This window comes from Salvia splendens, chromosome 21, assembly GCF_004379255.2.
Source record: "Salvia splendens isolate huo1 chromosome 21, SspV2, whole genome shotgun sequence".
Taxonomy (NCBI): domain Eukaryota; kingdom Viridiplantae; phylum Streptophyta; class Magnoliopsida; order Lamiales; family Lamiaceae; genus Salvia; species Salvia splendens.
The window spans coordinates 10,849,454-10,921,542 of NC_056052.1; the positions used below are offsets into that span (position 1 = coordinate 10,849,454).

General features: G+C 41.1%; 2 protein-coding genes and 1 long non-coding RNA gene across 3 annotated transcripts; all 3 read right to left on the reverse strand.

Annotated features, from left to right (window-relative positions):
* Positions 1-9,901: 9,901 nt before the first annotated feature.
* Positions 9,902-11,350, reverse strand: LOC121784692. The gene is made up of 3 exons (XR_006046761.1): positions 11,308-11,350; positions 10,132-10,204; positions 9,902-10,011 (listed from the first exon to the last, which is right to left on the reverse strand). It is a non-coding gene; the product is annotated as an uncharacterized LOC121784692 (long non-coding RNA).
* A 30,752-nt stretch (positions 11,351-42,102) lies between these two features.
* Positions 42,103-44,688, reverse strand: LOC121783842 (2-oxoglutarate-dependent dioxygenase DAO-like). The gene is made up of 3 exons (XM_042182018.1): positions 44,330-44,688; positions 43,529-43,847; positions 42,103-42,581 (listed from the first exon to the last, which is right to left on the reverse strand). The coding sequence occupies exons 1-3, from the start codon at positions 44,659-44,661 to the stop codon at positions 42,330-42,332; spliced, it is 903 nt and encodes a 300-aa protein (XP_042037952.1). The 5' UTR covers positions 44,662-44,688; the 3' UTR covers positions 42,103-42,329.
* A 2,608-nt stretch (positions 44,689-47,296) lies between these two features.
* LOC121783573 (disease resistance RPP8-like protein 3) lies at positions 47,297-51,675 on the reverse strand. The gene is made up of 2 exons (XM_042181687.1): positions 51,523-51,675; positions 47,297-50,082 (listed from the first exon to the last, which is right to left on the reverse strand). The coding sequence occupies exon 2, from the start codon at positions 49,969-49,971 to the stop codon at positions 49,609-49,611; it is 363 nt and encodes a 120-aa protein (XP_042037621.1). The 5' UTR covers positions 49,972-50,082; positions 51,523-51,675; the 3' UTR covers positions 47,297-49,608.
* Positions 51,676-72,089: the final 20,414 nt, after the last annotated feature.

A 72,089-nucleotide genomic window follows, 5' to 3' on the forward strand; every position in this document is an offset into this window, starting at 1 on the left:
CCATAACTGTAGGAGATGTGAAGGTCGAACATGCAATGTGTGATTTGGGGGCATCTATAAATGTCATGCCATTGTCTATCTATAACCGGTTGAAAGGAGTGAGGCTGTCAAATACTAGGGTGTTGATCCAACTGGCTGATAGGTCGTGCATAAGTCCTGAGGGAGTTTTAGAAAATGTGTTAGTAAGAGTGCATGATTTTACATACCCTGCTGATTTTTATGTGATCAAAATGAGTGAGCATGAAGCGAGGGAGTCTAGTGGAGTCTTGTTAGGAAGACCTTTTCTGAGAACGGCCAAGACAATAGTGGATATGGCTGAGGGGACTATTTTCATTGATTTTCATGGGGAGAAGTTTACCTTTGATATAAATGATGCCATGAAGAAACCCATCGATTCTGAAAATCTATGCTATGTTGATGTGATTGACCCCCTAGTCCAAGATTTTCTTGAGACCGAACTATTGCAGGAGAAACTCCAGGCTTTAGATGTTTATGAACAGGCTGACATAGAAGCTGCTGCATGGTGTGATCTGATCAGTAGCCAAGGGTTGACTGATGAAGAAATAGAAGTAGCGATCAAGGAATTCTGTCAGAAATCGGAGTTCATTGGAGCCGCAGGGGCTCAGCTACCAGTCAGTATAGAAGAACCATCAGAGGGAGATTTAGAAAAAGAAGGAGAGACTGAGAAAAACCCCTTACCCGAAGACACACTTCCACCCCAAGTTGAGCTGAAGAAATTACCCTCGAATTTGAAGTGTGCCTTCCTCGGAGGTGAGGACTCATATCCAGTGATCATCAGTAGCAGTCTTACAAGGGAACAGGAGGCTAGGCTGCTGACTGTGCTGAGTAAGAACAAGAAGGCGATTGGATGGAGTCTTACAGATTTAGTGGGGATAAGCCCCGACGTCTGCATGCACCATATTAGGCTGGAAGAAGGAGCGAAAGCACATAGAGATGCTCAAAGGAAGGTAAACCCGAACATGCGAGAGGAAATATTGAAGGAAATCTTGAAGTTGTTGTCGCTAGGAATTATCTATTCAGTGCCGGACAGTGAGTGGGTCAGTCCGATCCACATGGTTCCAAAGAAGTCGGGAATCCAAGTCGTCCAAAATGAGAGGAATGAGCTGATTCCAACGAGGCTAGTCACGGGTTGGCGAATGTGCATCGACTACCGAAAGCTAAATAATGCAACGAGGAAAGACCATTTTCCTTTACCTTTCATCGACCAGATGTTGGAGAGGCTAGCCGGTAAGAAGTATTTTTGCTTTTTGGATGGATACAGCGGATATTTCCAAATTTACGTGGATTCTGAGGACCAGGACATGACGACCTTCACATGCCCATTCGGAACCTATGCATATAGACGCATGCCTTTCGGCCTATGCAACGCTCCAGGTACGTTTCAACGATGTATGATAGCATATTCTCCGATCTGATTAAAGATTGTATAGAGATATTTATGGATGATTTTACGGTCTATGGCGATTCTTTTGACGCATGCCTTCATCACTTGGACATAGTTCTAGAAAGGTGTCAAGCCAGGAGCTTGGTTTTAAACTTTGAGAAGTGTCATTTTATGGTCACCGAGGGTATTGTTTTAGGACACGTGGTTTCAGAGAGAGGCATTCAGGTGGATCAAGCTAAGGTGGATGTTATATCAAAATTGTCATTCTCTACTGATCAGAAGGGAATAAGGGGTTTTATGGGGCACGCCGGATTTTATCGAAGATTTATTAAGGATTTCTCCAAAATCGCCCAACCCCTTACCAGGCTACTTCAAAATGACGTGGAGTTCGTTTTTGATGAGCAATGCATGGCTGCTTTCAATCTTCTCAAGGAAAAGCTGATATCCGCACCTATCTTAAGGGCTCCTGACTGGAACCATCCTTTCGAAGTAATGTACGACGCCAGCGATTTTGCGGTAGGAGCCGTGCTGGGTCAGAAGATCGATGGGAAGAGGTACGTAATTTTTTATGCATCCAAGACTCTGAATCAAGCCCAGCGGAATTACGATACCACTGAAAAAGAGATGCTGGCAGTGGTGTATTCTTTCGAGAAGTTCCGGCCATATTTGCTGGGATCCAAAGTCATAGTGTATACTGACCATGCAGCGATTAAGTATTTGATTGCCAAGAAGGAATCCAAACTACGCTTGATCCGATGGGTACTCTTGTTACAAGAATTAGATTGGGAGGTGGAAGATAAGAGAGGAGTCGAGAACAAGGTGGCAGACCATTTGAGCAGAATAATGCAAGATGGAAACGGTGACGAAGTGCATGATAAATTTCCAGAGGAACATTTGTGTGAGGTGATTTTTACGCCTAGAAAAATTGATTGGGAAGAAGTGTTCAAACTTACTGGTCAGAATGATACAGCAAAAGGGAAAGAGAAGGTAGGGCAAGAGCCATGGTATGCGGAGGTAGGGCAAGAGCCATGGTATGCGGACCTGGCCAACTACCTAGTAACTGGAGAGCTTCCAGAAGTACCGAGTGTTACCAAAGCCCAAAGAATGAAGATCAAGAGTGAAGCAAAATACTACTTTTGGGACGACCCCTATCTGTGGAGAGTAGGGTCCGATCAATCGATAACGGAGAAGGGCAAAATGGCATCCGTGATAGATGAGTTATTGGAGGAAGTGACCAACCAGAGGAAAGAACAAGCTACAGGAGCCAGGGGCCGTGAAGCCCAGCATGACGCACCGAGTAACCGTGGAGGCCAGGATGATGGACCGCAAGAGCCAGAGACAGAGGAAGCCGAGGTGCCGGCAGAGGCCGAGGAGCCGGCGAAAGATGATGCGGACCGAGCTGAGACGGAGAAGGACCAGTCGAAGGAACAACCTGCACCACCTGCACCGCGAAGGAGCAGGCGACACCGATAAGACCACCCCCCACGACCAGTTAGTTTTCTTTTTAATTTTTCAGTTTTTTTTAGCTTTCCGTATATTTTTTTTTGTGTCTTGGTTTTGGTTTAGGTGGTATAATCTGTGTTTGTTCGCAAACCCCCATTCATAACACTTTAGAGCATGATTTCTGTGTTCTCTTGTTTTTGTTTTTCGTACGCATGTTGACTCACACTTAGTCCAATGTATGGCCTAAGTGTGAGGAGTTTTTATTCGTGTTTGTGTTCGTTGGTTTTTGTTTAGGTGTTTAGTTTGTTGTTTCTAGTTGCTATTTTGTTTTCTATGTGCCCGCCTTACTGGCCATTACCTTTTCCACTTCACAGCCTTATCTGAGGGCAGACACTTGTGAAGTAGGAGGGGGGACGCAATGGCCAGTAGGATGTATGTATATATGTGTAGTCTTTGTGTTTGTGTTTTTGTTTTGTTAGGTCTAGTTTTATGTTGTGTGTGATTGGGCTTAAAACTCAACCGTCTTGAGCTGACGGTGAGGGGAATTGAGGGAGGTAGGACATGCTGGAAAACCGAAACCATCCCTATTAGTACCTCCTAGTCAGGATAGATGATGTGAGTATGAGAGAAAAGCTCATACTTAGAGCCGAACACGTAAGCCCTCTAAAATGTGAGTTATAAGCCTTAAAGTGGAACCACTTTCCACATATGTTGAAAAGAAAGAGAGGCTGCCACAATTTGCCTAGGGTGAAGTGACCATGGGTAGCAAATACTGAAGGCAGTAGGAAACCCCCCCTAAAAAAAAAAAAAAAAACCCCATCTTTAGAACTTTTTTTTCTTAACCTTTTATACCCAGATAAACACCCCTAGCCCCTGGGACTGTGTGAAGGGCAATGAAACAAATGGAGCTTACTGGCCAGGAAGAGGTGCGAAAAGGCAGAGACCAGCTGGACTAGAAAGTTAGAAGAAAATCGACCAGGGAGTCATCCCCAGTCCAAAAAAAAAAAAGAAGAAGAAGAAGGAATAAGAGTGGCGAAGCCAGGAAAAAAAAAAGGGGGAGAAATGAAGAAAATGGTCAGAAAGATTTGACCACAAAAAAATGAATGAAGGAATAAGGGTGGCGAAGCCACAAAGATGCTACTGACCAGTTGGAGACCAAAGCCAGAAGCGCCAACTAAGAAAAGCAACTGATCAGAAGCCTGATACACACAGTCCCCCCCGCATCAATAAAATAGAAATTTTGAACCTTAGAGCCTTAGGAACATCCACCCAAAACATTACAAGCTAAAAGCCCCGTTACAAGCCTATAAGTCCTTCAGTAGCTGCTCGTGAGATCTAAGTCCGAAACAACTGTGGTTGAGCATAATGAGAGAATGCAGTCCTAACATTCCTGGTAAGGTATGAGTGACTGAGTGAACCTACAGTTGGGCCGAGAGTGTGGGCGATCTTGACAAACAGAAATACTGATTGGGAGAGAGAGGGGGGTGGCAGAAGTTCAAGGCTGTCTAAGGCCGGATTGCACCTGATCCAGAGGGGAGGGATGGTTGAAAATATAGCCCGCTCTTTGTGTTTTCAGTTTTTTTGTGTGTTTGTTTAAGTGTTTTTTTGCATCATAGTTTAGAGTCTAGGTTAGGTAGAGTCCGTCAGGGGAGTAACCAGGCTAGAATTCGACTTATGTCTTTTGGTTGTTCTTCACGCTTGAGGACAAGCATGTGGTAAGTGTGAGTAGTTTGATAAGTCGTATTCTAAGCCTTTGTTACGGGTCAGTATGATGTGCAAAATTGATTATATCTGCAAAACAGTTGCTCAAAGTGTGCAGGTTAAGTGTTATAGCCAGTAGGGAAGTTTCGGAATGTTCAGGTGAAAAAGGGCGCCAGCATAATCTCATACTGATCAGTATTCGTGCTGAAACGGCTTGAGATGGAGAAGACGGATAGCTGGGACGGATTACCCACAATTAAGGGCAAAGAAGTCAACTTGCAATGAGGATTTACCCTAAAATCAAGGGTAAGCCTCCCTATAAAAGGAAGCCAAGAAGGAGATAGAAAAAAATCCACATTCACTCATTCACCACCATCTTTAGGTAGAGAGTTCTCTCGGTAATACCAGTCTTTTAGCCGTGTCCCGCTTCTTGCCTCGCCGCAGCCATGATCACCTGACGCCCAGATGTTCCCAGAGTTCCAGTCATCGTCCGTTCCAGCCAGCAAGACCGTAGCTTAGAGATTCTATCGCCCGGAGTGGAAAAAACACTTTTATTTGCCTTCGCAGTTTAATTTTCCTTGCTTTCCTTACGTTGGATCTTTGTTGCTTTTGGATATTTTCAGCTTTTGAAGTACTTGTTGAAGATCTGAACGTGTTTATGCTATGAAGTTGATTTCCGTTTCGTTTATTGTGTTGTTTTCTTTTCCTTCCTTGCCTAGTTAGCTTAGATCTAAAGTTTCTTGGTGTTTTAAGTGCTGAACCTCTCATTTCTATTTTACGTAGCAAGTTTCTCTAGGATAGTATAAGCTGGTACTGTTTGATTGGGAAGTGGATCGTTGCATGCAAAGCTTAGTTTTAATTTCCGAATCGTTCTTCCATGTTGACCAGTATGCAGAAGTCCAGTTCCAGTGTTTGATTTCAGATTTGATTTCGTAGTTTTAGATCTGTGTTCGCGAGTTGATAATCTGTGTTTTCCGTGTTGAATCTGGAATTGTTATCTGAATTTTGGATGTGTTTGTTGAAGAAGATGGTGTCTATTTCAATTGGAGGGGACCACTTACATTTTAGTTGCTTTTTGCTTTTGTCCTTTACTTTTAGTTAAACCTTGTCAGCCCAGTCACCAAACTTCCACTACTTTCTGAATATTCCGTTTAGACCAAAATAGAAACTCGTACCTTCTAAATATTTTCTGTTACAAAAATGTCTCCCCATTTCACGTACACAGTTACATTCCAGATGTCTTTCATACCGTCTGACCAGTAAAACACCACCTTTAAGTTCTTGCCTAGGTAGAGACTCAACCCAAGCGTGGTAGCTAACCAACCTTTCCAAATATCACCGCGGTAGTTTAAACGCACCATCTCTGTGGGATTCGACCCTTATCACCACTATACTGATCAGTAGGAGTGGGTTGAGGAATCTTTGAAACAAGGGTCTAGGCTTAGTTAGGATCTCTATCCTGACCAGTAGGATATATCCTTGCTTGAACGACACCTACGCACCCCTGGTCCTTTCAAACATATATGACGAAAGCAATTAAAGAACACAGATTTTACGTGGTTCCACGTAAGTCAACATCCACGGGTGAAGAGCACTCTTTTATTTCAATCTCGAGGTGAATCTATTGTACAAATGAAGGAACATGACGACAGAAATGAGAACAAGGCTCAATCAAACACAAGATAAATCTCAATAGCTGAATAGTGAACTCTCTATGTGATCAATCTCAAGTGATCTATTCTTCTATCTTTTCCCCCTTTTCTGCCTATCATTTTCAGATTCTGGATCGAGCAATTGACAACTCCTTTTTAACTCATCTGGATCAACGGCCCAGATCAGCCCAATGCTAGCTTTTAATCGCAGCCGTCCATTCAGTCAACAAACCTAAAATATCTGTTTGAGGCTAACCGGCCCAGGATCGATCCATTTCCTGGATACATTTCTTAACAATCTCCGCCTTGGACTTGAAATGATCGAATGGCTTCCTCCATCTTCACAACTCCACCTTAACAACCAACCACACCTACCAGCTTCAAGCAATGCTTGAATTTTGAAACTGGTAGTGCTTTTGTCAGAGCATCAACAACATTTTCTTAATTCCCCACCTTTTGAACCTCTACTTCTCCTCTCTCAATGACGTCGCTTATAAAATGGAGTCTCACATCAATGTGTTTAGCAAGACAAATCGCGCAGTTACTATCACACAACATTGTCACTGTTTGCTGTGACATTCCAAAGTCTCTAATGATCCCCCTTAGCCACACTCTTTCCTTGATGGCTTCTGTGAGTGCAATATTCTAAGCATCAGTGGTAGACAAGGCCACCACTGACTACAGAGAAGACTTCCAGCTGACTGCTCCTCCATACAACTTGAAGATATATCTAGTTTGCAATTTTCGGCCGTCAATGTTTGAAGCGTAATCCAAATCAATGTAGCCTATCAGTGGCCGACTCAACTTATTTTTAACACAAGTATATCCGCATGTGTACGGGGCTAATGTAGCAAACAACAAGTAAGAGTATCGTATCCTCGGAGACATAAGTACCATGAGCTAACCTAACTACTATCTAGATGAATCAATAGGTTTTGTTTTTCTAAATCTACTTAAAAGCAAAACATAAACAATAATAACAGCAAATAAAAACAACTTAGAAAAATAAAAGTAAATAAAAGGTAATGGATATAGATCAAGAATTGGGAAAGTAGAATCCTGCAAGATCGATAACGACCAACCTATCTATAAAAGTAAATAAAAGGTAATGGATATAGATCAAGAATTGGAACTATTTCACTACTAAACTCTGGAAATTAAATTTCTATCTATAACTAACCATCTGCCAAGAATTGCCGTAAAAACTATAGCTTAAAGCTCCAACAATAATTGAGAAAACAAGTCCAAGAATTGCCGTAAAAACTATAGCTTAAAGCTCCAACAATAATTGAGAAAACAAGTCCAACAACACAAATCAAATCTACTCTAAGAGTTAAAGGTTCAAGAGACGTGAATTTAAACTAAAACTCAAAACTACATTTGCACTCCAACTTAAAATATGCAAAATAATTATAGAATTTGGAAATGGGAACAAGTACGTGGACTAACAACTTGAAAATGATGGAAGAAACTCCATGAATCTTGAGCAAAGCAAACACAACAATTGAATTAAACACCGACTAAATATCATCACAAATCTAAAGGGAACTTTGACTATAAATAAAAAAAAACTTTACTACACTAAGCTAAGATACTAAAATAAAATTGGAGCAGCAACTAATAACTAAACAACCAAGACAAGAACTAATCCTCAAGTCATAAAATATAAAGCTAAATGATTCAAAGAAACCAAAGACAACTAAACTAAAACATTTTCAAGAACATTCGAGCAACAAGATTAATGTACTTAGGAATTCAAAACATGTGCAGAATAGTTCAAATTTAAATTTCGAGTACTAAATACTAAATAGCTGGATCCTAATTAACCTAATCTATCTACTGAAAATGTCAATAAAAATGAGAAAATAGAGAGTTTTGGGGTGAGCAACGTCCCCATTATGCTCAACACTAGCTTCCGGTTTGCCTAAACCAATGGCTGAATTATGCCAGCTTCTAATTAAGATGAATCCTTGGTGTGGTTTTGATCGTGAATGTGCAGGGTCTCCCCCTCTCTCCGTCCACCCTCCTTCCCTTTTTATGTGGCGGCTGATTCCTGGAGCTAGGTCACAAAACTCTCTTGAAATGAGTCTTCAATCCTTGTCTTCTTTAGAAATTGCATATTAGTCCTTCAGTTGATCCTTTTCATGGTTTTGCTCCATATTTAACTATCTTTTGCTCTCATGTCCCTAGCTTTCAATAGCTTAATTTTCTACACCAAAAACATACAAAAAGTGTATATTAAATCCAATTTAAGCTCAAAATGATCCAAATTAAAGTGCAACAAATACATGCGATCACATACTTTATCCTCTTGCCTTTTCACCTTGAAACCCTTTGGTTTTTCCATGTAAATAGTCTCTTCTAATTCCCCATTTAGGAAAGCGGTCTTTACATCTAATTGATGAAGTTCCCAATTTAATTGATTAACAACAGCTAGCATAATAACTCTTATGGAACTATGCTTAACAACAGTCGTTGTAATCAATCACTTCTTGTTGTGTAGCCCTTAGCAACAAGTGGAGCCCTAAACCTTATCTGATCCCTTCCTATCACCTCAACCCTCTTCTTGAATATCCATTTGCAACTTACAGCCTTTTGCAAATCCTTTTGCAAATGTGATCTTTCAACCTGGATTCATGTTCCATTTCTAAGCAAGGATTGAATTTCTTCTTCAATTGCCTTTATCCACTAACTCTTCTCTAGACTCCTCATTGCCTCATGAAAACTAGGTGGTTCATCAAACAAAATATCCTTTGCTACACATAATGCATAGAAAACCATTTCATAGTCATTGTACTTCTCTAGAAGTTTTACATTTCTTCTAGGTCTATCTCTGGCCAGCTTGTACGATTCTGCACTATGTGTACTATCACTTTGCACATTTTTTCTTCTGCTACCTGATTTTCCTGTTATGTCTTTGTCACGACCGCCCATACTAGGGATAATAAAACGAGGAGGTCGTGACCACGGGAAAGCAATAAAGGACAACATTTAAAGGACGACAGTTCATATGAAAGACCCAATTAACTTTAGAAGGTGAATATTTTAGTTCATTAAAAGTTAAACAACGAGTTTTTAGCTTAAAGAAACTTAATGTCAAAAATACAATATCAAATAGTGCGGAGATTTCTAGCAAACAATTTTTCAAAGAAAACAACGGAAAAATAAATATCAAAAATCCAATTAACTCCCAAAAGAACATTTGTTTTAGTTTACGAAAACCATTTTAGAGTAACGAAGTAAGCATCGGGTTAAAGTCTCAAAGTATTTGACAAGACAAAAATCGTACGAAATAAAATAAATTCTTGCGACACAATTTCAATAATAGCAACGGAAATAGGTTATCAAGAGAGTCATAGGATGACACCTATGTATGAGGACACAACGCATCCAAAAATCCTAGGCCGACTCAACATCCATCGCAACATCCCGCTCAACCTGCACATAGGGAAAACAAATGCAGGGCTGAGTACTTGTTGTACTCAATGGGCTCATGCCGAAAACATTTTATAACAGTTATGCATCCATACCAGTGATCTCGAGTTTTACATGTAGTTAAGAAATATCATCGAGAACACAAAAATATTTCATAGACTAGCCAGTCAAACAATCTCCCCATTTTCTCAACAATCCATCAATCACAATCATCATTCCATAGTGCGACGAAAGTGTGCCTACGAGACCGGCCGACTAGCAAGGATGGCTCACGATCCCACCAGTGTATACAGCCTGATATTGTTTGCGGCCTACTCAGACCCGAATTCATTTCACAACACAACCATATAGGCTAACAGAGCAAGCTCGGACGAACTAGGCATTAGGAAACAATCTCATAAACAAAACATCATGGCATGACATAACAAGTTAAACCACCCTTATAACACCACATCATATTTTTGGAAAATAAAAGATTTGTAAAAGAAAGCCCACCTCGTTTGCGTAAACAACACAATACCCAACTCAAAGCAACCCTCGTTACTTGTGCTCACGTACACACAATCCCCTTGCCAACACCACAACACAATCAGCCTTCCATCAATACAAATTATCATGCATGTCCTACCGTTCCTTTCATCGTTCTCTTAAATTACCCACCCAACATTCATCAACATAAGGAAAAACATGCCATAATATTTCTCAACTTATCACACATAATCACGTCATAAGTTACATTCCTTGATCATACATGCATCATATAATTCACCCAAACTTGGCAACAAGTATTATTTTTACATAACAGAAATCTGGCAGAACTGCGTAGTCGTTTTGTAAAAATCACCAAAACTCCATCCGACCTCATATGAAGCTATATTTTGGTCACTACATAGTAGACACATTCAAGCACGTCCAGTTAAAATTTCACACCGAAATCATATCATTTGGTCAGTCAAAACAACAATGCAACCCTCTGGTCGAAACATACATATTCTGGCAGTACTGCGCGGTTCAATTGAAAAATTTACCAAAACTTCATCCGATGTTCAATGAGGCTGAAATTTTCACAAAACACAGAAGACACTTAAATTTCATCCAGTCAAAAATTCACATCGAAATAAGGCCATTTGGTCGGTCAAATCAAAAACGAAACTCTCTGGGCGAGAATACAAGTTTATGGCAGAATTGCGCAGTCAACTTCACAAATTCATTAAAACTTCATCTTTCGTCAAAAGGGGCTGAAATTCATACACAATACAAAAGACATCTCAAAATTTACTCAGTTCAAAATTCGTGTCAAAAGAAGATCGTTTGGCTGGTCAAACACACGTCGGGATCCACTGTCCGAACACCATAGTTTTCAGGCTTCACAATTTCGAAATTAGGGTATATTCCTCATTCATCAAAACACAATTATTCATGCTTCCAACACACAATCATACTTCAAAAAGTTCTCACAATCATGTTCTCATATATTCACACATCATTCACCAAAGAATCATCCAAACTTCACACATTCATTCAAAAGCGCACATCCACAAATTTTCTCACACAAACATAAATTCCCACCAATTAATTTTGCGATCTATGATTCCTACACTCACTATATGCATGAGGGATTCAAAAACAACGATTCAATGGAAAGGATGAGGAAAAGATTTTAAATTATACCTTCTTGAATCAAAATCAAACGGTAGAAACAAGGATTGATGCGATTCCTCGGAAACTCTTGAAATTCCAACTCCAATGGATGCAAGAACAAGGATTGAAGGAGAGTTTTTGGAGAGAATGTAAAGAGGGAGGAGGAGGCGTGTGAGAGTGAGGGAGAGAGAGGTGGACGGTTGGGAGGGTGAAAATATGGGGGCTAGGGTTAGGTTTAGGTGATTGTATAGTAGGTTTAATCCCCAACTAAATTAATTTATTAATTAATTATGGAGGAATAAAATAGAGGCTAATAAATAAAATCCCACAATTAAAATAAGGGAATTTTCAAAAATTGGCTATTAAATTAACAAGGAATTTATTTGGTATTTACTTGGAGAGAAATATATTTACAACTTAGGAATTAAAACAATTAATATTTCATAAACAAGGGAACAAAATAAATTAAACTCCAAGTAGGAAATAAAAGGGGGAGAGCGAAAATTTAATGGGTGCACAAAGAAAATTATTTAAATCCTCAATTAAATAAGAATAGAATTTAAATTTGGTAATTTCTTTATAGGAAAAGACTCCCATAAAATAGGTAACAATTAAATAAATTTCCACAAGGAAATTTGAAGCATAAGGGGCGTGTGATATGGAGGAAATTAAAAGGAAAATATTCACATCCCCAATTAATTAGACATAGGTATTAATTTGGTATTTATTTGAATAGAAGGAATTCCACAAAATAGGAAACAAATATATTTCTTCTACAAATAGGGAAGGCTGAAAATTGGCTTTAATTGCCACAATGAAATAATTCAAATCCCAATTTAATTAGGGTGAGGAAACAAAGTGTGGCATGATTAAATTGGATTCAAAATTAAAAGAAGGAAATCAACAAGGCACCAATTAAATCAAAGTAAATAATTCATCCTCCTGATTAAAATAGGGGATTTTCGAAACTCACAAGATTAGGCTAGGATTCGAATTTCATGTATCACAAATTAGGGATAATTCGATTTGGATTTAATTTGGATAAATATCCCAAAACAATCAATTAAATCCAAGAAGAAAATATTTCCAATAATCGAAGGGGTCGAAAATTCCCAATGAATTTGGCTAGAACAAAATGCATGATCTCATTTAATTAATTCCCCACATTGTAAAATATAATGTATATAACATTTCATTCTACATCGCTCATGACAACTATTTCACATAATCAACTCAATCACATAGGAACGAATAATTTCATAAAAGAAAGTTTTCCACTCGACATCCATATTAAAACAAAAGTGGTAAAAAATTTTGGGATGTTACAGTCTTGACCTGAATCAGTGCTTTTTTGATGTTCAACATTATGCTGGTTTGTCAGCTCTACCTCCAGATCAGTTCCCTCTTTGCTTTTCTGCTTCAGAGCTTCTGCATATGGCATCTTTATATCATCAAAATATACATCTCCGCTGACAATCAACTTCTGAGATTCCTAACAGCATAATCTGAAACCTTTCAATCCATCTTGGTACCCCAAGAAAATACACTTTACTGACTTGGTTTCAAGCTTACTTCTCTTCACATGGGCATACACCCTACTTTCAAAAGGCTTCAGCGTATAGAAGTCTGGTTTTTCTTCATACCATTTTTCAACTGGAATTGAGAAATCTATTGCTAAAGAGGGACATTTGTTCAACACTTTGGCTGCGGTCATCACAACTTCTCCCCGGAATGTCTTTGGTACAACTGAAGACAAGAACATGCACCTGACACTTTCTGGAATTGTCCTATTCATTCTTTCGGCCACACCGTTTCACTGTGGATTTCTAGGGACTGTTTTGTGTCTTCCAATTCCCTTCTCTCTGCAAAACTTATCAAACTCTGAAGATAGGTACTCATGGCCGTTGCCAGTCCTTAAGCATTTTAGTGATGTGCCCTTTTGCTTCTCCAACATCAAATGTCATTCTCTGAAATATTTAAAGGCTTATGATTTCTCTTTGATTATCTAAAACCTATAGCTTCCTTGAGATATCATCGATCACTGACATGAAGTATCTCCCCCTCCTAAAGTTTGAGGCTCAGTTGCCCCCCACAGGTTGCTGTGGGCATAATCTAGTGGCGCTTTAGAAGTATGTTTCCCTTTTGGGAATGGAAGCTTCTTCCCTTTTACCATATTGCATTCTTCACACTTTCCCATTGAATCAATTCCTTTACAATGAATCATTCCTTGATCTGCAAGCATCTTGAGCCCTTTCATGCCAACATGCCCCCAGCCTTTTGTGGCATAGTTCTGCATCATCTTTAACAACAATTACATCAGCTTCATCACAATATAGGCTATTTTTTGTTACCGCTGTCATAAGCATTAGTGAATTCTTAAGGATCTGTAGACTGCCTTCTTGTAATCTAAAATCACATCCCTTTGCTTGCAATACTCCCATAGATATCAAGTTCCTCTTTATAGCTCCATCTCGAAGTCTCAACTTGATAGTTCCAATCCCTTGCACTGTACAAACCTGATTGTTTCCTAGTAGCACTGATCCCTTTGAGGGATGGATCTCCTCAAACATCCTCCAATGTCATATATGGAAGCTACATCCTGAATCTATTATCCAGCTTCCTCCAATGTCATTTTCAACAACATTCATAACCTACGTATCCTCTTATTCTTGAATACTATAATGAAGAACAAAACAGAGCTATCCAGATCTACGAAATCGAACTTAAGTCTAACACAAATCTACCATCATCGAATGCAAACAAACCTAGATCAGCAACATCAGACGTCAATAAACTAGATCTAAACATCCTACAACAACCAAATATAAAAATCATTCACAAGCTGAAATTCTACCTCTGTAAATGAAACCTCCGCAGAAAGTTGATCGAGAATAATTCCAACATAGATCAAAGCAAAATTCAAAAATCTAGCTCAAACAAAAACGCTTCCAACAGATTCAGCTCAAACATAAACTGCAGGATAAACCAGTGAAAACAAAGCAGTGAAAACTTCATAATATCAAGCACGAGTTCAACAACTGATTCAATGTAAGCTTCGCAAACACGAAGTTTAAGAACTAGAAAATACTTCAAAACGAGAGTGTATCAAACAGAAATTAAAGCAATTGTTTCTTCGCCCACGTAGGACGGTGTTATACAACTTAAAACGAAATCAAACCACCACCATAGCCAGAATTCCTCCCCTTGCCAAGTACGCAGAATTATGAACTAGATTTGAAGTGATGCGAGCTAAGAGTGAGCTGAGAGAGGCTTTGAAAATGAGCCATCCCGAACTGGTCTCCCTTCAAGCATCCCCTTTCTCTTCCATTCCATTCCCCTTTTTATAGGGTGGCTTGAGGCTGTAATCCCTAGGGCATCATTATTTGAAATGACGCTTGTGCCCTTAGGAGGGATCTATGGGAATATTCTCTCTCCTACTCTAGCTCAGGTCGCTTTCTTCATGACTCCTCTTGATCAACTGGTGACTTCGGGCATTGTACTTCAGTTATCTTTGATTCTCCGTCTGCCAGTTTGATCTGCATATTCTTCAAAACCTTGCAGTTTTCTACGCACCAGAACCGATGCATGAAACGAACCTTATCATGAATCGATTGTACAAATGAAGAAACAGGGAATATAGAAATGAGAATAAGACTCAATCAAACACAAGATGAATCTTAGCAGCTGGATAATGAACTCTCTGTGTTATCAATCTCAACTGATCTCTTCTTCTCTCTTTTTCCCCTTCTCTTCCTCTCATTTTCAGATTATGGATCGAGCAATTGACAGCTCCCTTTTAACTCATCTGGATCAATTAGCCCAATCAGCCCAAATAATAATGCAATAGAAGCCTCAACAATCCCACTAGCAAAGAGTCACTTCATTTTTTTCGGTGTTTAAATAAATAAAATAAAATAAATGAAAGTACAATAATAACTTGGGTATACCCGAGGGATACAACCAACTAGTCAAGCTAGCGAGCCGGAGTGGGGAAAAACACAATACAACCGAAACTTGGGCATACCCAAGGGTTATATTAAGCCGGTGTACATCACAGACCTAACAAAGACTTGTCCCTAGAAAGCCTAGGGCTTAGACAAACGTCCTTGCCAAGTAGAGGTTTACACGACAACATAGGCATACCTATGTGGGGGTAGTCCGGGTCTACCTCCAAAACCACAAACATGAACCCTCCGGCGGTGGACGGCGGGCCTCGTGAATCCTCTCAGGGCTAAACCCATTGGGATAAAATTCGCAAGAGGAAAAAGAGTGGGGGAGGGGACGACATTGAAAACAATAGTGCACATGAATCCTTATCCCCTGCCTTAAGTTTATAGTTCCAAAAATAATGTTATGCCGATGGTTTCGGAAAAATAGTTCCTATTGTGCTTAGGGAACCATCGAAATGGGTCAATCAGACCATCCTACCATGGGTTCGAACCCCATGGCAGTAGTGCTTGCACCCTGGCCTAGAATTAAGAATTAGGTCGTTCAAAGACATTAGTGCCATCCTACTAGAGGGCATCCTCCTTTGGCAGTGGCCTACACATACAACCAAGGCAAAGACCTCGGGACCCATCTTATTTCAAGCAGATTAACACCCAAGGGCTAATACAACAATCTTCACGAAACATTGAGTAAAGAGTAGCGTAAGTTACTCTTTTTACCCAAAGAGCAATCGTGCCGTATCAAATGGCTTGCTATCAAAGATAAGCTCGTGCCTGGCTTTCCACGTGAGACTTACCATTGCAGCGAGGGCTATCCATTTTGCTTTCTTCTTGATGGTTGATCCTACATTCTTTCGCTCCATCCATTTAATGGCACTTGGTATTGTTGTAAGGTGTCTTCTGATACCGAGCCACATCTTAATATCATGCTAAGTTCTTCTAGTTGTGTTGCATGAGAAGAAAAGATGGCCGGCCATTTCTGGTTCCTCATTACATAGTGGACATACCCGATCAATGTCAAGGCATGTGAGTCTGTCTCGGGTTTGGAGTCTTCCCCTTTTTTTTGATGAATCAATGAATGGAATATAAAAGAAAGAGGTACAAGCAAACACGGGTATACCTGAGGGATACATGCCTAAGAAGCTATGTAGGCCGATGGGTGGGAAGTAAACTCTTGGGTACCGAAGCCCTAAGAGATGGTATTACAGCTCAAAAATAACATGTAATATAAATACATCAACAAACACATAACAGGACTTCACATCGGTTGATATCTTTACGATGGGATCCACTTGATCGGCTTCGATGCGTGTAATCAGCAAGGTGTGCTTGTACTCGCTGCAACCGTCCACGTTACCCCAAAGGATGTGGGGGTGGGGCCTCGTTAAAATGGCCCAGAGATAAAACCCAGTGGGAAAAAATCCCTAGGAGGAAAAAGAGTACCCCCGTGGCCGAGAGCAACGCTTGACTCCCAAGTGCTTGGTCACTTGATCATGCAGATACAGGGAGTATAAGACTGCATATGTTATCTTCTTCACTTCAAACACCCGGTGCTTGGGTTTAAAAGCTTCTCCGTCGAATATGAAGGCATTCCTGCCCCTCCAAATCTGGCTGACCATTGCAATGAGGGCTAGTCTTCTAGGCTTTCGTATGACTGCTTCTCCGCATCTTTCCTTGAGCATCCACTTGATGGCGCTCGGGATAGTAGTGATGTTCCTTCTCAGTCCCAACCAAGTTTTGATTTCCTTCCAAACTTCCCAAGTCTTGTGGCATTTGAAGAAAAGATGGTCCACGGACTCCGTGTGCGCCATGCATAATGGGCATCGTTGGTCGATGTTCTTGTAGACCAATATGTCCCTCGTTGGAAGTCTTCCACTGAGGGCTTGCCAAGTAGTGAAGGAGTACTTTGGCTGGACAATGTCCTTCTACACGAATCGGTGCCAAAGTCGCCGTTCACCTTGTGGCCTGAACCACTCGTACGCCTCGACCGCTCTCTTGCTCCCGTACCACTGTCCCAGCAATGTAATGCCCGTACTTTTTAAGTACTAATTAAAATATGTCGTGAATTAGTTAAAATGATTTTTTGTCGTCATGCTATGCTTCTCGTTATTTTCTTTATAATGGAGTATAGTATTTACGTGCTTGGTATGAAATGAGACGTCCCTTTTATTTAGATGGAGGTTACTAGGAGACGTGTTTGAAAGTCTCGTTGAAGTAATGACGTTGATGTTGCTATACTTGTCATGATTGAATGAGATGGTTGAGATGGATTTTATAGTACTTGGCGCGTTTTAATCAAGGATCGGTTGAGGAATTAATATTTGGAACAACACCAAATATTAATTGTTGCGTTGGGCGATTTTAATCTTTGTTGGAAACGAGACGACGAAATTAATTAAAGTTTTCCATGAACTTTAATTAATAGAAAGGAATGCGATAATATAAAGTATATACACTTGGGCTTCTCAAATAAAATTGGTGTCCAAATGTTTTTATAAAAATGGCTTTGGGCCATGACAATGGAAAAAGTCCTACAAATAAATAATTATACAAATTTGGGCTCTGCAACTAAATGAGCCCAAACAATTTAATTAAAGTTGTGAGAGATGTCTTTGAGCCCAATTCCTTCATGGAAAATTTTGTACAAGCCCAAAATCTTTCCTCTCCTTCCCTAACGCCATGGAGACTCCTAATCTTCCATCTCCCACCTTTCCATCTCCCTTATTGAATTCTGCAAGGAAATCAAAGGGTCACCCAAGTTCAATACATTACCTTCTTCAGTTCTCTCCTTCCCTAATCACATCAACAAATTCTAAGCAAACTAGAGAGAGAGCCGAGAGAGAGTAGAAGCGCTTTTGATTCACCGTCACAAGTCACGGTAAATATCCATTCCATCTTCCTTTTTGATTTCCAAGTGTTGATCACGGATGAGAACTCATTCTCTTCTTATGAAATTCACGGCAGAAACAATCTACCAAGCCAAGGAGTTCACCCCTTTCGGCCTTACAAACTCCTGCCGCCAAGCTTAGTTCTCAGCGAGGTAAACCCCGTTCCAATCGATTAAGTATTTTTTCATAAGCATAGCGTATCAGTACATATCATTCTGCCAAACTCACTCCCACACGAACAACTCAAACAATAACATCCATCGAACATAACCAAATGAACACCCATAACAAAGTAATTGAAAACTGACAACGAAAGAAGATAACTTTATAATGAGAACTTATCTTTCGGGACGGTTCGGAGTTGTTTCGGGGCTGTTCGGAGATGTTTCGGGGGCTTCCATGTCGTTTCGAGGTTGAATCGGTGAGGAACGGTGGTTGTCCGAACAGCAAACGGGCAATGCAGTTGCTAATTGAGAAGGACGGCGATGCTGCGAGACCTTCGACTGTACAGCAGCGGCAATTTCTGTTGTGGAACAGAGGTGGTGGCCCTGACCCCATCGGCGAGCAGCGGCGTTTGGGCGAGACGGCGATGACTGCTCAGTGGCGGCGGCCAACGAACAGCAGCGGCTGAACACCAAGCCGAACCAGTGAGGGCAGCGGCGGTGGCTGCTCAGAACAGCGATAACAGCGACGGTGATGGCTGCTTGGTACAGCTGCTGCGTCGTGACAGAGGGCGGACACCCGGCGGCGAATTGAGGTCAGAGTCGGCGTGAGAAGGAGTATGCGACGGGTTAGAGATTTCTCTAAATTGGGGGATTCCTCTTTTGTGAAGAAGGGGGAGAGAGAAGTTGGGCGGATGGGGGAATGAGGATCGACTCCTCGATTTCTTTTGAAATGGGTTTTTGAACTTGGGCCATCCTAATTTTATTTGGAGGAATAAGGTGGGCTGGCATTTTAATTAAGGTGGGAATTAATTTAAATCCTTGGGCCGATAATTTAATAGTGGGGGTTATTTAATTAATTTCTGAATAATTCGAAGGTTGAGTAATTTAACCTAAATCCGAGATAAATATAATTTTCGAGGGGAAATAATTGCGATAATTAACTTACGCGCTTGAATAATTTGAGGTTTCGTAATTCGATACCGTGGACAAAAATACGAGGAGCCAACGGAGGAAGTATCGGTGTAAGCGGCCGACCGGCATCGCACGCGACGCCTTAGGCGGCCGCCGAATAATAAAAAATGCACGAAAACTGAGAAACGAGATAAAAGACTTTAATCATAGTGCATGCATTCTAAATGTATTCTTTCTCGAGATTGATGTGTACTTTAATTTTCTCAAAAAGGTGGTTCGCACGCTCGTTAAAGTCGGATCAAGAAGTTTGTTAAGGAAACTACTAAGCTTTTGAGGTGGGCTCTATTACTTAAACTCTTTTAATTGCAATGATATGTATATGGTGAGATAAGGGTGGTTTGAATGTTATGTCATGCCGTATTTTTATGTTTTGAATTGCCTATCTGATTGTCTACTAGAATAATGTTCTACTAAACTTTGATGGTTAACGAATTCGGGTCTAACTAGGGTCTAAGCCCTACTTAGGCTAGTGCACTGATGGGGATCGTGAGCCGTCCTTTTTGGTCGGCCGATCCAGATATCGAGTTTGTGGCCACATTCTCGTTTCACATGATGGTTCAGATATGGTACATGATGGAGGATGACGATGATATTTGTCTGCGCAGACAACTTTTTATGGAAATGATTCTTAGTGTTCTCGGCATTTTAAAGTAAAACCCGAGTTTCACTCAATGATGGCGTGACATTACTTTATTGATAAAATGTATTTTGGGCATGAGTTCACTGAGTGCATCAAGTACTCAGCCTTTGCACGTGTTTTCCTATGTGCAGGTTGAGCGTTGACGAGGACGGAGGATGTTGAGCATTTGGACAAAGAACGCATTCAATAAATGTTCCGGTTGCTATTGTGTCTTCATACATAGTAGTAGCCAACTCTCAAATGCTTCCGCTATGCCAAGTTTTAAAACTCTTATGTTTTTCTTTAATCTGTTGGACTATTTCCCTACGAATCTTGTTGCTTCGTGATTCCAAACTATAATTTAGTAATAAAGTTTCATCTTTTGTTTTACATGTCGTACCCCTTGATTGTTTCCCCTTTCTTCCCCGCTTCTTAATTCCCCCATTAGTTGCGACCCACCGTACTTTCTATCCTTAGGAAGTGCGGTCGTGACAAGCAACTTCTCCACTTCTCTTCTCGGCCGGCCGGTCAGTAACTCATCTCGGATTTCAAGCAGCCTCTTGAAGAGTGGTGAGTCCCGCGATCTCACCGTCTATTCCCACAACGTCCGATTCTTGAGAAGTTCACTATGGATCCATTTGATCCACAGTGAATCCTTCTTCACGTGAATGTTCCACAGGTTCCTCGCGAGTAGAGCCTTGTTCCATGCCCCAAGGTCCCGAAAGCCGAGTCCCCCTTCATCCTTCGGTAGGCAGAGATCCTTCCAAGACACAAGGGGGGTATTTCGTACCCCAAAGGAACTCTCGGCAAATGGATATGACCCGATCCCTCACGTTTGCCGGCAGGGGAAAAACTTGTAGCCAGTAGCACTCGACTCCCTGCAAAACAGAGCGCACAAGTTCAGTTTTACCGGCATACGAAAGATTCTTACCTGTCCACTTTTTGGTGAGGGATGCAATCTTGTCGATCAGCGGCGTGTAGTGCATGATGTTGAGCTTGCTCGACGCGAGGGGCACTCCCAAGTACTTCACCGGCAAGGAACCCAACGGGAAGCCAAAAATGCTCTTGATCTCCTCCAAGTCCTGTGTTGGCAGCTTGCCACCTGAAAAAAGGTTAGACTTGCCACCCGAGTTGGCGCCCCTACTAAAAAGCATAAGGTCATCTGCAAAGGCCAAGTGAGTAATCTTTTCTTCCGCACATTTTGCATGGAAATTAAAGTTAGTGTTCGTCGTTCTAGCTGCAAGCAGACGAGATAAATATTCCATGCAAAAGATAAAGAGAGTGGGGGACATAGGATCTCCCTGTCGAAGTCCCCTTTTGCCGGGGAAGAATCCGTGCGGGCTCCCGTTGATCGCGATCGAAAACCTAGGCGTCGTGACGCACTGCATCACCCAAAAGATGAACTTTAGGTGTAAGTTCAGCCCGTGTAGGATGGCCTTGAGAAAGTCCCAATCCACAGTGTCGTACGCCTTTCGGAGATCGATCTTGACCGTACACTTAGGTGCATTCTTCTTGTCCGTATACCCTCGCATGAGCTCCTGGGCGAGGTGGATGTTGTCCATGATGTGTCTCCCCGGTATGAACACCGATTGTGCCTTGTCCACAAGCTTGTTCAGTAACGGTGCCATCCTCCTCGAAAGGATCTTCGTGATGATCTTGTTAAAAACATTTCAGCAGGAGATAGGCCTGTAGTCACCCACCGTTGGGTTGATTGAAGTCTTCGGAATCAACTAGATCACCGTCGTATTGAAGTTCTTAAATAACTGGCCAGTCTCAAAGAATTCCTTGACTGCATCGACCATGTCTTTGCCAACTCTCTCCCATTGCTTCTTGAAGAATGTCGAGGAGTAGCTATCGGGTCTTGGTGCCTTGTCGTTCCCGATGTGAAACAAGGCTTCTTTGATCTCCTCCGCTATGATGGCTCACACCAAGTCCCTACTGTCCTCCTCGCTCACGAGGGGGCCATGCCTAATGATGTCCATGTTGATGGGCTCCGGCTCCTTCTTGGTACCCAATAGAGTCGAGTAGAACTCCACGAACTCACTGATTATTTCTTCCTGACCCATCGTGATAGTGCCATCTCTCCTGTAGAGGAATGCAATATAATTGCGTGAATTGTTCCTATTAACAAGAGAGTGGAAGAAAGAAGTACAGCGGTCACTAAGGAGTAAATGCTTGAATTTAGCTTTTTGCTTAAAGTACTCCATTTCAGAATTCTCAAGGTAGGCAGTCTTCTTCTTCTGATTGGTGATCTGGACCCGAAGTGCACGATCTGATCTTCGAGTTTTCCCCGGCATCCCCGGCCCTCTTTGAGACCTCACTGTATTCCTTGAAGTTGAACTCCTTGAGATGCTTCTTGAATTCCTTTCCTCGTTCAGCGCGCACATATTGAGCCTTCCCTCGGATGTTGGAAGCCCAATTATCCACCATGAGCTTATTGAAGCCAGTGTGCTTGAGCCAAAAGTTAAAGAATTTAAATGGCTTTGGGTACGAGACAATGTTAAAGAGTGTAGTGACGGCCGGTGAGTGGTCCGTGTACAGTCCCGATGGAAAAAACTCCGTACTAACCTAGTATCCTTTGGTGAACCAAGCATCGTTGATCATGGCCCTATCAATCTTGCTCGAAATGGCATGGTTCGTCCAAGTGTACTTGCATCCCGCAGACATGATGTCTTCCAAACCGAGCAAGGCTCACGTGTCCACCATGTTTTTTATCTCATATTCAGTTGGGACGGCGCCCCCTACTCTCTCATCATCTGCGAGCACGTTGTTGAAGTCCCCGATAACAACTGTCGGTTCTTCCTGCATCACATGCCCAACTAACGAGTCCCATAGGGGTCGTCTATCCGCTATAGTATGTAAGCCATAAACCAAGACAAAATGAAACGAGTTATTGGAGGTCAAGCACCTGATTTTGGCGTAGATGGCTTGTTCTTCCACTCTGATCGGCTCGAGTTCCACTCTGCTTGGATTCCAGATTAGAAGCATTCGGCTATTTTCGATCATCTCAAAGTTGTCCACGACTTTCCAATCTTGTGAAGTTGTTCTTAAGGAAGAAAGTGTAGTTCTCATTCGTGAACTTCGTTTACAAAAGAACCATTACGTCGATTCTGTGTGTTCTCACAAAATCGACGATTGCAGCTTGGGTGGGGAGTTACTACATTCCCCTTATGTTCCATGTGGCGACGATCATTGGGACACCCCGGGATCAGCATCTAATCCATCCTCTCAATGGGGAGGGTGACGTCCCTCTTCCTTGATCGAGATCGGGACTTGGATTTACTTGTACTGCCGGGTTTCCCGTCTCTATCGGCATGGCTCTGTCGGGTATCAGGTCGGCTCCGTCACGTGCCGGTATCGGTGGGATGGCCCCGTCCGTCGGCCGAAGCCTTCGGTACGCAGTCAGTCTCGGCCTCTGACACCAAGGCATTCTCGACCGTGTCATCCTTCGGTGGCTGGGCATCCGAAGCACCTCTAGGATGCTTCTTCTGTTTCTTCTTAATCCCTGCCCCCCTTTGGTTGTAACGATGTTCTGATCAGGTTGATCCGCCGGGGGCTCAACTTCCTCAACCTGACGTACAACTTTATTCTCGTTGCACATGGTGAGCTTAGGATCAGCATCCACACATATGCCTCTGTCATCATCAGGTACTGGCCCATTATCATTGTTATCCGTCTGAGCCTTCTCCCGCTGGATCCTCGGGTCACAGCTACGGCTTCTGTGCCGTCGATCCGCAAGACAAAGGGGGTTGGCTGCTCCAACGGTGCGCTCCCCGGCAAGGCTGCCAAGATAGGCGGCAAAACGGCTGCTAGGATGTCATTTGCCAGGCTCTGGTGAGCTTCCGTCGAAGCCTCCACATTCTCGCACGGGCCGGAGCTGGCCACCTCGGCCAGGGGTGCAAACTTATTCGCGGATGCCGGGATCTTAGGAATGGCAGGCCTACCCCTCGGATCATCCCGCGTTTTGTCCCTAGGCCTCACTATTCTCATATCAATCGGGTAGACTGTACACGTTGGCTTCCATTGCTGCTGAGGACGCGTTCTGGACCTGGAGCGCTCCCGGCCGCCTGAACTGGCTACCTGCCCCGTGCTTTGATCTGGGGCATTAATCCTCGGCTGCTGAGCAGGAGGGTGCTGAGGCCTGTTCAGTTGCTGCCGTGGATTCCTTGGGACTTTGCCCTCCCTTCCTCGGCTCCTCAGTCGTTGAAAGGCTTCAAATCTCTTCGCCTGATCCCCTGCCTCCTGTCAGCCCCGACATTCATCCGAAAATGTCTGTATGTTTTGCAAGCTTTGCAGAATTTCGGGATGAACTCGTACTCAATTTTCTGCTCCACATAATCTCCGCTTGGAAGCCGAATTGTAAGGGACAACTTCGATCTTTTTTGCTGTATCGATGATTACTTAGATGCGAGGGCGATCCAAAGTCTCGCGCCTCAAGGTGCTGAAATCGGTAGATAGCGGGGTCCCTATGCATGAGGCGATCTTGCTCACCGCCGTAAGATTCCATAGTTCTAGGGGCAAGTCCACCAGCCTCAGCCAGATTGGGACCATGACTTCGGGTTCCATGTCCGGATCAAACTTCTTCGGCAAAGGTTGAAGCACCAAGGGTATCCCGAAGATGTCAAACAGACCTTGCTGGTGGATCTTTTCCATCGCTTCGTCGCTACTAAACTGGAAGCAGAGCCATCCCTTCCGGTGAAAGGTAACTCGTGATTTGAATTTCCATCGCCTCATTAGGTCGAATATGGCCTCCTTTCCGGGGAACCTGCCAGCGAACCTGCCAATTAAACAGGAGCCCCACCCGCGAAGGATGGGGGTGACATCAGGTTCGTCAAGAATAAGGTCAGAATTAATCATTTTATAATTGATAAGGGTTAGATCCTCTTTTTGGAATCTCGGGTCCACGTCGAACTGAGCGGCCGTCTTGAACCATGCGTGATATACCGGGAGCATTTCCACAAAACTCTCGTCACCCGCTAATGTCTCCCCCTCCTGGTTATGCGCTTCGTCGGGAGCCTTCATCGGCTCGGCAGGTGTCTCCGGCACACAGTCCGCTTTATCGTGGTCGCTGATGACGTCCACCTCGCCTTTGTTCGTGTGTAGGTAGTCGGCGTACTGTTGTCACAAGGCCGCTTTGATCACCTCATCGTCCTCCTTCTTCTTGTTTTTCTTGGAGACGACCTCGCTCCAGCTCTTGTCCTGCGGGGCCATAAGAGAAGTAAAGGGAAACAAGGTATAATCGAAAAAGTAACAGGAACTTCCTAGGAAGCCGTGAAATGGCTAAGTGTAGTACGCCGGTGATCCGACATAGCGAGCCTGGCCGAGGGGATTGACCGAGGGTGGGCGCCTGCCGGATGGCTGTGTCTCGCTATGGTGTGCGCGAAACTTGGCCGAGACAAGGTTGACGTGGCGAGTGAAACACGTCCTACGTGGCAGATGACAGAATCTGATGTGGCAGTCTTATGTGGCTGCTGAGTCAAGGCCCACGTGGAGGGTGAGTCAGGTTGACGTGTATGCTGAGTCACGTCAAACGCGGATACTGAGTCAATGACCACGTGGCGCTGATGTGGCAGAAATGGCGCGTCCAAAGTGGCTTGAGATGCAGGATGAGTTGGCGCTGACTCCTGTCCCACGTGTGTACTGAGTAGCCTGACCACGTGGATGCAGGAGGTGGCTCCTTGATTTCCAAAGAATCCTAGCCGCCAAAACAAAAAGAAGCACCCAAGTCGAAGGGACCAAAGCCTTGGAACAAACAAATGCAGCCGCCTCACCAAATCCAAAGCAACTTCTTCCAGATTCCAAGGAGTGTGCGTGAAGAATAACGGGTTCACTCCAGTTCCAAGGCAGCAGGCTCCTTCAAGAAAGCGGCTCCACGAATTCCTATGCAGCCACCCAACTTAATTATTTCCAACTTCCAAGTAAACGGCTCTTGCACCTCCCTAGGTTCCAGCCGCCTTCTTGAAGAAAGGACTTATCAATTTGCAAGAAATCCTCCACCTCTCCAAGACAACTCCTCCAATACTCAAGGAAGCAGCCGACCAATTCAAATTTGAATTGTTGAGGAGTTGAAGGGTTGGCGAAGGTGGAAGCCTGAGAAGATGATAGGGCAGGTGACGGCGCCGGAGACCTCATCGGATTTTCTTTTTCTTTCTTTAATCTGCAAGAAATTATACGAATACACAAGGGATTGTAATGGTTAGTTCTCAACACTAAGGAAAATCAAAACGGATTCAAAAACACCTCCTAAAACACTTAGGCACAAAACGGATTCAAAAACAGAGAGCAACCGGCAAATATACAAGGTTAATCTTAACTGATCTTAATCAAACATCAACAGCCGATTACTTCAAGTTTATGAACAGACACTAAAAACGCAGCCCAGAATCAATGAGCTAATGCAGAATCAAAACCAGTCCCGTAAGCTCAGTTTGAATGGAATAGTAACTCAATGGAACAGTAATTAACACAGATTTAACACACGTTGATTAAAGATTAAGAACATGGAACTTATCTTGTGTTTAATCCAACAACCTAGCAGTCCTCCCCGGAGGGATTCGATGGTCGTTGCTGAGGAAAGATTCGCTGCCGCTGGGCGGGAAGGTCAGGGCAATGCCCCACGGCTCTGTCGCCGGAAGCTTAACCAGTCTGGTACTTCTCAACTCGTCCAACTCCACGAAAGAACACTTCCACCGCTTGAAATGATGAGCAAAGAGTGCGAAGCGGCTTCACCACCACCGTAAAACTCAAAACCACCGAATAAAATGATATTCAAAGGAAGGCTATCAGGTGGATGAAGAGATTTATCGGATTGGATTTTGGAAAGGGTCGCCGGAAATGGGGAAGAACAGCCCGCCGGAGCAACTGCCGGAACTTCAAAACTCCACCACCGCCGGGAAACCAACCTCCACTGATTGAGATGATATTCAATGGAAAGCTCTCGGTAAGAGGAAGAGTTTAATCGGAGTGGAATGGGGAGAAAATCGCCGGAAATGAAGAAAAGCTAGAGAGAGAGAGAGTGAGGGGCTAGGATTTTCTAGAGAGAATGAGGAGAAAAATCCTAGTGAGAGAAATTCTCAAACCACACTACGGAGAGCTCTTTCTTGATTCTATAATTTTGGAGTCTTCCCTTGATTGCTTGCCAGGTGGTAAAGGAGTACTTTGGTGGAATATACCCCTTCCACACATGTTTGGGCCAAAATCTGCGCTCGCCCTTTGGCCGAAACCATTCATATGCTTCTCCTGACCCTGTAGACTGGTACCAAATCCCCAACAATCTCGCCACTTCATCTCGAGGCATGTTTTGGAGTAGACAATCTCGGTTGGCAAGTAATGCTTTGATGAGGGGTGGGTCTGTCTTCCTTGCGGTCCAGTCCCAAAAATCCATGCTTCCAATATACACATTGTGTACCCATTTAATCCAAAGAGAATCCTTTTCGGAGAAGATATTCCAAAGGACACGCGAGATAAGCGCCGTATTCCATGATTTAAGGCTTCGGAATCCAATGCCTCCCTCTTCCTTCGATAGGCAAAGGTCTCGCCAGGCTACCGGTGCTTGTTTTGTGCCACATAGGAAAATACGCGCCACACGGGTAATCCGATCAATAACAGTCTCAGGCAATGGGAACACTTGGAGTCAATAACACTCTACTCCTTGCAGAACTGATCTAATAAGCTCGGCTCACCCAGCATAAGAAAGGTTCTTGTCCGTCCATTTCTTTGTCAGCGAAGCAATTTTGTCGACAAGGGGCGAGTAATGGGCCGTTTTAAGTTGCATTAAGTTTAGCGGTACGCCCAGATACCTAATGGGTAATTTCCCATCAACAAAACGAAAGATTTCCTTAATTTGTTGGAGCTCGACTCCATGTACACCAGCTGTGAAAATATGAGACTTCTCCTTATTAATTTCGAGTCCTGAGCACCTTGAAAATTCCCCCAGTGTCTTGGAAAGGATAGCCATGGATCCCACATCCCCCCTACAAAATAACATCAAGTCGTCCGCAAAGGCAAGGTGTGTGATGCCTAGTGCTACACACTTGGCATGATAATTGAAGTCCTCGGCTGTTCTTTCTGACAAGAGTCTTAAGAGATATTCAATACATAAGATGAAGAGGTACGGTAACATTGGATCCCCTTGTCGTAGCCCTCTTTTTCCCGGGAAGAACCCATGTGGGCTGCCATTGATTGCAATAGAGAACGATGGTGTTGTGACACACTCCATTACCCATTCGATGAAGATAGGATGGAACTTAAGTCCGAGCATGACCGATCTCAAGAGATCCCAACTGGTCGTGTCATATGCCTTTCTACGATCAATTTTGACTGCACACAGTGGGGTAGACCTTTTAATCGTGTAGCCTCTGACCAGCTCTGTGCCAAATAAATGTTGTCCATAATGCTTCGGCCTGGGATGAAAGCTGACTGTGCTTGATTAACAATCTTCGGAAGTAGGGAAGACATCCTCTTGGAAATTATCTTGGTTATCACTTTATAGATAACGTTGCAGCAAGAAATGGGTCGGTAATCACCCACTTTAGCCTCTTCAATATCTTGGGAATGAGTGAAACCACAGTAGTGTTTAGCCTCTTCAATAGCTTGCGTGTTCTGAAGAATTCCTTGACGGCATCGATGACATCTTTTCCGACTGTGTCCCAAGATTTCTTATAGAAGGCTGCGGTATAACCGTCCGGACCAGGTGCCTTGTCGTTCCCAATAGAGAAGACTGCATCTTTAATTTCGTCATCTGTGACGATTTTGATTAGCTCTCATGCTTCGTCGTTGTTCGAAGTGTATCCGGATCTGCTCAGTCTCTTTCCTCACTCTGAACAAGCCCGAGAAATAGTCAACAAACTTATCAATGATCACATGCGGTTCCCTGAGTACTTGGCCATTTTCTTCACAAAGGAATGCAATATAGTTGCGGGCATTATTCATGTTCACAAGTGAGTGATAGAAGGAGGTGTTCTGGCCACTCAACAAAAGGTGCTTGAGCTTGGCTTTCTGGCTGAAGAATTGTCTCTCCCATCGACCCTAATCCTCTGCCTCTTGTCTCAGAATTTTGATCTCCTCTCGGAGCCGAAGGTTGGCCGTGTCTGCATCTAATTGGAGCTACATCTTCTCAAGATCAAAATTGAGCATTACCGCCCGCTTATATTTATAGGCCACTTTTCACTGACTAAAGAATCATATGCTGCATGGTTAGCCCAAAAGTTGAAGAACATGAAGGATTTTGGAAAAGATATCATGTCTCCAAAGAGTGTTGTAATGGCAGGCAAATGGTCAGAGAGAGCACCAGAGGGTCTGAATATTGTGGAAGCCATGAATCTGTTGTCATGCCATGCCTCGTTTGCAGCCCAAATAAGGTACGTCATCAATGCCTAATAAAGCGCATGTATCAATTGGGTCTTTCATCTTCTATTCTGTAGCCACTCTGACCCCCATTCTTTCATCTGGTGACATTACATAGTTGAGATCCCTACTAACCAGAGCTGGTTGGTCCTCAGAAATGAACTCTGTCAATGGATCCTACATAGGCAATCTATCAGTGGGTGAATATAGCTCGTAGACAAGAGAACAAAGGAAATAATTATTGTAAAGCATGCACCTAATTTTGACGTAGATGGTTTGTGCTTCCACCATGATGGGATCCACGTCTGCCTTAGTCGGGTTCCACATGAGCAACATTCGGCCATTATTGATAACTTGGAAGTTGTTCGCAAATTTCCAATAAGGGAAGTAATTCCGCAAGAAATATTTAAGATTTCGGGATCCATCTTTGTTTCAAGGATCCCCAAAACGTCGACTCCATATGCTTTAACGAATTCGACGATTGCAGCTTGTTTAAAGGGCTGCTGCAAGCCCCTTATATTCCAAGTGGCGATAATCATAACGCCCCATTGGCGTTCTCTTCTAACCCATCCTCCCAACTGTACGGAGGGTATCGTGATGTTGATTTAGACCGCATTCTGGAGGAGCTCTTCTTCGTCGGTTTGTGACCCTCACTTGACCCACACTTGGCTTGTTCGGTTTGATCGGTGGCTGGCCTGAACCACAATAGCGTTTTGTAAATTCGCACCATTTGGAGCTGGTGAACTGACATTGGAAGAGTTGGTTGCCCTTTGTTTTCGTCCACGGCTCCTTCCATGTTCGCAACCTCTCTTAGCCACGTTTACATACGGAGTGCCATCCGCCACTACGTCTGCCACTATTTTTGCAATGTTGTTATCTGTTGAGCTAGAGGGGCAAATGTTGTTCTTCTGTTCCTTAGGCTTCCTACATTGTCCGTTCGGTTTGTCCAGTTCTTGGTTAGCTTCCACTTCGTCCCCAATTGGATCAAGTCTGCTAGGCGAAGCATAAATAAGTAATGTATCGACTGTCTCCAATTCAGGGTGTTGCCCTTGTTCAGCCCCTATAGTGTTACCTGTTGGCTTCCATTGAGCTTTCCCATCGGGCTGCTTTGTTGGTTGCCTATTCAGATCATGTTGTGGTATATGCCCATTGTTCCTCCGATCATTTGGTTTTTTCTTCATCCCAGTCGTTCATTGCCTTGGTGGCAGGGACGGATCCACCTTAATATAAGGTGGGGCAAATGCCCCTCCTCAAATATTTTTACTATATGCTATTTTGTCAATTTTGTAATTTTTTTTTTGAAATTTCTTTATATTTGCCCCTTCTCAAATTCTCAAATTTCCAATACATATAATTTTGCCCCCGTTCATTTATATTCCTGGATCCGTCCCTGCTTGGTGGCTGGTGAATAGTGTCCTTAGGCTACATGCATCCGTTCTCCAAATGGCCAAAAGATCGCCACTTAGTGCAGTATTTGGGCAAGCACCCATACTCCATCTTAAGATCGTAGAATTCTCTGGTATGAAGTCTTATTATGAGTGATTCCCTTGGTTTGGTGGCAGCGTTGACAATTACTTGAATCCTTGGCCCATCAATATTCTCCCTTTGGAGTGTACGGTAGTCTGTAGCAAGGGGGATCCCAATACATGAGACAATCTTGTTGATGGCCGATTCATTCCACAATGTTGCTCTAAGGTCCACCAATCGTACCTAAATTTGAATGTTGATGTATGGGTCTCTGTTAGGGTTGAAATCTGAAGACATGGGCTCGAAGATTAGTGGGATTCCAAAGATGGCATGGGGGCCTTTTTGTCTTGTGAGTTCCATCTCTTCTTCGTTTGAGAACTGGAACACCATCCAACCTCGCCTATGGAACGATACTCTAGCCTTATGCAGCCAACGTTGCATCAGATCATAGACAGCCTGCTTCCCAGGGAATCTTCCCGCAAAAAAGCCAAGCATGCAGATTCCCCAACTCTTGTGGACGGGAACATGGTCGGATTTATCTAGTTCAAGGATCGCGGTGCTTGAGTTTAGTGATGGTATATGTTTGAGGATGAGGTCCTCTTCTGAAAACTCAAGTGCTTCCTTAAAGAATTTTGATCTTCTCATCCAAGGGGAGCCGTAATCTTGTTGTGAGGTCGGTGGCTATATTAGGTCAGCCGTGGGAGTGTCTTGCATCACCTCGCGTTCATCATCACTAAGCTCACTTAGCTCACCTTCTTTTCTATTGTTGCTTGTGAATCCAGACATATGGCCTAGAGCTCTCTTCAAGGCTGCCTCATCCTTAGCTTGCTTCTTGCTTTTCATGCCCATTGCCCATGTCCATGGGCCTTCATCGGTCTTACTAGATATAGTTTATCTCACGGACTTTCTTTTACAATGACACTGGGTTTGCCCAAACAAATTGGGCTTTGGAACGACCCTATTTTCCTCTCTCATCTCTCCACGTGGCTGTAGGAGTGGTTGACTTATTTCAGCTTAAAGGGGCAAGGACAAAGTGTTCTTTTTTCCTCTAGTTGGCAGGTTGTGCAATTTCAAAAGCCAACAAAGTAGAGTGACATGTGCCAGATTTGAAAAGGGATCTCACCAACCCATGCAGCAGGAGGGTTCTATTTTTGGCAATGTATCCAAGATTCTTTTGAAGGTGCACTGTACTTTTATCCCAATCGCCAAATGGTGACAATTCCGGTCAGCTACAGCCCCAGCTAATCTTTGTTGACCAGGCTAAGGTTTCAGTGGCCGTTTCCGGTGGTGACCGTAGTAGTGCTGGAGCAGGTCACCGCAATCTTCAAAAAAGGCTGAACGGATGCCCGTTTATGTCGGAAAATGACTCTGCTAACACTAAGAAACCAGCAACAGCCCAAATCCAACAACAAAGCAATAACAAGCTAACAACTTCAATGTAAACACTTAAAATTGAAGAATCTAACATGCTCCTCAATGCAAGGATGAACTTGACATTAAGGAGGAGCACGTTTGATTGTACTTGAATACCACTAAACGACTATGACAACATACTCAGATTCAAGTTCCACGAAAATAGCAAGGTTTCATCTTAAAGTATGTCAAAGTCGCGATATTTGCAGCTCTGTGTAATCGCCGGCCAGACCAGACGCGATTTCTTGTTCATTATACTAGACACTGCCGTAAGCTGTTGTTCACCGTGGAGGGTATCGCCAGCTAGACCAGTCGCGAACTCAGCAAAGAACTCGTGAACCCCGCCGGACAGACCTGGCACGAGGTTCAGGGTGATACCAACGTACACACTGAAATGAGGCTAAGAGTAAGGAAGAAGGGTGGTTGAAGGTGGACGGAAAGTGTGCTCAGGAGAGTGAGGTGCTAGGATCCTTGAGAGAAAATCCTAGTGAGAGAAAATCTCAAACCACACTACTACTGAAAGCTACCCTTCATTGTTAATTTTGGGCGATGTTATCTATGTCACTTCATTGTTAATCTTGGGCGATGTTAATTATGTTAAATCAACTACCCTCACTTGCTTTTAGAAGAACTAACTAATGATTTACAATTATTATCTTGAATTCAAGTTGTTGGTGTTCATGCAAAAATTGAATTTATTCATAATTTTATTATGTTTTATTAATGTGTTATCTCATTGACTATTCGGTTTATTCGAATCTAAAACTATACGTGGAAATAAATGATATCAAAAGACTAAAAAAAATAGACTGGAATATAAAAATAGTTCCTGCACGTACGCAATCTCTGAATTTTAAAAATATCACTTACATTTTTTTACTTCTCTTTGACCAAACTATTGAAGTTAATCACAAATTTCAAACTAAGTACCTGAGTTATAAGATAATTTTAAAATAAGTACATGTACCACACTTTGTATTTTTTGAATATGGACTGCATCTTTATAATTTCAACATAATATTTTTTTCGAGAACAAAGAAAATTATACTCCCTATGTTCAAAAAAATAGTTCAATAGATGGACGACACATGTTTTAGTGAAAAGTGAGTAAAATAAGAGAGAGGATGATAAAAGTGGGTTAAGTATGGGAGAAGGAAAATAAATATGAGAAGAAATTTAAAATCGGGTTTTTGGCTTTAAACACTAAAAATTTTCACCGAATTTTGTTTTTTCCCACGAACTATGTAAATGGATTTTAAAACCATGAACTTTTACATTGTTTCCCAACCCGACCCGAATAACACATTTTCGGTGCAGAAGTTGTCCAACGTGGACAACCATAAAAATGACATGGACGCCGGTTTTATGACCCTTAAACGACGTTGTTTTACACTCAAATCACATTTAAAACACTACACAACTCTCCTAAACCCTAAAATTCATGAAAATCGATTTTGAATTGGAGGTAAGATTTTGTTCATCTTACTTCGAATTCAGTCGTTCCTCAGGTAGGCGAATCAATTTTGTGAGTTTTTGGTTGTTACGTTCCATCTTCAGAATCGTCCTCACCAATCGTAGGTCGATTTTGGTTGTTACAAGCAGGTCGAATTTCAAATGTCGAATTTAATTGATTTTTATGTGTGCAGGTTGAATTAATTGATTTTCTTGCGTGTAGTTTGAATTTGAAATGTCGAGTTCTTCACAAACCTCAAGCTTTAACCTCAGTTGGCTTGAAGGTGAATTTGTAATCTGTAACCATGGAGTTCGGGAAGATGATTTTATCGTTGTCCGTCTTGGAAGGTATTTTGTACCCGTCCATTTAACCATTTATAAGCAGCATGGAGTGAAAAATGAAGTTTTGTATCATTTTGTAGAATGATGACTGTAAATTCTTTTGGTGAATTGAACCGACTTCTCCCCTGAGCTGGGAAATTCTCCTTCATAGGACGCGGAAAGAAAAAGTCGCGTTCGAAGGAAGATGGAGATGTGCACACTTGAAGGCGGTTTCTCTGGAAGAGAACTAAATGCAAAGATTGCAGAGTTCAATGACAAGCTTGAGGAGTGTAATGCTAAGATTGAAGAGTGTGAATTGCTGAAATCGATGATTTAAGATTTCAAAAGCACCATACTAAAGTTGAAGCTGGTGATCTTCCTTTTGTGTGTCGTAATATTTGTCATTATGTGGTAACGTTATGTTGTAATGTGTAGCAACTATATAGCTTTTGATGCTACATTTGAACCCTTATGGATGCTAAATTTGGGATCTTGTAGTCATTTGGATGTTGGATTTGATCTTCCAACTGGTTTCGAGTTCTAGATGTTAACTTTGGAGTTGGATATTTAGATGTTATCTTATCAACACTTTAGATTGGTTATGATGCTTGTGTCGTTATCATGGTTTGTGTATCTTTCCTTGGTGTAGTACCACATGTTGCTCGATTATGTATAGACGGTTATGATAAGGCTAATTTCATGCATTGATTAAGGGGTTAAATTCATGCATTTGCGGGGTCTAACACATGTTTTAAGCCAGGTGTTTAGAAGGTTTCGCCAGGTCCAGGAAGAAAGAAGGACGTTTGCATGGCGAAGGGAAATGACGATAAAAGTGAGCATTGTGGAGAAAATGACTAGACGGAGGAGATCACTAAGCTGAAGGGCAGAATGGAGATTTCTGCGAAGGCATCTAGAAGATCAAACCCGCACCTATATAAGGGAGAGAGCATGCGATGCACGAGGAGGACTTTTTTTTGGTTGGCTGGTATTTGGCTCTCTTAGCTCACTTATTTCTACACACTTGGGGGGATGTCCGGGAACTTATAGGGGATTTCTGGGTTTGCTTTCAATTTCTGTTTGTTGTTGGGTAACACCGTCCTCATGGAGGGCGAAGATACAATTATTTGTTTTTGTTTTATTTTGCAGTCGTGAATTTCACCGAGCTTCGCTGTTCGAAGCTCGGCTCTGTTTTTCTGTTGGTTTATCGTGATTAATGCAATTTCTATTTTCTGATATGGCGATGTTTAATTTGAGTATGGATAATGTTTTATTTCTGAGTTTGTAGTTATTTACTCGATTGGATGCTTTTCGTGTTTGCTTGTTGAATTGGAGTAGAATCGTTGAGGATTGTTGTTGATCGGAATAGATTTGCTGAATTGGAGTTTATTGAGTTGATTTTGGTTGTAGTTGGGTTCGGATTGCTTGGATCCGGAGTGGATTGAGCATCCGACGTGTGGATCTGAAACAGAGTAGTTGAAGTTTGATGCCTAGTTTTCGTGTTTTCGTTTCATTTCATCTACTATATGTAGATCTGTTTTATTTCCGGCTAATTGCAAGTTTCCGACGTCCGAACTTTTACATTCTGTTTGAATCTGGATATGTGCTCTGTTTTCTTCATGTTCGCATTTGATTTAGGTAATGAGATGAACGTCGTTGTTAGTTAAATTCTTAGTTTGTTATTTGTAGCTTTTCTTCCGTACTTGTTGTTTCTGGAAAATGGTCCCCACTGTTTACTCGCATTCTGTCTAGCTATATTAGGTAGTCGTTTGCTCGGTCTAGGAAGTTAGCTTGATATCTCGCAGTTACAAGGATGTTCGATGTCTGCATGATGTTTTCAGTCTCCTAGGTCTAGTGTTAGAATTTGTTCCTAAGTCTAGTAATAGTTACACCTCAACCCAAATTTGCGTGGCAGCAGCCATTCACTTTTCCAGAGTCTTCTAAATGCTTTCTTACGCGTCCATCTTCGTGGGATCGTGCTGTTGGCTGTGGACATCCTGGCTGCTATCGTGCTGGAGGTGGGAGACATGCTGCTGCTGCTGGCTTCGGGTGTGGTGCTGGTTGTGGATGCGTTGCCTGCGGGCGTGCTGCTGCTGGCTATGGGCCGACTTGCTGTGCTGCCTTGTGAGGGCGACCTGGTTTTCCCTAATAAGAAAAAGTTGAAAGTATTAAAGGTCAGCAATTGTAAGTTATTTGTACCAAGAATAGTTTCAAAGTAAAGATAACAATCTTCTCATTTGGTAGCTTTGCAACTAGATTATTTTTACATGATCTAGTATTGTGCCCCTGCTGAAGGAATCTTTGACAAGTCATGGCACAGATCTTGTGAATCTTGTGTGGCCTAGATGGATCCTTCTCAAATGGGTCTCTTTTCCTCAATTTCTTGGGTCTGCCAGGCATCTTCTTAGCCGGAGGTGGCATGACTTTGTATCCTTCAGCCTCAAGCCATATATTCTCACCATTCAAAGGTGAAATGCCAAAGCTGTGAGCCAACTTGTACTTCTCTACAGTATAGTACTCACTCACATATGATTCAACCTTCTCGTTCAAGAATGTAATCAGGGAACAAGCATGAATATAAGGGATTCCCGTAATATTCCAAACCCTACACCCACAAGACCTCAAAGATGGTGTAACCACAAATATGTGTTCTTCAACAGTCACCTCAAACAGACCCCCAAAAGCAGGTGTTGTGATACAATAACGACTCTTATACATCACATCCTCCACTTTTTTCTTATCCTCGGACACAATACAGCATGATTGTCACGCACCTCATGCATTTTCCTATATCATCTCTCCATCAACGAAGACCTAATGTCCTCTAACATGCTTATAACATGTTTAGCCCGTGTATCCACAATGTATGCATTAAAGCTTTCACACACATTGTTCAAGATAGAATCACATTTCTGAACGGGAGTAATGAAAGCCTTACAGAATCTGGTGACATTTTTGGTCATTAGAAGGGCAAAGGCATCAGGAATTTCCTTCTCAAATTCATTGCATGCAGCCCGGTATTCCTCAACGTATGTGCTCCTAACCACTCCCCAGAAAAGACTCTTCGGTGTTGGGGCCTTGTGAGACTTCTTCAAATTCGAATACACATGCCTTGCGCAATTTCTATGCTCAGCCAGATGAATAAATTCATTTATTAAACTTTATTAATAGTGCTTAAATTTGTAAATATGAATGCATTTGGTTGAATAAGTACCTTTTGCTGGTCACTGATTATGGTGATTCCAACACCTTCTCCCTAATCCAAATCTTCAGCAAGAATCCCTAGGAACCATTTCCAGTTGGCCTCATTCTCAGCCTAAACAACCGCCCACGCAATTGAGAACATTTGATTGTTCCCATCACTTCCAACAGCCGTCAGGATGGCACCTCCTAAGTAAGTCTTTAGAAATGCACCATCTAGCCCTATTACTCTTCTGCAGCCAATCATAAAACCTTTCCTCAACCCACTGAATCCAATGCAAATACCCTTGAATACAGACCGAATGCCAATATCAATCTCAAACCTACCTTCTTTGTCTACCCTCATCAACTCAAGAACATAACTCCTAGCTTTGCATAATGCTCCTCCACTGATCCTGTCAGCTACTCAATTATCTTCTTCTTTGCATTGTACAACTTCCACTTTGATGCATCATGTGCAAACCTCTGCACTAAGTCTGCCCGGAGCTCCTTAAACACATTCAAATACCTCCTAGCAATCCAATTTGCTGATAATATTTTATTACTTATGTTCCTAGAGCAAGTATGTTCAAACTCCACTCTTCACAGTACAAATGCCACTGAAACTCCCATAGCACCTCCACTTGCACGGTTTCTTACATCTAGCTTCCACTTGGGTCTTACTGGTCCGTTTAAAGCGTATTTCCCTACCATTTTCAATGGCATTATTGGTCAAAGCGGCTTGGAATGCCTCAAGAAATCTCATCCCAGGTGTAACTTTCAATGTCTTCTGGTCACACCTAGGATCATACACACACCTCCGATGTCTTTCTCTAAACCTTGAACGATCATCCTCCTCATCAGTGGAATCATAGAAAAAAATCCCCATCAGAATCAACATAATCTGAATCACCACATCCCTCTGTAGTTTTGTTGACTCCAACATTAGGAAGAATACCATTAAACATCAGTTGTTATGACCCTCAAATTTGATTTCTTAAATTTGTCTCTAGCCTGGATATATTCATCATCATCTTAGATAAATCCATCCAAGCTGGAGTAATCCGTGTCATCTTCTCTGTCAGTAGATGGAATGTAGCTCCCATCATCAAACTCATCCCATTCTTCATACTATTGATCCCCCTCTTCCTCTCCCTTCTCCAATCCAGGCCCATTATCCTCTCCATTCTCCATGTCAGACCCATTATCCTCTCCCTCAGACTCATCCTAACCGCACCCATCACCATCTTCAAAATCATCCTCATCGCCCTCATCATACTCTACCTCAGACTCATTCACTCCCTCATCGGCATGCTTTCCTCCTACACTGCCCTCAACCTCTTCAACTTGTGCTTCACCAAGCTCTCCACCAACAACATACACATGCAGTACACATATTCCTAATTCAAGATATGACAACATGAGCATAACATACTTGTCATCCTTTATGTCTATCTTTTTCACAGTCTTTGGCACCATAAATGCAACCCTACTCCACTTACCATAAACCAACTGCTTAATCTCATCAATCAAATCAAAATAATCAAATTTGTCTGCATCAAAGTGGGATTTATATGTTTCATCCCTACCAATATATACCTCCAACGCTCCATCTTTCACCATATCTCCACCATGATGGAACTGTATAGTAAAATCATCCCTACAAAGAGGCAAAATCACCATATTCAATGCTAGACAATATACATTCATTTCCAACTGCACAAAATCGGAACTATATTTGCATAGCGCACAAGCTAAAACCAACCCAAAACCCTAGACAATACAAATGCAGAAAATACCCTAGACAACCCAAATGCACAAAAAATTGAAAACAACACAAATGCACAAACAAAAACCCAAAACAAATAATTTTTTGTCTTGTTTTAAAAAGAAACACTATATAATACCCTGCACAATAAATTCTTGTCACATGCTCGCCATATGGGGTCTGAGACATCCGACAAACACAAAATAATTTCAATTCTTTAAAGGAAAGTGGGGACATTGTCAAAAAAGACCGCACCTGTGCGACATAGCCGACATTCAGGACCACACCAGTAAAAAACCCGACCAACTTCCACCTTCTTCGAGAATCCACGCTTAACGTGGAAATCCACTCCCCGCGCACACCTTCTTTGCGAATCGAAGAATTGAAGCTTTCGGCAGACAAAAATCCCCAAATATGCGAAGGAGAAGGAAGAAGATTGATTAAAAGCCCTAACTTTATGTTTGTCGATTTGTGCTATTTGTTTAAGTTTTCTGTGTGTGTATTTGTTTAAGGAAGAAATTTGTGACTGTATGTAGTATTTTTCCAAAAAGGATCCAAGTAATCACTTTAATGACAAATAGGATTAAAATTGACACATAGACAAACCGGGTTTGGCCGTTAACCCGTTGGGGGAAATAGCAAACGATGTGAAAGTTCGTGGTTTTAAAATCCAATCTCATAGATCGTGGGAAAAATCAGAATTCGGTGAAAGTTTTTGGCTTTTAAAGCCAAAAACCCTTTAAAATATGGATAGAATAGTGTTGATAATTTGAGAGAAACCTTCTATTTTTTAATTAGACTATTTTTTGCAGAAAGCCCAAAATAAAAAGATATGACTATTTTTAATGGACGGATGAAATGCTATGTAGCATTTAACAACTAGAAGTTAAATAAAGAATATGAAATAAAATACAACCATTATGTGCCTCAATTTTCCATTTTGGTCCGTCATATTAATTGTCCCACTTCCTTTTTACCACTTCTGGTAAAGGACCCCACATTCCACTAACTCATTCTCACTAACATTTTATTATAAACAACTCCCTCCGTCCCGTAATAGGAGTCATATTTAGTTATGGCACAGGTTTTAAGAAATGTAAAGAAAAGTCAGTTGAATAAGTTAGTGTAATATGGGTTCCACTTATATATATTAGTTTTGTAATAAATTGTGAGTGGAATAAGTTGGTGGAATGTGAGAGCTATTTACCACTTATGCTAAAAGTGAAATATGACTCTTATTTTGGGACGGACCGAAATGGTAAAATAGGACTCTTATTGTGGGACGGGTGGAGAGTAATATATAAAGTATGACTCACATTCAATTAACTTTTTTAATTCACTTTTTATTAAATTTTTTAAAACTCGTGTCGAGTTAAAGTGGAACACGTGTTAAAGAAATGAGGGAGTACTACTCAAAACTAGAGCGGACATAGAAAAATTACCCTCAGGGGCTTGAAATTTCACTTGTAAATGAATACAACATCAATATTAGAGCATTATATATCTCAAAAAATATACAACAGATTTTTCAGTGATGTATAAATATGAATTTTTGAATAGACACAAATTTTAATATGTAAAATAAGAGAGAGCTGAAAAGAAAAATTATTAGTGTTATTATAAAAAATGAATTCCATTTTATTATAAAGAAAGAAAGTTTCTTACAAAAATTTTAATTTTTATTGCCAAGCTAAATAGTTCATAAATATTTTTTAGAAACGGTGTATGAAATATTATAACCAGTGAAATAACTAAACAAAAATTTAGAAAGCCACTCCTCTATGGAGTAACATAAATAATTCATAAAAGGAACAACCTTTACTTCCTGAACTGTGTGGATCAATTTGTAGCCATATAAATTCAGTGAATCGCAAAACTGTATAATCTAGTATGGATTCCCAATTGTTTCAACAGTATATCATAGATAACAAAAGAAATTATCTTAAAACAGACATAAAATGAGATGTAACTTGCTTCATGATTTGCACTTTGAGATTACCTATGCCATTTCGTATTGCATCTCCTACTACGTACGCACAAACATGATAAGTGATGGTGGGATCTATCACTCATGGTTGTGTGTATGTAGTAGGAGATGGAGTATGAAATGGCACAGGTGTAGTTTGAAATTTCACTATTTGAGCCTGAGTAGCTTCTGTCATCCGTAGATTAAAAAATGTAGAAAAATAACTCCTAAATTCTAGTAATAAGGAATAGTCTCACGTTTTGTAAACCTCCGTCTAAAAAAATACCCATTAATAGAAGATTAAGTTTTAATGAGAAATTGATAAAGTAAGAGAGTTGTGTTAATGTAGAATGGAGGGGTAATCTTTATAATTATACCCATTAATAAAATAAAATACCCATTATAACACAATGAACATCTTTCTTAATCTATGTGTCAAAAAGAAGTAACTCAGTTAACATAGAATGGAGGGGTACTTCACTATGGAAATTAATGCATACGTTAATGTAGATTCGATGGTGTTATATAGGCGTGATACTTGTCCTTAGTCTGTCAATTTGGATAGTTCCAAGATTTTTATATGAAACAATAGCTTTTCGATACGAGATTTTATTTTGTGTTGTTTTGTAAGTTAATGAAGAGAGAATAAAGTAAGAGCGGAAAAAGTAGAGATGATATTGTTTATATTTTAAGAAATGTTTCTTTTTTTACTGGATCAACCCATAAAAGAAAATGTTTCATTTTTAATAGGGATATTGGTCCCTAAAACCATGAACTTTGGTCAAATTTTGGTATTTCCGACAAACATTAAAATTTTTCTAAAAAATCACAAACTTTACATTTTATTTGTTATTTTCCAGGCAGCCCAAATAAGATATCTTCAACAAAAATCTTATTATACGTGGGCAAACGTAAAATATTTATAATAAATTAAATTACTTTTTAAGTTTGTGACAAGTTGGATAAAAAGTTACGTAGAAAATCACGTTGATTCAGTAGTGCCAAGTAGGATAAAAATGCACGGAAGTTGCTTGGATATGACAATTGACCTGCCATGGAAAATATCAAACAAAATGTAAAGTTTGTGATATTTTAGACCAGTTTTAAAGTTCGTGGGAATTATCAAAATTTGACCAAAGTTCATGATTTAGAGACCAATATCTCTTTTTAATATTGACAATTTCGACAAAAAATAAACATTCGAGCAAGGGTGGCACATACAAAGATCGATGGTATTATGAACTTCAATCTTTAAACTTACTCTATCCCTATAATTGTTACCTGAAGTTATAGAAAGGTAATAGAGTTCTTGAAAATTTAATTTAATTTAAATTCATAAAAATTCATGTTTATTCTAAAATACTTAAAATGATAACACAGTTTCACAAACTTGGCCAAATGCATGAAGCGCCCAACATCAGTGCTTCCTTGATTCCTTCAACTGCGTAATTACAATAGTAGTAATAAAAAATCAATCGGACGATTGTGTTTTAATACAAATTCATAATTAATCTGCTTCTCATTTTCCATCAAATAATATTTTCATTTATATTTCAGGAACTTTTAGCCAGAAAATGCTCAAGGGCTTCACCGGTAGGTGATTTGGTTGAAGCTCTAAGCTTTCTATACTCTTCGAAGTCGAACGGCACGTAGCAGCGAGGGTTGCCGGAATCTAGCAGTTGCGGCGGCGCCTCTACTTTCTCATCTCTTGGCCCTAACACGAAAAGAGCAATTGAAGTACGTACAGTCGCCTCATTGCATTGCACTCTATGCTTCACATTGCAAAACCTCCCATTGCTCCAAGCCTAATTAATTAATAGATATAAGTACCAAAAACAAGGATAAGAGCATCTCTAAAAGATAAAAAAAAAGTAAATATATAACCCCCCCTCCTCATAGAAATAAGGAGACTTTCCTTTTTCGTCCCTCTCACGAAAATATCACATTTCTATTTATGGAATGCTCTTCTAAGCTCATTACTCATATACATCAATTTATTCACAATTTAACTACCATTCTCCTCATTTCTCTTACTTTACCAATTCTACATTAATTTGCGTGCATTTTGGGACGGAAGGAGTAATATTCTTAAAATACAGTGAGTTTCAAGATAAAATAAAAAATAATCTAACTATTATATTTATCTTTTGTATAGAAAAGTTCTAAGTATATCTTTTTAAAATTGAAAAGGGTATAAATGAATTACTCTATCCGTCCTCCAATATGTGTTCCACTTTGACTCGACACGGGTTTTAAGAAATGTAATAGAAAGTGGATTGGAAAAACTAATGGAATGTGGGTCCTAGTTTTTTAATAGTATTAGTTTTATAATAAAATGTGAGCGTGAACGAGTTAGTAGAATGTGGAGTCCACTACCAAAAGTGGTCAAAATAAAGTGAGACAATGATATGAGATGGACCAATATAAAAAATTGGGACACATAATAAGGGACGGAGGGAGATGGCACACTTGGGTAGTGGCACGGGATTTTTAGGAGATGTTATTTTGTGTGTTAAGTAGAGAGAGAAAATAGTATATTTATATTAATGTGAGAGATAGCTTTTTCCAAAAATGAAATGTGACATCTTTTGTGGGACAAACTAAAAAGGAAAGTGTGACATCTATTATGGAACGGAGGGAGTATAAAAAAAAGGTAAAGATGGTAGTTGTTCTCTTTATCTTTCATTAATCTTTCTCCATTGAGATGTTCTAAGATGCAAAAACTTGATATAGTGAGACACCAAAGAAATACCTTAGCAACATCTCCGACGTTCACAACGAGAGTTCCGGCTATTGGATCGAGCGGCACCAGTTCACCGGTGATCTTGTGCACGGCCTCGAGACCATTAACAACCTCATCATCTTGCAATATAGTGAGAAATCCGGGATCTGTATGCAAAACAGCGCCGGTTAATCCGATGGTTTGAGGGCCGTAGTTGTACTTGTTCATCTTCAACTGACATGGCCAGTCCTTGAAGAGCTCTCCGTCCATCCGGAGCCCCTCCATCACCTTCATCCCCAAAAATTGTGCCAGATCATACAGTGCGAATGCATATTTGTTGAGCACCTCCCTAATAAGATCATGTCAAAGTTATTTAGAATTTTGATTGGAATTATTATATGTACTTATAATAATAAATGAATGTCTCTATTACAGAGATAGGGACACAGAGCTCGAATTATTATAAGTATGATTGTACTTATAATAATGAATGTCTCTATTATAGATAAGAGAGATCTATATCTATAATAGAGACATTTCTTATAAGTATGATTGTACTTATATTAATGAATGTCTCTATTATAGATATAGAGATCAATATCTATAATAGAGACATTTCTTTTGAACATTGAATTTAAGGAATTTGTACTAAGTGGAGAGGAAATAATGTAAGAAACATAATAAAGTTCAGGGAGAATAAATTAATAGAACTGAGATGTGTAGCTCTTTGCCGAAAAAAGGAAATGGCACAACTAGACTGAAGCAGTCCAAAAAAGAACGCGACTCAATTATAGTGGGCAGAGAGAGTAATAGATAGGGATTTCAGTCGACCTCTGATGTGGCGAAACGTGGATTTGAGAGCAGAAGTGGTCAATAGCACCGGGTGAAGCCATGTCGTAGAGACTGAGGCCCTCAAAATAGGGGCTAGCCATGTTTGGTGGGGTGTAGCCTTTGCCTGGCTCAGGGTGAGAGTTTTTATGTTTGACCTCCATGGGAAGATCCATCAGCGAGCGTGTGACGGCTTTCATCTCGGCCATCAGCTCCATGTCCACGCCATGGTTAACGAGTCTGAAGCAACCCCACTCTTCGCATGCTTTTACTATCTTCTCTGCTAGATTTGACGAATCTTTCATGTCGATTACTGGAGCTGATTCCTTACCCATTCTTTTTTTTGACAAGTTTTGTGTTGTGATTTCTTTGAATTGGTGATGGAATTTGCGTATGCATGTTGGTTTTTATAGTGTAAACTAGTGTCATTAACGTCGGCGGCTTAATTATAGAGAAATAATTTTTTATTTTAAATATATATCCTGTGGATTGTGATCATATTATTAAAAAACACTAGTTACTGTAATTATGGGCACGAGTTTTAAGAAATGTAAAGAATATTAGATTGGAAAAGTTAGTGCAATATGAGACCTATTTTTTATATTGATTTTATAATATAATGTGAGTGATGACTGATGAGTTAGTGGAATGTAAGATCTACTTACCATTTATGGTAAAAATGAAGTGTGACTCTTATTGTTGGACGAACCAAATCTCACAACATGAGTCACTCTAATTATGGGCACGGGTTTTAAGAAATGTAAAGAATAGTAGATTGGAAAAGTTAGTGGAATATGAAACCTATTTTTTATATTAATTTTATAATAAAATGTGAGTGATGAGTTAGTGGAATGTAGGATCTACTTACCATTTATGGTAAAAATGAAGTGTGACTCTTATTGTTGGACGAACCAAAATGGTGACTGTTAATGTGGGACGGAGGGATTAGGTGATATTAGCTAGAAGATGGAGAATGTAGTACTATATGTTTTATATATTTGTTGTTGACATGGGAGATCGGATAATCTGTTGTCAAATTATGGTGGCCTAATTCACCAAAACAAAGGACACATAATTATTGTATATGTTCCTACTTTTGCAGCCCCATTCTAGATACACTTTATTTTGCATTCTACACTTAGTCAAACATTTTTTCCTAATTAATTTACTACTTTAATTAGGTGACCAATAGATAATTAGTACTTTGGTGGGTTCCTGTTGTACCAACACCATTTTACTTCTATGTGTTTTATATATTAACAGTTACTGTTGTAAAATCTACAAAATTTAGATTATTAAACATGTACTTACAAAGTTATTTTATGAACATTATCATTAAAATACATGTAGATGTAGGCTTGCATGATTGAAGTGATAGAAGAAAACGGTCCAAATCAGAATAGGCCTAATATTTTCTATCAAACTTTTTTTTATTACAATATTAAACGTGGTGTATCTTAATTAACTATTATGTGGAAATTCATGTAGTCAATGAGTGATAATGACTATTGACTAGTATAGGAATCGGCCTACGCCTTTGAAAAACTTAAAGCTTCGAGAAGCACCTGTACTAGATTTGTTGTTTTATTTTATTTTATCTTTTCGTAATTTTGGAGTATGAAAGTATAACATTGAGAAAAGAAAAGTTGAATCATGAAATATGGTTGAATTCAAATTGGGTGTACATAAAAAGTCAAATAGCTAAAAGAAATTAAATGAGAGAAAGTAGCCAGCTTCATTGAATTCTGGTACCTTAGTAAGACAATTAGACACGAGTAGTTTTAGTCCAAAACCAACATGCAATTTCTGTTGGCTTCAAGGCTCAATGTGAACGTTTTTATTTGAAATAAAATCATTCATTAAGAAAATATTGTTTAGAAGAGAGAAAGCCGATGCATTGGTAGAACTAATTTGCAGTTTTAAATGAACCAACGAGATAGTACGTACACTTTTTTTTACTTTAAAGTAATACTTAAATTGTAATTTTATAATAGACATTGAAAAAGAAAATCACAAATAATGTTGTTTGACGTCTTTTTTTATTAAAAAGCATCTGCATATGAAAGGGCGACAACAACATTTTTGACCAACTATAACAAAATTAGATCTTTCTTGTTAGTTGAATGCCACCGCCCCTAAATCCGCTGCTAAATGTGAGTCTAGTTAGTTATACACATAAGATGAATAACTAGTAGATTGAATTCGTTTTGTATTTATTATCAATAAGGATATTGGCCCCTCGTATTATGAAACTTTTAAAAAGTTGGATTATTTTTATCAGGAACTTTCAATTTGGCAATAAGGATATTGGCCCCCTTCGTTCCCCATTAGGAGTTCCGATTTACTACCGTTTTAGTCCGCCCACCATTAGGAGTCTCGGTTCACTTTTATTATAAATGGTAGGTAGATCACATATTCTACTAACTCATTTCACTCACGTTCTATTATAAAACTAATATTTAAAAATAGTCTCACATTCCACTATCTTTTTTCACCCACTTTTCTGTATATTTCTTAAAACTTGTGCCAAACTCAAATGAGACTCTAATGATGGATGGAGGGAGTATGAATTTTTAAAACGGCGCAAATTTTAAATATAATTGATAAAGTAAGAGATAGAAATAAGAAGCAATTGAAGTATTTTTAATAAAGACGGAAATAGGTTCCAAAAAATGAAATTATTAAGGCTTAATTAAGGGCAATCTGGCTTCTTTGAATGGGAAATACTACACACTCAATACCATAGATAGACTGGTAAGCGTTATCTGGTTTCTTTGAATAGTCAGACACGATTGCAAAACTACAAATATATAATCGAAACAAAACTATATGATAGTTCTATTACAACATAATATTGTTGAGTCAAAGAAGCAACGATGCGATGCACATTTATTCCTTAGGCATAATCTCTCTCTATTCACTTTTTTTGCGTGCAGTACCCGCGAATAGTCGTGATCAGCCCAGCAACAAAATTAAACATTTTAGTAATTAAATGTAGCAACAATTATTCTATTTTGGTGTTATAGATTATATTACATTTCTTGTTCTATTTGAGTTGAAATCGTGATTTATAGTCCCATTTTGCTATTTTCCGTAATTTTAAGTCTCATTTGGTCTATTCCATTTTAGGTAAGTAGACCCACCATTCAATTAAATCAGTACACTCACATTCTATTATGAAACCAATACTCTTTATGTCCATAAAAATATATGCACTTTTCCTTTTCGTCCATCCAATAAAAATATGACATTTCCATTTATGAATACGTCAATTTATTTACAACTTATACCACTATAGTCCACCATTACAACTCATTAAACACTAATAATAATGTGAGTCACATTATCCACTAACATTACTTTAACTACTCTTCTCGTTTTCCTCTTTTTTTACTAATTATGTATTAATTCACGTGCTATAAAAGTGGACTCCACATTTCACTAACTCATTTTCTCATTTTTTTCTCTACAAATTCAAACAATTTCTTCAAATCTGTGCCGAATCAAAATGAGACTATAAATAACATACAGATGAAGTACTATTACTTACCACAGATAATAGATTCATGCATTTGGTGGGTAAATGGAGAGCGTGAAGGTGGTGGCTCCAGCCTTCTTGGCCGCAGCAAGCTTCTTTGCAGAGGCAGCTGCCGCCTTACAGAACTGCAAATCCAAATATTCCAGATTCGGATTATCATTCAGCCCTATGGGAACTTCCTTAAGCTTGTCACAGTTGCGCAGTTGAAGCTGTTTAAGGCTCGGGAAATGCTGCGCCGACGCAGTCCAGGTCAACAAATCAATCCTCCTAATATGCAGAACCTCAAGCGCGTTGAAGCCTCTCTCCATCACCTCCCAACTCGTCCCTACAAACGCATTGTCCTTGAGCTTCAGCACCTTCAATTTCTGCAGTGATCCTAAAGTAGACATGTGTGTCCACTCCAGAAACGTGTTTTGTAACGTCAGGCTTCTTAGATTCACAGGGAATTTGTAGGCCGGAGGGAGGCTGTCTAGCTTCCCAAGCGAAGGCGGCTTCGGATATACATCGTTGAGCAGCTTCAGCTTCTCGAGATAGCTCAGTTTCGTTAAACAATCAAATGTTCCGGTCTTGCTATTGAGGAATGAGGATAGTTTGCCACGCATCCCGAGCTTTTTTAGATTGCGAGCCCTGTCGAAGAGTGCCTCCGTGCAGCTCTCTGGTGACACTGTGCTGAGGCTCTGAAGCTTCTAGCCTTCTTTGCTTTCTTTACCTGGCTTTACAAGAGTTGTGCACGCGTTCATCTTCAGATACCTTAGCTGAGTCATACTCATGACATCTGCTCTGATGTCGAGGAAACGTGAAGTTGTGTCGACTATAAGAGTCTGTATGTTCCAAAGCTTTTTGAAGGTGGAGGGGAGAACGGAAGGCGTTGAGTTCGACTCCGGCTTCATGGATAGTGCAAGGTACCTCAGATGAAACAGCTCGTGGAAAGACTTTGGTAATCTAGAGAATTTGAGGGGCTTTGCTTCTAAAACCCTCAAGAGCTTGAAAGACGAACAAATGGCCGCGATTTTGTCTAAGGGCACATCTATATCTTCGGAGAATGTGACGACGAGCGGACATAAGGGCCTTCTGGACCTTTACCGAAGAAGTCCATGACATGCGAGTGGATGCAGAGGCGTCGATGCTTCTGTGCTTCAGTGAATGAGGGCTGAAGCCCTTCATCACTGGACCACTTAATTTCTTGGTATCACAGTCTTTCCAGCCTTCAACTTTGCAGAAGTCACGTAACATGTCATGAATCCTGCAGGACTTGACTCTCCCATCGGCCTTAAATTTTTGCAGCCATAACCAGATTTCGATTGATCAGATCATCAAGATTGTAGCCAGCAACCTCCTCCACGGTGATGCCGTCCTTGGGCTGTATTAGACCTTCTGCAATCCACATTCGGATCAATTTCCAAGAGGGGATGGGATCTCAAAATCTTCCGGAAACATACCCATATATAGGAAACATTCCTTCAAGTGGTAAGGCAACTTCTAATAACTCAATCATATATATGATCTTCTCCATGCGTTTCTGCGAATCATAACCAAGGAACGTACTCACACTTGTAGAAACTTTCTCCCATTGAGTCTCAGATTTTGACAACTTGGTGGCAAGAACGCCTTCTATCACCACGATAGCCAGGGGCAGGCCGTCGCACCTTGCAGCAATCTCTCTCCCGACACGTTCCAAATCAGATGGGAACTCTGGCTTTTTGAAAACCTCCCATTGGAGTAGCTCGCAACTCTCATCCAAATCCTACTTACGCAAAGGGTGAGGCTCTCTGAAGCGGTTGACATGCTTCCCCACATCCATCTGGCGACTGGTGATCATGACTTTACCTACTGTGTTATCCTCAGGCAGACATTCTTTGATCTTATCCCAGTCTGTAGTCTCCCACACATCATCCATGACTAGCAAGAATTTTCCAACATCGCCCAGAAGAGCTGATGTTTCTTTCGCGAGGTATGAACATCTCTTTTTCGTGTACTCATCCTTGTTGAATTGGGTCTTCATCTGTCTCAAACTGGAAAGAAACACCTCCTTCTCTGTGAATTCGAACTTGATGTCGGGATCGTGAAATATATTTCCGGCCAGTGTTGTCTTGCCGAGGCCAAGCATGCCAATGATGGAGATCACATCCAAATGTGAAGTGTTTTCTTTGAGATAGCCAACTATTTTGTTAGCCTCATCTTCCAAACCCACCACATTATCTTTTTTTGATGGCGTTGGCTGCTTCAAGGACAGTATACATATCAATAAATTCACAATTCATGTCAACTAGCAGCTACTAGTACTATAATTTAATTTTTATACTCTACTTTATCATTGAAATTTGTCACTTATTCTATGTTTATTAACATATAATCAGTTTTATTCTGGCTATTTTTCGTACACATGCACTTTAACAAGACTTGCTAGTTTCTTCTTCTCTGTTTTTTTTTTAATTATTAATAATACTCTCTCCGTTCAATAGTAGTGGAGTCATTTTATCATTTTGGTACGTTCCATACTAGTGGAGTCATTTCCTTTTTTAGTAAAACCAACACATTTCTTCTGGCTTACTTTACTCTCTCTTTTTTTCATTTCCTACTTTATTCTTCTTTTACATAACACACTTAACACAATTTTTCTTAATCTCCGTCCCGGAAAGAAATGTTTCCACTACAATGGAACGAAGGGAGTAATATATTAATTAGGATTTTCTAAATTATCCACATGAGTTATTATTGATAGTACTTTATAGGCATAAATAGCAAATTAATTATATGCATAATTGATAGTACAAACTTTGATAGTAGTATTAAAATGAGTATAATCATTATTACCACTAATTTTACAAATAGTATACATACACACCCATATATATCAAGAGAGATTGGATTTTATATAGTTTATTTTAACTAGGGATTTTGATCCCTAAAACTGTTAACTTTCTCAAAAATCTGCTATATTTTTCATAAACTATAAAAGTGGTACGAAAAATCACAAACTTTGGTAGAGAGTGTTTTTTCCCGGCCCAACCCAATGTTTAAAGTTTTCAGGCAAAGTACGATCTAGGTGGACAATTGTAAAGTCCACGTTTGCACACCAAAAACTTAAAACCTTCGATGTTATTTCCTTTCCAAGCATTTTCGATTAATCTAAGAATTTGACTGACAAATTGTAAATTAAACTTTCTAGGCTACAATACTTTGAATTGGAAAAATGAATATGGTGTGCGTATTTGAAAAAATGTTCTACATATTTGAGTAAATGCTGATGTACTATTTTATTTCTTAAATATTTTAATTTTAACCCTAGAACTTTACACATTATTGTAATCCCCAGATCCGGCTTCTAACCCAGCAAGGGAAAAAACCTTAGCCAATAATTATGGTTGTTTGTGAAAGTTAATGATTTTAGAGACCAAAATTCTTTTTAACTATTTAATTTATCATATTTTGTCAAGATAATTAGCTACTATTTTTGTTCCATGGTAATTTAGATATTTACTTTTAGATAAAAAAAAGAAAAAGATAGAGTATATTAAATCAAAAGATGATAAAGTAGGATAGAAGAAAAGGAAGAGAGAATAAATTAAGACTAAAACAAAGAAAAATGACTCTAGTATTATGAAACGTACCAAAATGATAATAAATAATAACAAAATAAATGGGAAAGAAAGTTAACCTGCGGAGCGTCTTGGTCAGGGCCATCATCGGCGGTGGAGAAATTGAGGAGGTTAAACTTGTCGTTGCCGTTGAGGATGTGAGTGATCCTTTTGCAGATTTCATTGACCCTCTCTGCGTTGCTGATGTCTTGGTTGATGGGGAGGTGGAGTAATCAGGGGATTGATTTCCGGGTCTTCTTCTCGGCGGCCTGACCATAGTGTCGATTGCGTCGTCGGCGTCGTAGAAGACGCTGCGGATCTCACGCACCAGCGCCTTTAGCGTTTCATCCTTGCGCAGCTTCTTGCTAGAAACCTTCTTCAGAAAGGATTTGAAGAAGCCGACGTCCTGCTCCAGCTTCTCCACCTGGCTCCTCGCGTTTTTTATTAGGTCGGCGTGGTGGATCAGCAGCTGCTTCAGGTTTTCCAGCAGGAATTCCACTGCTGCTTCCGCCATTTTTTCAGACTTGATTTCTATCTCTGCCTCTCTATTTACTATTTGCCTTTTGAATGTTCCAACCAAATATTTAGAAAAGTCTAAGAGCATCCACAAAGTCTAAGAGCATCCACAATGGCAATAGGTCAGTCATAGCCTAGCCATAAACTCTTCCTGCTACATCATTAGCACTAAAAACTCCTCCTACCACATCATCTGGACAAGCAATAGGCTAGCCTTGCAGATACGGGAAATAATTTTTATAAACAAAATTATAAAATTAACAATCACACAAAATACGGAATTCAGCTTACGACAGATACGGGAAAATGTAATAATTTTATTTATATTAAAAAAAGGTACATTAAAAAAATTACATAATTAAAAAAAAGAACTAACGCCGTGCAGTCCTCCGCGCCCACAACTCTTCAATTAAATCTTTTTGGAGTCGAATATGAGCTTCCACTTGGCGCATGTCGGCATGTGCTTGGAGGCGGCCGGCTTCATCGTGAGGTACCTCACTTCGTACGTTGGGGGCGGCCACTCTGTGGCTTGGACCGGCTTCATTATCGTCGTTGGCCTAACTAGTCAGTTGTACACCTTCATCTTCGACAATCATGTTGTGCATGATAATACAGGCGTACATTATATCAGCAATGCAGTCGACGTGCCACAAACGTGTTGGACCCCTAATTGCCACCCATCGAGACTGGAGCACACCAAATGCGCGCTCCACGTCCTTGATCGATGACTCCTGCCGTTCCGCAAAATAGGCCTTCCTCTCATCTGATGTGCATCTGATCGTCTTCACAAAGACGGGCCACCTAGGGTATATCCCATCCGCCAAGTAGTAGCCTATATCATGCCGGTTCCCGTTGATGATAAAATTGATGGTCGAACCGAAGCCGTGGCACTGCTCGTTGAAAAGGGACGGCGAGTTGAGTACGTTGAGGTCGTTGTTCGACCCGACTACCCCAAAATATGCATGCCAAATCCACAGCCGGTAATCAGCTACGGCCTCGAGGATCATCGTGAGATTCTTTCCCTTGTAGCAGATCGTGTAGAACCCTTTCCAGGCAGCGGGGCAGTTCTTCCACTCTCAATGCATACAATCTATGTTGCCTAACATACCCGAGAACCCATGCTTATCGCGTAAAAACAAGTGGTGCGAATGAAAATGACATGCAAATCGCGTATATATAGTGTTTCGAAAATTAAATAAAAAAACTAAAAAAATTAGCTGGCCGATCGCTCGCCGATCGGGAGCATGCAATAGCGGCCAGCCGATCGGCGAGCGCATCGGCCAGCGCCCGGGAATCGACGTGCGCTCGCCTTTTTCTCGCCGATTTGGCACTCGCCTGCTGCAATGGTTCGGCGAGCGGACCGGCCAGCGCCGGGAATTGGCTAGCCGGTCCGCTCGCCGCCATTGTGGATGCTCTAAATAGAGAAATATGAGTAATCAAGGACAAATCATTTTTAACTATTTACTATGAATTTAATAACTTAGTAAAAAGACTTATATGTCCCTTAACCATCACTTATCCGTCCCTTAACCGTCCGTTAAATTACTATTTATGGGCCCCACTGTACTTTTTTACTCCATCTCTTAACTAAGGGAAGAAACCTACAATCCTCCGTCACTTATCCGTCCATTAACCGTCCCTTAAATTACTATTCATTCAATTTTATTTTTTTATTTTTTTCCAACATATTCAATTATTAAAAAACACACTTCATTAAAAATAAAATAACATTACAACATAAAATTCGAAAAAAGTTAAAAAAACATAATTAAAAATCCTAAAAAAATTAAAAATACATAATTTAATTTCCTCCGCCAAAGTTTGCCCAAATGTGCTCCATTAGATCATCTCGGAGTTGGGTGTGGGCGGTAGAGTCACGTGTCCCTGCCCGAATAGACAACCGTCCTTGTATAGACGGATGCACTCCACTTCGAGGCGGACTACTTGCGGTCGAGCTTCCGGGGGCTTCAGGGTCGAACCAATTTCCCGCCTCGGGTCCTTCGTCTTGGACAATCATGTTGTGCAAGATTATGCACGTATACATGATGTCGATCATGCTCTCCATGAACCACGTACGGGCCGGGGCTTTGATAATGTTGAAGCGCGCTTGGAGAACCCCGAACGCCCGCTCCACATCCTTCTGAGCAGCCTCCTGCTTCTGCGCAAAAAGCGCTTGCTTTGCGTTCACAGGCCTAGTGCACGTCTTCACGAAGGTTGGCCACTTCGGGTAGATGTCGTCGGCAAGATAGTACCCCATTTTATAGCGTCAGTTGTTAGCGGTGAAGTTGATGGCCGACGCTTTACCATCCAAAACTTCGGCGAAGAGGTCAGATTGGTGGAACACGTTTATGTCGTTGTTCGAGCCGGGGAGCCCAAGTACGCATGCCAGATCCATAGCCGGTTGTCGGCGACGACCTCGAGTATAACGGTGGGGTGAGTGCCTTTGTGGCCGCTCGTGTACGACCCCCTCCACGCCACCGGGCAATTCTTCCATTGCCAGTGCATGTAATCGACGCTGCCAAGCATCCTAGGGAATCCGTGCACTTCTTCGTGAAGGCGGAGCAGGAACTGGCAATCTGTCTTGCTCGGCTTCCGGAAAAATTCGTCGGTGAAGGATGCCCGGACGCCTTTGCAGAATTGGAGTAAGCACATTCTCCCAGAATTGCAGAATTGGAGAAATTCGAATTAAAAAAAATGATTTATTGCGTCAGCGTGACCAATCCCACTCGCTGGCCGGTGAGTGGGCATCACGCATGGACTGGGAGCTCGCCACGTCGCGGGAGCGCGTGGCAAGACGTCTCGCAACGGGTCTCGGAGGGACGAGCGATCCGGCGGGATGGTGACGGGACGAGACGCTGCAACGCGTCCCGCCACCGTTCCGTCACGGAGGAACGAAATATGGGTAACCCGCGTAACGCGTTGCGGGTGTCCTTAAAATTTTCATTTTCCCTCTTGAGTAGAAGTAACACCAAGTTTACCATATAATATCAAGAAACTGACACATAGTATGTGTTCGTATTAATAAGCATGTTCTTGTTATGCAATATTGTTCTTTGTTTAATAATAAAATTAATTTAGCTTCATTTTTCATAATTATTATTTGGTGTAGCCAAATTTTTCGGAAGTCTAAAAGATAGAAATATGAGTAAATTAAAATAACTCAATTCTAACTATATAATATAAACATAATTACTTATTAAAAAATAATTTAAAAAATATATATTATACAGAGTCAATAAATTAGAAGTCCAAATTAATCTTAGCTTAAAATATAATAATAGAGTACGACACTTAAATTAAAACTCTATTTAGTTAAGAAAGTTATACTCTAAATTGAGGACATAACACTGTTTCAAATCTAAATTATATACTAAAAAATCTAACACAATAAAAGCCCACTAAATATAAACAAAAGTCCACACAATATACAATAAATTAATATCATCCTAAAACCCTAATGCACATGCCACGCCGCCAGTTAAACTGGCCGTGCTTCCACCTATATGAGTTGCTCCAGTAGGTAGATCTTGAGCCTCTGCTCATACACTACAAATAAAAAAGAGAGAAAATAAATCAAAACTATTTACACCACAGGCTCTGAACACTAACACAAAGCACGCCATCCATCCCCGGCAACGGCGCCATTTGAAGGGTGGTTTCTGTGTAAGCAGTGATAGTAAGTAAGTCAAGTGTGCACAGAGAAAACTAATGCAAGTGCTCGGTCAAGACACCACGCTCCTTAAATCCACCGGATCACCAGGTCCAGGAACTCAAGAGAACAACAGTGTTTTTGTCGTTAGACACACTCGACTCCCCTTCAAAAATAAATCCCTCAACCCGAATACTATAAATTAGTATAGAGAAGCGGGGTCGATCCCACGAAGATGGATTCGTGAAGTAGTGCTTAGAAACTCTGGAAACAAGCGGCTATTGCCACGCAAAAGGGTTGAGAATTTTAACTACCTCTAGACCTAGGCACGAAATGTAAATGCTAGACCTAGGACACAGAAAGGAAAATAGAATCAGACTTAAATACTGAGAGACACATTTTACTTCCTAGATTGAGTAAACGCCTAACTAATTAAGACTAGACAGAGAGAATAAAACGGCGGGGACCATGACTCCAAATATAGTAAGTACGGCCAAAGCTGCAAATAACAAACTTATGCTCCAACTAACAGCGACATGAAATTTCCTAACCGATTCAAGCACGCAAATGGAGAAAGAGGAGAATATATCTGGATTCGAACTGAATATAAAGATTTGGATGCTGGAAACTTACCATGAACCGGAAATACATCAGATTTGCGTAAACTAGGCGAAATGAAATGAAAACACGTAAACTAGGCATGAAATTTAATCAATCTTGCTCAGATTCACGTCGGAAGCTTAATCCACTCCGGATCCAAGCGATCCGAACCCAACAACAGACAAAATCGACTCTACAACTCCGGTTTTCACAGATCTATCCCTATCAACTCCGAATTCAAACAATCACCAACATCTCCACAACACCAGCGAACTCAACTCTCCGATTCATCAACAAACAGACTCCGATCACCCAGATCCAACCACAACCTGCATAAATTTAGAAAACAATTGCGAAACGCATCCAAAACAAGTAAACTAACTCAAATTCCAGAAGATCATAGCAGCAAAACCAGAAATCAACATCATCGACATAACTGAAAATAAAACTTGCATAAAAGACGGAATAAATGGTAAAAACAACCAGAGGTCCGAGCTTCGAACAGCGAAGCTCGGCGAAATCAGCAAAGTACGAAAATGAAAATTAAATTGTTTCTTTGCCCCACAGAAGGAAGGTGTTACAACCCAATCGAAAATGTGAGAAAGCTAGATGTGAACCCAAGGTACGTCACCCTGAATCTCCCCATGAAAAGAGCCCAAGTGTGTGAAAAGTGAACTAAGCTACAGGCTGTTAGCGAGGCCTCCAACCGAGAAGGTCCCTCCAGCGTGCATGCTTCTCCCTTTTATAGATGCGGACATAACCTTCTAGGGTCTTCGTAGAAATCTCTATTCTACCCTTCAACTCCGAGGTTTCCTCCGTCAAGCAATTTTTCGCATATTGTTCACTTATCCGCCAGTTTCCTCGGGCGTGTGATTACCGCCTTCCCTTCCTGGACCTGGCGGATTCCTTCCTACACACCTGGCTTAAAACAAGTGTTAGACCCTGTAAATTCACGAATTTTCCCCCTAGACCTATGCATGAAATTAGCCTTATCAAACTGCTCATATTTAAACCATGCTTGTCCTCAAGTATGAAAGATAAGAAAAAAGAAATAAGGCGAATTTCAATGCACGGTTCCCAAGAACGACTCTATAAACAAGACACTAACACAAAAACAGACTCCTAGACCTAGACAACTACAGATTCAGAAAAGAGAAAAAAAAAACACACAAAGAACACAAAACACAACAAATAAGCATGCACTAGTTTCAACGTTTAGGCAACGGTCCCCACAAGCTTAAGTTCTCTCTGATTGTCTACAGTCTTCAAATCCTCCCTCTTCCTTCGTCGACCTAAACGGTCCGTCTGTTTGTCAAGAAGCCTATGGATTTCCTAGCGGTTAGGTTCGCTCGATCGCTCATTCCTCACCAGGGATGTTAGGACCAAAACGCTCCAAAGTTAAAGTTACACCACTGATGCGTTGGGTTACGAGAGTTTCTCCTTTCTATCATCTCTTTTTTATTTATTTATTTTTTTATTTATTTGTTTAGGTCAGGTAATTTTTATTCTTTTTTTTCCTTTTTTCCCTGGACTTCGTCCAGCTTATACCTCCCCCCTTTTTTTCAATTTTCTCCTCCCCTGGACTTCGTCCAACTTATACCAACAGTTCTGGACTTTGTCCAGCTTATTCCTCCATAACCCATTTTTCCTCCTTTGTACTCTACTCCCTAAGCATCAAGTGGCTTCCCATTTTTACATGTTAGCTCAAAGTGTTTAGGCTTATAACTCACTTTTATAGTAGGGCTGCACAGCTAGGTTATCTAAAGCATCCTCTATCGTCCTCACTTCATCCAAACCGCTTTTGGTTTATTAAGGAAAAGGGCATCAAAGTTGACGTGTATTCTTTCTTCAATTGCTCTTACTAAGGGAATTTTTGCCTTATTGTATCCACTAGCTCATGCAACACGCAAAAATAAAATAAAAAAAAAACTGAAGACTCTAAGACTCTTATTTACATACTGCACCTATTCCCTCCCCCTCCTACTTCACTCAAGCATGTCCCCAAGCTATCCTAGTGAAGGGGGGAAACAGGGAAGTATGAACAACACAAAACAGACCATAAAACGAACAAACAACATGCTAAAAACAAAACAAACTTCTCACACTTAGACCGTACACCGGGCTAAGTGGGAGAAAGTTCAATAACTAAAACCAAACATGCAAAAACGGCACAACCCCTTCTCACACTTAGACCAAAGAATGGGCTAAGTGTGGGAAATTGCAACACATAAGTACAGAACAAGCATACTGGCACAGAAAAACAAAAACAAAAAAGCAATAAAAGATGAAAAGTAAAAGTTACTTGGGTTGGGGGGGTTCAATTCGAGGTCTGGCCCCCTCGGGAGCCAGACTTGGGCGGCACGGCCTGTTGGGTCACCTTAGCTTTCTTTCTCGCCGGCGATTCCGGCCTCTCTGTCGTCTCTGCTGTCTGTATGGGTATAGTCTTCTTCAGGGTCACGGATTTGGGGATTGATTTCACAGTCACGGGCTTGCTGGTAGACGGGGCGGTTAGAGGTTTTGTCGGTTGGGAAAGCTTTTGAAGAGGTAAACTTCCCTGCCCCGGCGATTCCGAAGTGCTCCCAGGTCCAGGAAGCAACTCTGGTGCATCTGGAACCTTCCTTCTAAACCATTTTGCCATCGTCATCATCAGTGCGACGGCCTCCGTCATCTTCTCAGTACACTTGGCTGATGTAGCCACTAGATCGGAAACACGCCCTTTAAGGGCCACGATCTCTTCCCTAACTTGCCCAACTTCCATTCGCATGTTGTGTACTTCCGTTCTTACTCCCGTGACCTCCTTCCGTACTCTCTCACTTTCAGCACTGTCCTTTCCTTTGCCCCGTAGGGCCACGATCTCTTCTCTCACCATTTTAATCTCGGATCTCATCCATCCGACTTCTTTCCTCATTTCTTCAACTTCCACGACTGATCTTCTGGCTTTTTCCACATTAGCAATTTCCTTCACTCCCGCCACCTCTTGCTCCTGTTTGATCTGGGCTTCTGACTTACCAACTTCATAAAAACAGACATCCCTCCCGTGCGTGATTAGCAGCCCCTTGTTGAAGAAGTAATCCATGTTGAAAACCTCTGGGGTAGACACATCTTCACTTCTCGGCAGGACTTGTGGATCTTCATGATCACATTCCGCTGTAGATAAGCCCCGAGAAGATGGCATGTGTATAGATGCCGGGAAGGGTTGGCAGTTACTTGGTGGCAGGCTTGGGCTAACCAGTAGCCCAAGTGGACACGTACACCCGTGTCCATGCACCAGGTAAAGTATAAGTCGGGAGTCGTCAATGCGTTGTTAGCTGTGCCCATCAGATTATAGCTAATGAAGGTTTGGGCGCACCTCAGGATCCTGTTCTCGATATGGTGGGCCTTCGAAAAACTAGTTTTAAATTGACCCACCCTCGAGTGGGTCAAGAACTCCCATGCGCTCTGTGCTTTGAAACCTGGCGTAAACTTTGGTGGGCCGACCATTCTCTCGTTCCATAATCCTTCGTCATCTTCTGTACGCATCAGCAGACCCATCCGTAAGGTCCACTCACGGATGCTCATCACATGTTCTTCGGTGAAGAGCCGGAAGTTAATGGAATCGGCATCCAAGTCGGTGGTAGATTTAAACCGAAAAGTCGAGAAAATTTCCCAGGCCAAGTCTATTGGAACCTCAAGGGTGCTATGTTTTAGCAACCAGTCAAAGCCGATTGCCTCTATATACCCCCGAAATTCATCGTTGCTCGAGATCTCCTTTAGTTCCGCCGAGTCATACATTTTTCCCGGACTTAGCAACCTTTCCTAAACCACTCTTCTCCGTGTATATTGTTGTGCATTTTGAATCCGCGAACTTCCTCATCTCGTTCAGCAGCTCTTTAGTAATCCAGATTTCTTTCGGCTCAAAGTAGAGCTCCACCTCTTGTTCTTCTTCGGAGTCACTGAACCCATCAGGGCTTCCGGACTCAGCAGCGTACGGTACCTTAGCAGGTGGAGGGAGAGAGGGTTCAACGGACTTCCCCTTTGCTTTCTTGGTCGAGGAAGGAGCAATCTGTTTTCCTTTCCTCTTCCTCTCGACCGCGTGTCGGCGCTCCTCCTTGTCGCTCTCCCCATCAGTAGGTCTAGGAGAGTTTACCTGGTCAGGAGCTGCAGGCTCTAGATCCAGCGACCCTGCTTCTGTCAGCGGGACGTGTTCCTCTATTTCATCACGTAAACCTCGACGAGCTTGCCTCCTTGCTTCCCGTGCGTTAACTGGTGAATCGGTCCCATCGGGGACATCAGTCAGATCTACCATCAAAGTCATCCCGTCGCCGTCGGGTTCTTGTTCAGCATCAGCAAAGAGGGCTTCTCCCTTGTCAGACATAAAAGGGGTCGCCCCCTTGAGATAAACAGGGGACTCTACCCCAACCAACTCTTGTTCAACGTGGGCTTCAATACCCACGGACTTCTCAGGGGTTTCCCCCTCTTTGACATCTTCCTCAACAGTTAGGGCTTCGGCGCCCTCAACCACTTCTGGGGTTTCCCCCGCTAATTTTCTATCAAAATTTAGGGCTTCGTCGCCCTCTGGAACATCACTACCAACAACTGGGGTTTCCCCCCTCCAAACTTTTCCAAAACAGGGGATTCCCCCTCTGTACGACTATCAGTAACAACAGAAAGATCCACACCCACAGATTCTGGTAGGGTTTCTTTCTCAACAAAATCCACGGCGGTAAACACAGGGTTCACCCCCTTAGGAACTCCAACTACTTCATCATTTAAAACAGGGGATTCCCTCTCAGCGACAGAATCTAACCTGGGTTCACTTACAGCCAATAATCCCAGCCCTGCCGCCAGATCTGCTTCTTCTTCGTGCTTTTCTGCGGCGGCTGTCTCCGGGACGGCAGTGTCAGGTTCTGCGACGGCTTCTGGTTGGGATGTTGAAACCCCTGAAGTTTCCGGTGGGGGTGGTACGGCAGATGTTGAAACGGCTGGTACAGATTTCCCCATCACAGCCGCGAACATGGCAAATGCCTCCATCGCCTTTTCTGGCCCCCAAATTTTTGTAGGAGGTCAGCCATGAACGCCACCGTATTAGAATCGGCGGGTCCTGAAGTACTTCCGGCACCCTGTTTGTTGTCCATGAAGAATGCTGCAAAATTTTCACAGAAACTCGGACGGAATTTTCTCGATTAGGGTTAGAGAAAGAAAACCTAAAGAGAAATTTTGGGGATTTTCGAATGTAGAGAGAGAGAGTGAGTAATGAAAAATAAAAAGCAGCACACGGTTATTAGCTGATGGGTATGGACGAGGACGGTTTTGCAGGCATGACGCTAGCAACCGTACGTCTCCTCATAAAGGTGCCCCTTTAGTTTTTTTTTTGAAATCCGAACCGGTGCCAATTTTTCTCCAATGTTTTGCTCCTCAACTCCCTCCAAGTAGATACTCTCTGCAGAACTACACATAAAAAAAAGAATCAAACTAGAAAAATGAAATGCCAGACCCCCCAGGTCTAGGATATGACAATATCAAAAACATTCCCAAGGAGTCTGGTATTTCGAAAATATTTTTGGAAGATTATTTTTTTCTGATTTGTTTGGGTTTTCTTGATTTAAGGAAAACAATTAAATATTTACAAATTGTGTTCAAGTGTTCTCATGATTCCTAGGTCAGGTCATGGTAAAACTTCTTGGATACTGGACCTAGGAAGTCCTTAAGAACACTCTCTTCCTAGACCGATCAGGTGATATCAGGGAGTGCGCGTAGTGGCATTTCGTCCACTACACACAGCTCCGAGTTATCCATAAATACCTTCACACGATGACCGTTGACAAGAAAAGGAGTTGAGTTTGAAGCACTTCCCTGGATCTCTACTGCTCCATTTGCACGAAGACTCACAATAGTGTATGGTCCAGTCCATTTGGACTTCAGCTTACCAGGCATTAACTTGAGCCAGGATTGGAACAGAAGAACTTTCTGCCCAACTTGCAGTTCCTTGGTCTGGAGATTCTTATCATGCCAAAGCTTGGTCTTTTCTTTGTAGCACATCGCCGATTCGTAAGACTCAAGCCTCAATTCTTCCAACTCCTGGAGCTGCAGTTTCCTCTCTCCCTCACAGGCTTGAGGTTTCATATTAATCTCCTTGACTGCCCAGTACGCCCTATGCTCAATTCCCACCGGCAAGTGACACATCTTGCCGAATACTAACTTGTAAGGAGACATTCCAATGGGCGTTTTATATGCTGTTCTGTATGCCCATAGTGCGTCATCAAGTCTCTTACTCCAGTCCTTCCTTGACGGATTAACCGTCTTTTCCAGAATCGCTTTGATTTCCCTGTTTGATATTTCAGCTTGCCCATTTGATTGAGGATGATATGGTGTGGAAAGGCGATGGTGAACTCCGTACTTTCTCATTAGAGCTTCAATAGTCCGGTTACGGAAATGCGTCCCATTATCAGATATTATAGCTCTGGGCACTCCGTACCTGTTAAAGATGTTAGCTCTAAGAAATTTCGCTACCTCTTTGGCTTCACACGATGTGGTCGCCTTGGACTATATCCACTTTGAAACATAATCAACTGCCACAAGTATGTATGCGTTCCCGTATGAAGACGAAAATGGACCAATGAAATCCATTCCCCAGACATCGAAGATCTCACACATAATCACTGGAACTTGTGGCATTTCGTCCCTCCTGGAGATTCCCCCTGTCTGTTGACACCTCTCACAGTTCTGGCAAAACTCGAAAGCATCCTTATGCAATGTAGGCCAGTAAAAACCACTATCTAACACCTTCCTTGCAGTCTTCCTGGGTCCAAAGTGACCTCCACAAGCTAGGGCATGGCAATGGTTCAGCACATCCCTTTGTTCCCATTCTGGTATGCATCTTCTAATCACTTGGTCAGCTCCCATTTTCCACAAATACGGGTCGTCCCAGAAATAATACTTGGCCTCGCTTTTGAGCTTCATCCTCTGGCCCCGGGAAATTTCCTGCGAACTGGGCACCTCTCCAGTGACCAAGTAGTTTGCCAAATCTGCGAACCATGACTCATCGTTTAGACGACATTTTCCTCTCTCAGAATCTCCTGGATCTGTTAACGCCATGATCTTTTCCCAATTGTCGGGTCTAGGAAGTTCTCCTAAATAGTACAGATGTTCCTCGGGGAATGCATCTGGAATTGCTTCCTCGGTCTCCCCTTGAAAAATACGACTCAAGTGGTCAGCCACTTTGTTCTCAGCCACTTTGGTCAGCCAATCAAATTCTTGTAAAAGTAACACCCAACGGATTAATCTTGGTTTGGACTCCTTCTTCGCCAGCAGGTACTTAATCGCCGCGTGGTCTGTGAAAACGATCACCTTCGACCCCAGCAAGTACGGGCGAAAATTCTTGAATGAGTATACAACAGCCATCATCTCTTTTTCAGTGGTGTCATAAAAAATCACGTAGCTTTTCCCATCAACTCTTTGACCTAGCACCGCTCCCACGGCGTAGTCACTTGTGTCGCACATGATCTCAAAGGGTAGATTCCAGTTGGGCGCTCTAATAATGGGAGCAGAAACTAACCTATCCTTTAACAACTGAAAAGCTTTTTGCACTCCTCATCGAAAACAAACTCCACATCGTTATGCAATAAGTGAGTGAGTGGTTGAGCAATTCTCGCAAAATCCTTTATAAACCTCCTATAAAATCCTCTCACCTCTTTCTGATTCGTCGGGTAAGGCAGTTTTGAGATAACATCGATTTTTGCTTGATCTACATGTATGCCTCTTTCCGATACCACATGCCCTAGGACAATTCCTTCGGGGACCATAAAGTGGCATTTCTTGAAATTCAAAATCAAGTGCTTCTCCTGACACCTCCTTAGCACTACATCCAAACTTGCTAAACACGAGTCAAATGAATTCCCGTGCACAGTGAAGTCATCCATAAAAATCTCGATGCAATCCTCCAGGAGATCCGAGAAGATACTCATCATACACCGCTGAAAGGTGCCTGGCGCATTGCACAGACCAAACGGCATCCGTCTATAAGCATACGTTCCAAAGGGACACGTGAAAGTTGTCTTCTCCTGGTTCTCGGGATCCACATAGATTTGAAAATACCCACTATATCCATCCAGGAAGCAGAAATATTGCTTGCCCGCCAACCTCTCCAACATCTGGTCAATGAAAGGTAATGGGAAGTGATCCTTCTTAGTAGCCTCGTTCAGCTTCCGGTAGTCAATACACATCCTCCACCCAGTAACAAGTCGAATGGGGACCAACTCATTTTTATAATTTTTAACCACCTGTATTCCTGACTTCTTTGGTACCATATGTACTGGACTAACCCATTCACTGTCTGGTATGGAATATATGATTCCTAGGGATAGCAGCTTCAATAATTTCTTCAGCACTTCTTCCCTCATGTTCGGATTCAACTTGCGTTGCGGGTCCCTGCAGGCCTTTGCTCCTTCTCTAGACGATTGCGATGCATGCACATATCTGGACTGATTCCAACCAAGTCAAGCGTAAGGTTGTCCCTCCAAACTTGCTCCAAACTTGCAACGCACATTGGCCAGCTTGAAGCAGCACATTATGACTTCACACGTGGAATTCATGCGTTGGTTGGCATCCCAAATGTTAACCACAGTTTGGTTGCTTGGATACCGACTACTGTTTCACCTCACGTCCAGTCACACTTGACAAGTGAGTGTGGACGCCTTCGCCTTCGGTTGAGTTTTCAAAGCACTTCATCGACAACTGCCTCATTGCTTTAGTTCGAAAGATTGATGTGTAGTGGAGTAAATGAGGCGTTCGATTACCTTCTCAAAATGGATATGCAGAATCTTGATAGGTACTTGGTAGACACTTGGTAGGGTGTTGACATTTTAATGCACAATTGGCTAGTGCAATGATGGTTTTGTGGTTAAGGGTCATTCGATCCATAGTGCTTCACCGCCTATATATGTACATGCACAACTTTGATCAACATACAAACACATAACCATGTAATCTCATTTCTCTCACATGACGGTGCTCAATGTTCTCCTACAATCCCACTTCCTGTACAACGGAAAATGGAGTTCCAAAGTTGATGCCAAACTCATCGACACTATCGTGAACCTTAGGTTGGAGACGGGTTGGAAGGAAGAGGAAATTCTAACTTTCTTCCTCATGACCGCGGCAAGAGAGATTCATAATATGTGTGGGATGGTGTTCAATGTGCCAGAGCTAGTCACAAGCATTAGGCTACTTGCGATGCGTTATCAAACTTTCAAGGAAGTGATCAACTCGAAGGGGACCTATTGGGACAGGGCAGAGCATTTTGTGCACGCCACAGACTCCATTTGGGTGGACATAATTGAGGTGAGATTAGATAAATACCCGTTTTCTAACCAATTTATTATTTCATGTGTTGGCCTCGTAACAAACGTTTTATGATGCAGAAAAACCCGTTCGCGGTAGCGTACTACTACCACGACGACCCCAAGTATAACAGGCTTCGTTGAATGTTCTGTAATGACACAAAAAATGCGGCACCGGAAGTGGACGTCATAGTCATATCTTCGTCAAGCGAGGACGCTATGTATTCACCGGATGATACAGATTACATGGATGTCGATAAGGATGAGGAAGAAGTCAACTCTCCAGCTATTTTTTTTCAAACCCAGCGTCCGTCGCAAACTTTTTGACGAAGATGATCCACCTACTGACATGGAATCCACTACAGACCCACGCATTCACTTCATTGATGTCGCCCCAGGACCTAGCTTTCGGGCACGCTACGAGAACAACATCTGAAAACCCCTGTTTGTGAATGCCAGAGCACATCACCCACAGATGTCTCCTTTCGGTAGCTCATGTACGTCCAACTCTCCCATGGGGTTTTGGCGCCAGGTTGGGAAATAGGTAACAAACTATTATGGCCAACGACTAGGGGGATGGCAGTCAATTAGTCATTTGCCAACATTTACATTGCGATGACATCTTTTTGTACATAATTATGGTCTTTTGGGTTTGGTCAACTTCCCAACTTGTAGTGCCTTCTATCGTATGTATGTCATAGTATATATCACCTTCGCGAATGTGTATTTTATTTGCGTGCCTTTGGGTTTATGTATGATCAATTAGGGTTTGTCTATTGGTATGTCATTTTAAGGGGGTTGTAAGCAATGGTGTGGTTGTCATGCAAGTCTATGTTTGTATTTGGTTAGAAGTACTTTGGGTTATGTTCTCGATATGGTGTACCCAAATTATAACGTGTGTGGAATGCATGCAGAGCAAGTAGTGTAAGTATTACATAGGCATAATATATTTTGCAAAACATCGACTTTCAACAAACACTTGCACACTCACGGTGCAACTCCTGATCAGCCCAAATCACTACAAACGTTGAAATACCATGAGGGGTGGGTGAGTTGCAAAATACCCTTTACACCCTAATCACGACCACATTACGCAAACATAATTAAAAGGCTACTACTTCAGAATAAAATAAAACTACTACTCATCCATCAGCTTGAGGACGTATCCAAGACGAGCGTGTGTGGGCATACCCATGAACACCTCCGGACGTTGTGGCTTGTCACCAAAAATATTACACATTTGGTACCTTTGGTCGAGGGTAACCCTCTACATCACCAAGCTGGTCAAACACTGCCTGTCGGGCTCGTCCTAGATCAAATTCATATACGATTCTTGAGGAAATCAATTCCAGTCTTGTGTTCGTCTCGGCGTGCAGATTGGCAAGAAAATCTATAAGCAATGCGTCTGATGTCGTTGCTTTACGTTTTACACCACCGGATTTTGCAACAGAAGTTTGCTTGTCGCTGTAGTCGGGAATGTGGGAGTCGACCAAGTGGTCTTCGTCATGCACATTAGAATCCATAAGAGGAGCTTCTTCGTATGGAGCATGCGAGTCACTCTTATCACACTGACTTCCTCCACCCAAAGCTGACCGAACCTGAATAGCAGCGTGGGATACGGTCTCAGCTCCGGATCCCGTTGCACGATCTTTGCCGAAGATCAACTTCCACGTCTCCCACAGCGGCCATGACTTGCAATGCATGAACTTTGCCTTAGGGTCGAGCTGCACAAAAACAAAATCAACCAAGAATATACATAACTAAGTGAAATAATTAACGACGTACATCAACCCCATATTCACCTGAACAGCATGTTTCCACTGCTCGTCGTCGATGTCTATCTTGTAGTCGTCGTTGACGTTGAACCCAACACCAATCCTCTCAAGTATACTACGTAGGCTGTTGTAACTTGGCTTCCAAGACGTGATTTTGGAAACAATATGGGGAGTCCCCTTCAGATCAGTTGTTGGAAACTCTTGACATGCTGTCTTCACACTTTTGGAGATAACCTGCGCGGAAACCGTTGTCTGATTTCCATCCCAAAGCCACCAGTTCAGCCAAAGTCGGGCTAAGATTTCTTCTTCCCGAGGGATCCACATACGACGCGCCCGATCACCTTTCTTAAATTTCCGATGAGGTTTTTCAGGGTTTCCTAAGAAGATAACGCAAGCAATCCATAATAAGTAATAAAAATTCGAGCCATAAGTGAATAAAATGTAAAGAGATATCAGAGGTACCTCCTAGTGCGCTACCACCCACGTTACCATCTCCCACGATGGTCGTGTACTGCGACATAATAACCTGAACATAAAAGTAAACATTGTAAGTCATCACTTGAAACATTAAACTACAGAAGAGGAGCGCAAAGAACACGTAGGGGAAACACTTACCACCTACCATCGAGAAAAGCCAAAGAGAACAGGATGCACGATCATTGAGGTACGGGTACTATTTATCATAGTATAAAGATGAAGAGGAAGATGGAGGGCCGATTACTAATAGTGATTTGGGAAAGAGTGAACTACCCTAATAGTCCCTGATTTTATCGAAAAATGCACCAATGATCCCTAAAAAAAATTTATAGCCTTTTTGGTTCATAAAAATCACATTTTTTGTACCTGTCGGTCTTTTATACCTCTCTGTATTTGAAAATTTTCCTAAATGCCATGGAGGGCATTTTTTGCCTTTGAAAATCATAGTTTTTGTACCTATTCAGTCTTGCAATTTTTTTGGTCATATATAAAAGCACCTTCTCGGATTGAAAAAATTTACATTTTTGGTACTAATTGATTTTATATTTTTACAACATAAAACATTTTCTTTTGAATTATAATTCATTTAAATTATTTCAATATTTACTTGAATAACGTGTAGATTGTGCTTTATATAATAAAAAAGTTATTTTAGTCTACTTTAATATTTTTATTAAATATGTTACTTGCAAGAGTTCACTTTAATTTACTTTAGATATAAGTCAGTTAAATTTTAATTATTATACTTACAAATATTTTTTCACTATACTAGTATATATTTTAATTAACATAATTAAAATATTTATTTTTCACTTAAGTATAGTAACATTTAAATATTTAAGTAACATTTTTTAAGTAAAAAATTACTATCATTCAGTATAATATTTTTTCTTCTAAAATTTTAAAAATTTAATTTTTTAAGTAAAATTAAAATCCACATGCAAAAAGAATTTTCTATAATTCACTTTAATATTTTAATTAAGAAAAATTTACTATTAAATATAATTTTTTTATTTGTATAGACGGAGTATTATAATGAATAATATTTCATTTTAAAAATAAATAAAGTATTCTTAAATTAATTTAAGACTGTATTTATTTTTAAACACGTAATGACAATAAACTATTTTAAGTAACTAAAAATACAAAAATAGTATACTAGTATTTAAGGTCCAAAATGCCCTCAAACATTAAAAAATTATATTTTTGGTACCTTGGGTTACTTTAGTTTTATCGTACCAAAAATGCTAAAAACATTTGATGACCATTGATGCATTTTTCGACAAGATCAGAGACTATTATAATAGTTCACTCTTTGGGTAAAAGGGAATTTTGAGAAGAGAGAGAGATGGATGGGGCGAGAACGAAAGGGATAAGAATTCCATATATGGGAGTATTAAAGTGGACTACTCTTTTTCTTTTGGTAATTGGGTTATGTTAATTATTTTCAAGCTGGGCCGACAATTTTGGTAAAGGAAATGGGCTGGAGTAATGCTATGTTTTGGGCCAAGGAATAATTGATGGACTGCATTTTAACTTAATGAGGCCGAGGAAATAGGATTTTGGGGAAAGCAAGGTTCTGAAGTCATGGAAAATTTCTAAGTTTTCTAACTAAGATCGAAGGGTAAGATTTAAATCACAAAGGATGCATACATTGTTTTAATTAAATTATTTTCTTAAATTCTAAATTTAGCATGTTCTTTTCAAGAGGTTGTTTATGCACGCTAATTGAGAACAGAACGGAAAGACAAGTTGAAGTTTTAAGCGAACGAGGTGGGCTCTCCTTTTAAATAAGGACTATGTATGTTTAATCGAATTCGGGTCTGACTAGGGAGTGAGTCCCTAGTCAGACTAGTGTACACCACGTAGATCGGGCGCCATCTCTTGTGAGTTGGCCGGTCTAGTGACTTGGTTCGTGGCCACATTCCTTGTCATGTATGTTCAGATATGGTATGGTGATGATGGTGATGGTGATGTTGATGTTGATGGATGGTACGGTGAAATGTTTTAGTGACTCGGGCTCTTTCAAAGTTAAAACCCCGAGGTCACTCGTTAATGGCATGATAAATATTTTTATGAAAATGTTTTCGGCATGAGTCCACTGAGTGCATCAAGTACTCAGCCCTGCATATGTTTTAAAAATGTGCAGGTTGAGCTGTAACGAGAACGGTGGGTGTTGAGCATGAAAGTGAAAAAAGATGTTCTAAATATATTATGACTTCACACATAATATTATTCTTCTCTCAAATGCTTCCGCTTAACGTTGTTTGATATCGTGGAATATTGTTTCTTTCAGTTGTCAAACTACTGAGATTGGATACTCTGATTTAAATGGATGAATTTCCACGTTTGATTCATGATTCGAGCCCTATTAATTGTTTCCCCTATTTCGACCCCGCTTCTTTAGTCCCCCATTAGTCGCGATCAATCGTGCTTTCTATATTTAGAAATTACGGGTGTGACAAAACCGGCCGAGATATCTTCCCAAAAGTCCAACAAAGTCTTCTATCTAATTTTTCTCATACCAGAAGCAAATTCCATGAAATATCCAGCAAATAAACCTACGAACTGTTGAATCTACCATAGTCAACAAACTGCCAAACCATCCAAATATCCAACCAAGAAACCTACAAACCAAATCAACCTAAAACAAATCCCATAATCTAAAATTATCGAGATATTACCAGTTTAAATTACCGAGCTGCGGAACCATGGCACCAAAAAGGTCGTCTCTGCTGCAGGGATGGAAAAAGGCTAGAAAGGCCGTTGAGAAAGCCACTAAAGTCGAGGAGGTTGAGAAACTTTTCTCGACGAATTGTTTGGCCGAGGAGGAGAGGAACTAAAGAGCTGAACAATTCTTCAGGGGACGAGATGAACTTAACAGCTGAACAATTCCTCACGAATTTTTAGTTCCACGCGAAGCACATAACATTGGCACGAGTTGGAGCAACTGAGGCGGAGGGAGTATTTGTTCATATGGAAAAGATGAGAGCAAATTCGGGAAGAGAAAACTGACTCAACAAGAGAAACCCATCGAGAATGCCTAGGCGCTGGTGAAGACGAAGCAGCACAACCGAGAAGACCATCAGTGCTGTGGGAAGTGCACTGGTAGCCTCACCTATTTCAAGGCCGAGAAGGCCACAGCCAACAAACGACTATCAGAACAAAGGAAAAGATGACGAGTTATCCGGCTGAGAGGGCGAGATATTGACCAACCGGATGACTCGTCTTCAAAACAGAACCACCAGTGGAGAAAATCTCGTTGGAAAGGGCTGAAAGCCTCTGTCCAGACACAACCACATGATCATCGATCACTAATGCAAAGGTAGTCGTGCCGGTGATGGAGAGAAGATGGCCGGCCCCGCCGAGAGAGGAGAAACTACTGCTTGGGACAGAGGAAGTATTACTTTATGGATAGAAGGATACAAGTGCTCCTGGATGTAACTAAATGCATATTTTATACTCCTTGTACAAATTTTAAATTATGATATGAATCATTAGATTTTAAGATTTGATGTCAACAAATAACAAATAATGTCAATAGGAAATGTCAACATGACATCAACATTGTCAACCGATTGGCATTATATTGATATTATTTGTCTTATGTTTACATCAAATCTTAAAATCTAACTATTTAAAATACAGTTTAGAGTTTGTAGAAATGATGTAATTTGTCGATTATCATTATCTAGTATTCCCATAAGTAAATGTGTATAATGTATTTGACTAACTAAATTACTTTTTGACTAACTTAATTCTCTTCTTATCTTATTTTCCATTGCCAAAATTTGTCTCTTTAAAAGTTTAATTAAAATCTATAAACATGTTGTTGATCCTAAAATTATGATCATAATCATAGCGCTTCTCCAGTAAACTTTATATTAAGAACACCCACACACAAGTCATCTTTCCAATACGACGCTAATATATATTCTATCTGTGCTAATCAAGATGTCCATCTTTTCTTTTTAGTTTGTCATATTTAAAATTTCCATTTTCTATATTTAGAAATAAAACTTTCTCTTCTCTCTCCTAATTAAAATATTTAATTATTTTGTTCTCTATACTTACTCCATGTAACAACTCCTAAAATCTGGTGTAACTCAAAAGTTATAAACATCTAAGTGGGGCGGAGGGATTAGTAACATATTCCTGCTAAGTTGAATAGATTTTAACATCTAAATAAAACTTGCCACCAACCACCTTTGATTATATGTTACTCTCTCCCCGTATTTCTAGTTAATTAAGTCAATTATTTTTGCATGAAGATTAAAAAATATGTTTAGTGTGTTAAGTGGCGAGAGAATAAA

Excerpts from the sequence above, each read along its gene's own strand:
- LOC121783842 (XM_042182018.1), bottom strand. The coding sequence starts at position 44,661 with ATGGGTAAGGAATCAGCTCCAGTAATCGACATGAAAGATTCGTCAAAT. Across the intron at positions 43,848-44,329 it reads CACGTTTCGCCACATCAGAG|GGAGGTGCTCAACAAATATG; the intron begins GTCGACTGAAAT and ends TGATCTTATTAG. Across the intron at positions 42,582-43,528 it reads ACGTCGGAGATGTTGCTAAG|GCTTGGAGCAATGGGAGGTT; the intron begins GTATTTCTTTGG and ends TTAATTAATTAG.
- LOC121783573 (XM_042181687.1), bottom strand. The coding sequence starts at position 49,971 with ATGCTTGGCCTCGGCAAGACAACACTGGCCGGAAATATATTTCACGAT.